This window comes from Pteropus vampyrus, unplaced genomic scaffold (genome assembly GCF_000151845.1).
Source record: "Pteropus vampyrus isolate Shadow unplaced genomic scaffold, Pvam_2.0 Scaffold68, whole genome shotgun sequence".
NCBI lineage: Eukaryota > Metazoa > Chordata > Mammalia > Chiroptera > Pteropodidae > Pteropus > Pteropus vampyrus.
Genome location: NW_011888849.1, coordinates 2,326,177 through 2,394,127, shown reverse-complemented (window position 1 = coordinate 2,394,127; position 67,951 = coordinate 2,326,177). Strand labels below are relative to the sequence as shown.

At 34.1% G+C, this 67,951-nt stretch overlaps 1 protein-coding gene and 1 pseudogene across 1 annotated transcript; both read left to right on the top strand.

Moving 5' to 3' along the window:
• The first annotated feature begins 12,424 nt into the window (after positions 1–12,424).
• Positions 12,425–59,437, top strand: HECTD2 (HECT domain E3 ubiquitin protein ligase 2). Its single transcript, XM_011361581.1, has 20 exons — positions 12,425–12,550; positions 26,724–26,862; positions 27,558–27,660; positions 28,070–28,159; positions 31,331–31,395; positions 34,537–34,582; positions 35,727–35,836; positions 37,248–37,396; positions 37,954–38,077; positions 40,552–40,648; positions 43,981–44,088; positions 44,911–45,043; positions 45,954–46,042; positions 49,135–49,293; positions 52,377–52,451; positions 53,175–53,262; positions 53,349–53,455; positions 54,770–54,885; positions 55,435–55,578; positions 56,890–59,437. Exons 2-20 carry the CDS (start codon positions 26,798–26,800, stop codon positions 57,008–57,010), a joined length of 1,989 nt encoding a protein of 662 aa, XP_011359883.1. The 5' UTR covers positions 12,425–12,550; positions 26,724–26,797; the 3' UTR covers positions 57,011–59,437.
• LOC111740852 lies at positions 13,337–13,455 on the top strand (annotated as a pseudogene).
• Positions 59,438–67,951: the final 8,514 nt, after the last annotated feature.

The window sequence follows — 67,951 nt, the reverse complement described above, 5'->3', positions numbered from 1 at the left end:
CCTCTGGGGACCCCACGGGCCGCCCGGGGAGATGCGCCCTGACTGTCCTTCCTGCGGCCGAAATGAAAGAATTGTGCCTCGTGGACAGCCGCGAACACTTCGCCAGCTGCACCTTCCACCCTCGGGAAATGGGGTGGCCGGGTCCGCCGGCTGTTTTCGGTTATTTTCTGGGTTTGGGGGGCCCCACTTTCTCTAAGGAAATGACCAGCATCTTGGAGTCGGCATTATCTGTTGGATAGGGATAAGGTGTCAGGCAGGCGGGACTGGGTTTTCCACTAAGCTGCCTGCCTACCTTTGGGGCGCCAAGATTATATACCCTTTTCTTCGCTTTTCTTTCCCTTCCCCCTTAAGACTGAACGGGCTGTGCGGCGAATTTCCACTTAATTGTGACCTTCCAGTTGCTGTCAGAGTAGTGGGAGGTAGATGCCTCAGTGATGGTGTTATTTTTTCATATGGTTCAGACATGTGACGTAAGGTGGGGAGGCTTTTTAAACCTTTTTATTTTAACTCAAGTTATCTAAGCTTGACAGGGATGATTTCCCAGCTGGATTTTTTTTTAAGGATTATTTGGAGAGCACTCTCAGGCTTCAAACTACATATTGCCAGATGATGTAATGGCACAGGCCCCCCTTCCCTATTTTTACTGGTGGATATGACTCTGGTTACTTTGGCACACACAAAAAAGTAACCTCTGATTTTCGTGATTTTTATTTGACATAATGTTTAAATACTTTTCAAGAGTTTTCTTTGGTACATTTAAAGACCATCTCTTGTCATGCAGCTGTGAGTGACAAAACAGTAAAAGTTTAGAGAGCGTGATACATTTTTTTAATTCTTACTTGCAATTCATTTCTTAAAACCTCCCTCTTAAGTGACTAAGAACTTACTAAAATAACTCTTCTTTAAAAAAAGTATTGGGAATAATGTTTTCATTCTGTAGGTTTTTCAAAACTAAGGACTGATAACTGGAAATTGTTAGAGCAAGTTCGTCGTGTTAAATCGGTGCAGCTACTTGTGGACAGTAATAAAATGACAAATTTAAAAATGTAGCTACGATTGACTGGTAAATTGGAATTACGTTTAGGAATTACTTTGGGAAATGCTTTGAAGGAATTTGTCACCCATCTGCTAGCAGAACCAGTTCCTTCTGTTGGTACCTTAGGCTTTCAGAGCTGATCTAGGAAGTTCTTAACTTGCAAATAAGCTAGTGTTTCAAGGGTTCATTTCTAAGTTGTTTAAAACGCTGAATGCATATGCTTACAGAAACAGTTCTATGAATGGATTTAGGTCCTCAAGTAAGCACCCTCCCAAAAACATTTATCTCAGTGTAACTGAAAAATGGAAGATTTGGAATAAAAACTTGGAGACACTGATACATTGTGGACACAGGTCTACAGACTGTTATCTGAAACTCTTGAGACATTGGAATTCAGAGTTTTTCAGATTTTAGAAAGGTAATTCAGTACATATATGTAATATCCACAGTGGGACCTTGGCCAGTTCCCCTGTAATCAAGTAAGTGAAGTGGATGTGTGTTCACGCTAAATGAAGTAAAGTCAGACTGTAAGTAGCTTAATATCAGTTCAGATCAGGTTGGATTGTCAAAGTCAGGTCCATGTTTTGTCATCAAGTGAGTTACAAAAACTTTTCAGCTTTAAGAGTATGTAGGATTTTGGAAGTGTGAATAAAGGGTTATGGACTTGTACTCCTAGTCAAACAGAAGAAGACAGTTCAAGAAGTTTTGTTTTTTTTTAATCTTGACTTAAGCCTTGAAAAGACATAAGTTAAATTAGAAGAGGATAGGATGAATAGAAAACTTGAGATACTGAAGGCAATTTCTGGTGCCTTCCAAGGTCTTTCAGGGTTGGTAGCGTATTTTTTTTAATGACTTTTTAAATGACAGTCAGAATTTATGGCTTTGTGAATTGACAGGTTTGCCATTAACACTCATATTTTGAGTCACGACAGAAGGAAAAAAGACTTTTTCTCAGCTTTTTCAGCAAGAGTTAGAAGAGCCACAGGGAAGATGAGGAACTTCTTGAGTGTGTGTGTGTGTGTGTGTGTGTGCGTGTGCACGCACGCTCGTGTATTTGTTAGACATTCTAGAGCTGGAATTCCGAGTTATAGCAGTGAAAAGCCTGAGTCAAGAAGGTATATGCTTGGTCTCCCAGGGGGAAAGAAAGTCAGGAGACCTGTAGTGATTACTGAGTTCACCAGTAGGTGGGGAAGGCCTTGGTGGGAGGTTTGCCCACAGTGAAGGACAGAGGACTTGTCAAGTAGGTAGAAGGTGAGAGGAAGAATTTGAGGGAAAACATAAGGTATGTGGAGAGAATCTGAAGTCAATAACAAGAATGAAGTTTGTATACATTATGTCAGGTGTGTACAAATGGGCTTGTGGAGCTGCTGTGCCAAAATGTAACTACCAATTATTGAACATCTATTATGTTTAGCTTTGGGCTAGATGTTACATAGAGACATGGTTTTTTGTTTGTTTGTTTTGTAAAGGTTTCTGCCTCAGTGTAGGCAGGGCTAACATATGAAGACATCACAAAGCAAAGCAGTGTGTAAAGGCCACAATGAGCCATAGAAACAATGTGCACTCTAGGAGATCAGAGAAAAGAAATCAATGTGTGCAGAACTGTGCAGAAAGGCCTTGAAGTAAAGGTAATTATTTAAGCTGGCTGGCCATTGAAGGATGATAGGACTTGGATGGGCAAAAGAAAGTGGGAAAAGCAATCCAGTGGGGAAAACAACATGAACAAGGCTTAAAAGGAAGAATTAGGGAGTAATAAAGCAAGCCCAATGGAAGCATGCTGGGGAATGTGTGGGAGGTGAGTAAGATTGCATGGGGGCTGGAGCCAGATTACTAGGCAAAGAAATTTGGACATTTTTTTCTGTGATTAGTGGGAAGCCATTGGAGTTTCTGAAATAGAGGAACAACATAATGAAACCATTGGTAGTGATTAGAGGTAGTTAGACCAGAGGAGGGAGGAGGAAGGGTGCGAAGGAAGGAGCTTTGAAGTTCATCCCTGAGATGGTCGGTGCATCCACCAGAGTGGTGGCCATGTGATAAGGTGAAAGGGATTGAAGAATCCACATGATGTGGAACCTAGCTAGATAACAGGAGTGAAAGAGAAAGATTGGTAAAGACAAGATTTTAGTTTCCAGATGAGTTCTTTCCGAGAAAAATATTTACATAAAAAGACAGTCCACCCAACATCATTGCAAATAAACGTATGCATGTGTGAACTTACATAAACCCTGACTATCTAGGTGTTTAGAACAATCTTATATATAGAAAATCTTGTGCCCTTCATTCGTTATGTTCTAAGCAAGAGGTGAGATGGCAAAGAATGAAAGCTACAGTGGCAAAGGCATTTTAAGCAATTTAGTAAACCACGGATATTACAAAAATACACCATACATATACATACATATATACATATATTTCCCTTCTTTTTCTCCTGGTTTTTTTTCCTAGTATAGTTTAGTCTATGGGTAAAGGATCCCCTCTTGCTGCAAAAATGTTAGACTCCTAAGCCTTCTATGAATAACTGGTTGTTCCTAAGTTGATATTTGTAACTTGGTGACATTTTGTACGTGGTCAAAAAACATTTTTGGGGGAATGATTGTAATAAATCAATGTGCCCCTTGAAAATAGAAATTACTGAAATTTTACTAATTCAGTTGAATTGAAAAGTCAATCTGAAGTTTAAGCCAACTCATAAAAGAAAGCTGTATTTCAAATTAACTTGGTTTTGATCCAGATGTCCTTACTAAAGAAGAAATTGGTTGAAGAATTGTAACTGCAGCAAAGTGCACATTTTAAAGGTAGTGTTTTACTGCATAATAACCTATTGATGCAATTTCTTCTTTTCCTGTGTTATAAATTAAGTGAATAAAATCTCTTATGCCACCTTGCCTTCCCAATAAGTCCTGAAATTTCTGAGCTCCAGGACCAACATTTCTTTTATATTAAGTCATGTTAATCTTCTGGTTTTTTGTAAGATTAATTATATTTTGACTTTTTTTGGTGTCACAATTTTATTTCAGAATCCACATCCTTTTTCCTAGTCTCCTTTGAAAGATGTGGTTTATACCACCTAAAGAAAGCAGTTCCATTTGGGCTGGTGTTTAGTCTGGGAGGGAAGTTCTCACCTTGAAAGTAGCTAACTTTTCACATCATAATAGAAGGATGTAGAACAAAGTTAACACTTCTGATTTTATAACCCGGCATCCTACCAGGGAACTGTGAAGAAACATGCAAGAAAGAAAAACAAAATATCTTTACCCAGTAACAGGGCCTAAAATAGTTTCCTTTGTAGACTCTCAATACGTTTGAGACCTCTTATTTGATGTGGCCATAACTGGTAGTTTAGATCAGTTTGTTTAAAAATATAACGCATACACATAATAATTTTTAAGAGTATAAAGCAGAATCTCTTAAATGCCTTTTATTTTAACTTAAAACATATAAAGGGGATTTTTTTTTTCACCAATATTTTGACACAATGACTTTTGCTCAGTATCTCAGGAAGCCACTCACACTCTTATAAAGTAGTTTTTCTATGCATCATAGGTAGTCCCTGGACTCATTGAGACTGAAGTACTTAATCTATTTCCAAAATATTCATCTTGGATTTGAAAAACAAATTTCAGATGTGGCCAAAAGTGTTCAAATTGCCATTGTCCCTACATACATATCAGAAATTATCAAAGCAAGAAACTCAGTTTTTATTAATTCAAGCATCTTTTATTCTTCATCTATAGAGTATTATTTATTGTACTTAAATTTGTTACCTTTCTACAAATCCCTTCTTCCAAAATGACTATCTCCCTGATCCATAGTCAGGGAGACTATGAATCAGAATTATAATTCTATTCTTTTTTTTTCCTAAGATTGTATGTCAGGTTGGATCTAGTTTAGGAAAATCTATCTAGATCAGCTCTGTCCAGTTCGAATATAATGTGAACAGCATATGTAATTTAAAATTTTCTAATAGCCACATTAAAAGGAATAAAAATAAAGACGTAAAATTAACTTTAATATTTTTATTTAATGCTACATATCCAGAAACTTATTACCATTTCAACATTTAATCAGTGTACATGCTTAATGAGATATTTTATCTTTGTCATACTAAGTCTTTGAAAATTGTGTATTTTACACCTACTAGATATCTCGATTTGAACTAGCACATTTAAAATGCTTGCTAGCCACATGTGGCAAATGGCCATCTTAGACTGCATATGTAAATGGTATCTTCTCATTCTCCCAAGATTTCTTAAATTCACTCTTAGTTCTAATTACCATTTATCCCTATTGTGGCCATTCTCAAAGTATGGTCCTTCACATCCTTTTGGAGGTCTATGATGTCAAAACTACTCTTACAGAGATACCAAGGTGTTATTTGTCTTGTCTTGTTCCCAATGTTCTTTTATGACTTTACAGTGTAGTTTTCTAAAGGCTTCATGAGACATGATATTACAAAAAACTGAATGCAGAAGCAGGTACAAGAATCCAGATATTAAAAAATGGATTTACAAAATGTAAAACAGTGCCATTCTTCTCACTTTCTTGTTTGGGAAAATAGTTATTTTTCCATAAATGGGTTTATTGTTATTTTAAAAGAATTGGTACATGCACACAACAATCTTTAATAGTGTCGAGAAGTCCTGAGACCAGAAAGTTTGAGAATCACTACCCCAGTGTATGTTGAATTTCCTTTGTACTATTACTATTAATGCTCTTTATTTGGCATTATCAATGACAGCTATTCTATGTAAGTGAATTTTCCAACTAACCAAGTGTTACTGGACATTTTAAAATGTCCGCTCATTTCTTGAAGATAGCACTTTCTAAAACACATTATATACATCTCTTCTTAAATATAAGATGCTATAATTGAATATATCCTGGTGACTGAATCACCTGCATTCACAGCCGACCTAACCAAAGTGCAGTCCACCAAACTATGCATTTGTCGTATGCTGTCTCTTCGGTAAATAAAACTTGTGCCAGTCTGACTTATCTAAATAGATATCTAGAATGTGACATTAATTTTCACTTGACATAGTTTAAAATGCAAGCATTTAACTTTCTTTGCAAAATTAGTTTAAAATGTTGCGAATAATGAAATTTGTAAACATAGAAATTCAATTTAAAATATTTTAACTCAGGGACTCAAACATATTAAGATATTATGGCTTTTAAAAGTGTTTCATGATAAAACAGCCAGCAATTATTCTTTTATCAAAGATTGTTTTAGAATGTGAACAAAAATGTTTTATCTTCTAAGGCAGTTTCTGGGGATAGAAGATGAGCAAAGTAAGTTTTACCAGAATTTTGAATTTAATGGAACTTGGTGTTCAATACAAAAACTATCATGGAAAACCATGAATATCTTTCTTATTGGCATCTGATAGAAAAATATGGTAAGGAAATCAGAAATTGAACTCCGATATAGTCTGTTCCTCAGTGAAGGTTGAAAACAGGTATTTAATTGTATTAAAATAAAATTTTAAATAAGGTTGACAGTATTTAATTATATATTAACAGGAGCAGAACAGGTACTCAATAAGTATTTGTCTATTTAAACTTTTTGAAATAATTTTATATTGTAATCTTACATATACTCTATGTGCTTATATAATCAAAAAGACCACTGAGGTTCATGTTAGGTACTTGTGAAATATCTTTGATTAGTTATGTAATTACTACGTAAAATTTTTCTGCTGTTTATTAAACTCGTGGTTAGCCTCTGCCTAGAGAGTCAAGTCTACTATTTATTATACCAGATTTAAATATTTTGAGTTTTTTCCCTCAATGAATTCTTAAAGTGTTTTTTTCTCCCTGTGTTCCCTGTTTGTACTTATCTTCAGTCTATAACAGCTGGTTGGGTATCTGCTACTATCTATCCTTCAGCACATCCAGCCCACTGTTTGTAGACTGGCCGCATTCCAGGACTTCATCTTTGGTGTTCTCCTTCTGTGGGACTCATAGATAGCACTGTCAAAACTCATGGGAAACCAGATGTAATAACTGTGGTAGATCCGATTCTTAGAAGACTTGTAATGTTCTCTAACCTTTAATTTACTCTGAAGTTTAATGTCATATTAATACCCAACAGCTTCTTGATTTGATTCTCTAATTTTTAATCAGTTTACCATTGTACAGCATGCTGCCCCATTTTTCCTCATGAAAGTATTAGGTTATGTGTAAGATTTCTCTTGTAGAAGCTAGTATGGGGTAACTGCTCTTTTGGCATTTTTTTATGAATCTAGTGCACTGTCAACCTATAAAATTGTCCACGAGTAATTTCATGCCATCTCGAGTATAAAGTATCAAGAGCACAGTCATCTTACAAACAAGAGACTGACTAGACCAAGAATCTTATTTCATGTTTTTTGAGCTATTTTGATTACAAGGAACAGAAAATCAGGCCATTTATGCCTCCTTTTAGAAAAGGAGAATTTACTGGAATGATGCATGTAGATTAGAACCAGAACCAGAAAGCAAACAAGAACAAAAACTGGCTGCTCGTTGTGCATCTGCTCTTCTCTCACTTTTGGTTAGTCACTCTTTTCCATATTCCTCCATCTAAAATCTGGAAAGACCTCCTGACTGACATACTAGGAAACATCAATGCCCTTGATATCAGGCCACCTAATAAGTAGCCACACAGCCTACAGATGGCCACCCATAAGTAGAGTGCCTGTGCCTATCTTTGCTCCAGTCATGGCCATTCCTGCACGAAGAATAGCAGTAATGCTGTGGGGACCGTGGAAGTGAGCACTGGATTTGGCAGCCATGATAACATGCTCAGTGTACCCTCCCTCAAACCTTTGTCCCTTTCCAGCCACTGGCCTTTCTCCCCTTCTGTAAAGCTTCTGGACACAGCAATCTCTGCTCATTGCTTTCATTTTCTAAGTTCCCATTCATCTGTCAGTCCATTTCATAATAGTTTCTGCCACGCCACCACTATTCTCCTAAATCTGTTGCCTCCACTGTCCCCATGATTTCATAGTTGCTGATTCTCAGCAGCACATTTTAGACCTATCTACTCTTTCATCATTTAATATTGTTGACCACTTTAAAAAAAAAAACCTTTATCTTTAGTTTTAACACATCACCTTGGATATTGGATATCTTATCTCTTCGTCCATTCATTCTTAATCTCTTTGTCAGCTCATATTATATATGCCAACATTTCCCATGGTTCTGTCCTTATATTAGTTTTGCATAATAATTGCTGCATAACAGCAGCATAATGATAAGCCTATCAATTAGAAAAGAAAATCATTATTTTAGTATGAGAAGCATGTTTTTGCCTGGTGAGCATTAGTTCCTCTTTTAATCACTCACAAATCACATATTTATATAAACCAGTCTAGGCTTCAAGTTTTCATATATTCTTAAATCATATGCTCTCTTCTTTATGAAGGGATGTTAGAGTATGTCTGTTCTCCTGAAATTTGAAATGAGGCATTTTAGTTTGTTCATTTCATTCATTTGTAACTTAAGGAAGGGGTTTCTGATTCTCATTATGTTTCACATTCAGACCTGAACTAGCTGTAACCATTTTGCCATTGCTTTGGCCCAGGCTGCCATTCTTTTTCATTCTCTATATCTACTGTTCCACTTCAGACCTCATGTCCTCCAGTAGCCCTGGGTTAGCTTCTTGTATTACTCTACTTCAGTCTATTCCTATACTGCTGCCAGAGTGATTTTTCTAAGGTACAGATAAGATCATGTCACTCCCTGCTTATAAGTCATCAGTGATTTTTCTCTCTCCCCTTCCAGGATATGTTTTTGGCCCCAGAGACCGGTTTCATGGAAGACAATTTTTCCACGGACTGGGCAGGGCAGAGAGGGATAGTTTCAGACAGATTCAAACACATTACATTTATTGTACACTTTATTTCTATTATTATTACATTGTAATATATAATGAAATAATTATACAACTCATCATAATGCAGAATCAGATGCCACGAGATACAGCTGTATAATTGAAGTAAATCAATTCAATTGCCACTATAAAGCCTGCCACCAGATTCAGCTTAATTGTTCCTGGCCACTCACTGGTGGGTTTTGATATGAGTCTGCAAGCAATTGATTTATTATGGTCTCTGTGCAGTCAGACCTCTCTGCTAATGTTAACTTGTATTTGCAGCTGCTCACCAGTGCTAGCATCACTGCCTCAGCTCCATCTCAGATCATTAGGCCTTAGATTCACATGTGCGGTTCACACTTGATTTCACACTCCTATAAGAGTCTAACGCCTGATGATCTGAGGTGGCGCTGAGCAGCGGCTACAAATACAGATGAAGCTTTGCTGGCTCGCTGCTCACCTCCTGCTGTGTGTCCCAGTTCCGGTTGGGGACCCTTGCTGTAGCATGAAGGCTTCATGGTATGGTCCCTGCCTGCCTTTCCAGTCTTATCTCATTGGACCATTTGTTGTTTCTGATTCTATATTCCAACTAAATTGTTCCCTAAATCCTGTTATTGCTCAGTCTTAGATAACATCGTGACAATTTCCAATGAAAAAAGGCCCGTGATGTATTAAGTTATTGTAGATATTTATAGCTAAGTTAAACAAAGCTCTATACTGAGGGGCCATTCACTGACCTCATTTTACAAATCAGTTACTTTTGTTGATTACCATGTGTAAATCAAATATATAGTGCATCAAATTTGGCATTTGTTCTCACTGTAATTTAAGATATTCTGATAGAATAAAACATACAAATAAGCAAACTTGGCTCCAGGCATTAATAAAATTCTTACTTAAGTATTCTGATATTTATGGCAAGGAATGACTTGCTTATTCAAATGTATAGTTTATTTTGATTTTATTTTCCTATTTGATTTTATTTATTCCTTGAACTTACCAAGATTACACAAATTATGTTATTTACTAAAACTGTTTCATAGAAAAGTGCTGCATCTTACTGACTTATTTATCTCTTTCTCCAATTTTCTATGTCTACATATGTCTACATTGGGAATCTACATTATAAATTTACTAGAAAAGAAAACCGATAGTTGTTAAATGGCTTTGTTGATTGAATCAGTTACTTCTTATTTTTCATTATTTGAAGATTCCACAAGTGAACTAAGCAATGCCCTTTGGGACCTCCTTTTATTAAGAAGGGGTAGAGGAAGGGGGGAGGAAAATAAAATATTGAGTCTTTCCTAGATTGCTAGGACATCAGAGGTTTCCCTGAAGTACACTGTTTTTCTGCTTATGTTAATTTCCTCTAGTTAGGCGAGTTGCTCCTGAAGCTATTAAATTTCATTCAGTATATATCTATAAAAGTAGAGGAGACAATATCAGCCACAAGGGGTTGCTGTGAAAACAGGTAGATATGTATAACATACCTACTATCACATAATAAACCCTTAATGCATGATAGTTACTATAGGAAGGGACTCTGAGATTTAGTTGTTCAAAAGAGTACAGATTTCAGGGTCATTCAGACTAGAATTGGAATTCTCAGTTACCAGCTTCGTGGACTTGGGCATAGTACTTCAATTTCTTCATTGTTAAAATGGGGTGTAATTAAATTTGTCACAGAATGTTGTATTAAGGCACCTACTAGAGTAGTAGGCATTTAGCAAGTATTCAATAAATGACTTGGAGTATGTTATTAGCACAGAAATAATCATTTATTGAGCACCATTTGTGCTGTAGTTTCTGTACGAGACCCTAGATATTGTCTATAATTCTGAAATGTCAGCTCGATAACTAAAATCTATTAGGAGACTACTTTATTTTAGTTAGGCAATATGTTTAACTTTTATAGTCTAGGTGTAGGCTAATTCTAACACAAATATTAACTCAGTTCACTGAGCCTAAATCTAGCCAAGAAACAAGCAAAAACAAGTTAACTTTACTAGTCTTTTTAAAAGAGAAATTTAATAAATTTACTCGAAAGTGCAGGATTTAGCATAAGATTCAATGGATGTCAAGCTCTGTGATGAATAAGGAATTTCTAGTCCAGTATGAAGGACCAATAGGAGGACAAGTATAATTTCAGTAGAATAATTTAAATTACAAGCATAAATAAGAGTGATTTTTTTATGGAAATGATGATTACCAGAAAAAAACTGCAGAGAAGTTATGATAGACTAGCTTATGCTGCATTTACAAAGTAGCCCCAAGTTTCAGTGTTTGAAAACTGTAAAGGTTTATTTATTGATAATGGTATAATTTAATATTGGTCAGAGTGGCTCAGGGACCCAAGCTGATGAATGCTCTAACAGCTCAACTTGTAACCCCCATGGTTGTCTCGGTGGAGGAAGAGAGGAGCTGGACATTTGCCCACCTTAACGCCTTAAACGCATTTGTACTTCCTGGTTCACAAAAGTTATTTCTACTTGTGGCCTGTTAGAATTACTTATTCACCAGATGGCTCCATCTATCTGTAAGAGAATGGGTAATATGGAAGGGTGAATATTTGGTGAGGAGAAATGTTTTTGCTATGTGGTATATAAACTCATTCTAAAAAGGTAGATTGAAATAAGGCTGATGAATGAGGAAAGAGGAGATGAAAAAGAAATTCTCATTTAAAGAAGTGAACATTAAGAAGTAAACTACTGTATTCTATTAAGCATTTGGAAGTTGTAGCATGGCGTAAGCTGGAAAGAGCTGAAAATAAGCCCCGAGGTAACTATACAGGTGAATACCATACTGGTAATATAATGCAATTTTATTTATAATTATAAAAACAGATTCATTACACCTCATGAATTTTATAGTTAATTTGTGGAAAGCGTGTTAATAAATAGATTCTATGCTATGGGAAGACTGCTCTGTTATCTGCACCTAAGGATCCCCAAGTGCTTGGCACTATTTTTTAAAAATCTTGGTCCATCCAAAGGAGAATCACAGTGCTTAGAAAGAAATGAACTCTAAAGGGTTCATCTTTTTACCTGAACTTTCACAGTTGCATCAAAAGAGAATAAAAACTTCAATGAATCAACCTGCGAAGTATCACATGCATGTTAACTATTGGAAATAATTGTGGAGGTCAGAAAAACAGTGTTATCTAAATACAGAGTTAAAATAACAGTTAACATGGATAGAGCATGTACTTTGTACAAGGAGCTGTGCTAATTATTTTATACACATTACCTCAATTAAAACTCACACTAACCCTGTGAGGAATCTACTCTTATTATCTCCGTTTCCAAACTTTATTAATTTATAAGCAGTTCAATGATATGACTTGTCATTTTATACCTAAAACAGTTTGGTCCTAGAAAAGGTAAGTCAAAGTTATATACATGTTTTACCTACCATATATGTATCACAAATTAAAATCTCTATTATAAATGTTTTTGATTTCTGCAATAAAATAATTTAAATATAGCTAGTGGGAATTATGCTGCAATGTTAACTTTTCTGTTTTTAGGGTTTGGACAGAGGATCCAAAGGCCAAATTTCCACTTTCAGCAGTTTTATTTCAACTGTTAGCCAGAAGAAAGAAGCCACTGAAAACAGAAGTTCACCTACACATCTTGTTTTCCCTAACATCAGGAATGGTAAAAAAAAAAAAAAAAAAAAAAATGCACATAGTCTATATATCTTGGCTGAAAGTATACTTTCAGACTATTAAAAAAGTAGACAATTATCCAGCATTGTTTTGGTAGGTCTATTAATTTAAACAATAAGAAAAAGAAATAGGCTGTGTAAGTATTTACGGGAAGAAGCAAAATCATTATTTTTTGGTGAATTTTACCTAGAGTAAGAAGATGAAATATGAAGCTTATGAATAATAAGAAAGTTTGTTTAGGGAGCCAGACATAATGAAAATATAAGAAGATTTAATAGGTTTCCTTTATTTGAACAGTAATTAGAAGATTTGACAGAAAATATATTAAATACTTAGAAATAAACCTAAAAGAAAATGAGCAAAACTTATATGAAGAAAACGATAAAACTTAATTGAAAGACTAAAAGATGGTTTGAATGGAAAACCTTAACATAAATATTAGATATGTCAGGTATATCCAGCTTACTCTCTACATTTAATAAAATTTTCAACAGTTTTTTTGGAGAAACTTAAGAAAATGATGCTGTATTTGGTCAATAGGAATAAATGCCTGAAAGGATGCAAGAAAAAAAAAAATGAGGGAGCTCATTTCTCATGGTACCGTATATTATAAAGCTGAATTAATGATAGCATTGCCACCAAGACAGCCAATAGATGGAGCTAGATTAGTAAAAAAATATTGTATACAAATGATATTAAATTATTCAAAAAATTGAATTAGGCCAACTGGCTTACCTGTTGAAAATAATAACTTTAGATTTTTTAAAAAGCTATAGTCTACAGCCATGCCACCCTGAACAAGCCCGAACCCTTCTGATCTCAGAAGCTAATCAGGGTCAGGCCTTGTTAGTACTTGGATGGGAGACCACCTAGGAAGACCAGGTGTTGTAGACATGAAAAATAAAAAAATAAGGGATCATAAGCTGACAAGGTTCTTGCAATCTATAAGGTCAACCAAGGGTTGCCTCGCCTAAATAAGTAAATAATAAAAACTATAAAAGTACTAGAAGAAAACTCAGGAGATAATTTTTATAATAAAATTCTTGGAATGACAGCAGTGCCCAAAACCAAAAATCCAAAAATTGGTAAGTTTGAATACATGAGAAAATTGACAACTTCCTTAGGAATTTTAAAAAGTCATAAAGGACATCTCAGTGAAAAACATATCTTTGACTCATAAAGATCATTAATAAATCCATAAAATGAACATTCCAATAGAATAAAAAAGCAAAGGGTATGAACAGACCAATCAGAAAAGGAAACATGAATAGTTAATATACATGTGAAAAGAAGCTCGATCTCACTAGCATTTAAAGAAATACAAATTAAAACGAGTTAACATTGCCCAACTCAGCTGCAGAGAATGAAAGAATTTATATCTGTAGTGTTGTCTAAAGAGTGTGAAAATTGGTACTTTTATGGGTCTTGGAAATTGATACAACCTTTCTGGAAGGCACATTATTGACATGTAATCAGATTTTTAAGTGTCCGTGTACTCACTGACCCAGTAATTCCATTTCTAGGAACTTATTCTAAGGAAATAACATAGATACAAAGACATATGGAAAGAATGTACATCGTTTAAAATAGAGGTATTTAAGGCAATGTAATGAATTGGTTAACTAAATTATGGTAATCCATATTGTATATACTATGCCTCTATTAAGAAAAATGTGATATGTATATAAAGTGTCTAGGAGAAATGCCCAAAATACATTGTGAAATGAAAAACACAAGTTACACAATAATAGGTAGAATATGACTCCAATTTTTTAAGTGTAGGCAAATCTTTTTTATTTCTTTGAGCACATAGGAGATATGGAAGGATGCCCACCAATCTATTAATGATATCCTCCGGAAAGTAGGATTGGGTGTATATTATTAATATGTTCTATTTCTGTATACAACTCTACATAGTTTTATCACAGGAAATGTATACTACTCACATAATTTTAAGTACCCCTTGCTCTGTAATATGACAAAACAAACCTGCAAAGGTTTAAATGTCCCTCACACCAGAACAGAACTTAGAAATGTTTAAGGATGTAGTTTCTGGTTAATTGCCTGTGTCCGTAAACTGCATATGGCATAAATTATTTCTGCACAGATTTTCTGTTGACACTCCAAGATAGTGCTAGACCTATTCTCCACTCTGGTAGGTTAGTATTTACATTATCTCATTTATCAACTTTGTTTCTGATAACTTCTTTCTTCCATCACTTACACACACATACACACACACTTATTCCATCACTTCAGTCTTACCCAGTCTTCATATGTCACAGTCCCCCAACCCTCAACAAAACAAACGAACCTATAATTGTGTGATAGCATTATAGAAATAAAGAAAATGAACCTGAGGTAGAAATTATTTTCCCATTTTAAGGGTTAGGAAACTTAAGCCACAAAGAGTTTTAAGTGACTGGTCCTGAATTAATTTACAGAGCTAGTGAATGGCAGAGACAGAAAAGGGAAGAGAACCAAAAGTAGTTTTGAATAATGCCTTCTTTAAATGGAGTATTGGTGAAAAAAAAAGAAGTGAGCCCTGAAGGAGTTAGAATCAGGTTGTTCTATGACTTGGAAATCAAAGGAAAATAAAAATTTTTAAAGAAGATCTGGTTAACAGTGTCAGTGCAAGAGAGGACAAGATGAGTAAGCACTGAGATAAATGTGGTTAATGTGTTCATTGGTGACTTAAGAACAGTTTAGGATGGTTTAGTAGGAGAATTGATATTATAAGAAGTTAAGGGCAGATTAGTTTTGAGGATGTAGGGGCAATGTAGACTTGCCTTTAGAGTATCTTGAACTGAAAGAAAAAAGAGAACAGTGGAATCTCAGTATTATGGTTAAGAGAAAAATCTAATAGAGGGAAAGACTAAACTTGCAGTAGGAACATAGAATAATAAAATGAACAGATAGAATCAATAAGCGGTGTGAGGATGGGATTAAGGAAGAATACATGCATAGGGGCTGAGATGTTGGCTCCAGCAAGGAGAGAAGGGCACTTCTTGCTCAGACTATGGAACAGAGGGAAGAGGGGCAGCGGGAGGAGGAAATGGAAGCAGGAAACACTTCTTGCCTTGAATTCAATAGTCTCCTCAGAGGGCTGCTGTAACAAAGTATCACAGACTTCGTTGCTCAAACAACAGAAATTTATTCTCTCATGGTTTTGGAAGCCAGAAGTCTAAAATCCAAGTGTTGGCAGGACTGGTTTCTTTTGAAGGTTCTGAGGGAGAATCTATTCCACACCTCTCTCCTATATTCGGGTGGTTGCCAGCAGTCCTTGCTGTTCCCTGGCTTTTAGATGCTTCACTCCAGTCTCTGCCTGGACATGGCATTCTCCCCTGTAGGTCTTTTGGTGTCCAAATTTCTCTCTCCTTATAAGGACACCAGTCACTGCATTAGGACCCACCCTAATCCAGTTTGACTTTATCTTAAATTGATTATGTCTGCAAATACCCTATTTCCAAATAAGGCCACATTCGCAGGTCCTGGTGTTTTGAAGTCAGCAGAACTTTTTGGTGGACATAGTTCAGCCCACAACAGAGAGTTAGGAACCTTAAGACCATTGATTCCACACCAAGTCCTATAATCTATTCTGTCTATGCTAATCTCATGATCTCTGAAGCCAGCTTCCCAGCTTGTATGCCCACAACCTGCCTGCCTCCTTGGGTTGATGTATTAACTCTGACTTCGGTCTACTTATTGAGCTCCCACCACTTGTCTGTTTCTCTCTCCTCTGTGCCAGTGTATGGAGTCTGGACTCATCCCCAACCTGAAGTTGGAGTATTTGTACACAGCACTTTAGAGGACTAGACCTCTTAGACTTCCTTTATCTTATCGAAACTCCTTGTACTGACTTCTAGCTGTTCTGTCTGGATGCAGCCTGAATTCAGGTGTGACATGGAGTTTCTATGTCAGGGCTGCTGCAGGAAGAATTCTTTTATTGAATGGCAAGTTAGATTAAGTCTTCGAAATGTAAGCATGTTTATAATTCCTTGATCTTTTGGGAAACCTCTGTTACTTGCCAGTAAGATTGTTTCCTCAATGATGCATCATTCCTGGCAGTTAGTACATTTACTCCCTCTTCTCTGGTAGCAGGACCTATGCTGGGTATTCTCTAACAGCTTGTCTCTCCATCTGATCTTCAAGTGGTATTAGAGAAGCTGCAAAAGCCCAGCGTGGGCTTACCTAACAGCTGAGGGATGCCTTTCCTCCCTGTGGACCATGTGACTCGGTATGCCTGCAGAGTTGGCTGTCCTTTTCAAGATCGGAGAAGTGTAGGAGTTTTACCTACTATAACAGCTGCTAGAGATGATACATTTTCAAAGAAACAATATACATAATAAGTAATGGCAGAGGGGGCTAGCACTACATTCTCTCTTACTCTTTTGTAGCCTCCTTTCTAAAGTGATTATACTCCTTTCAGACTTATTAAACATCTTTAAACAGCACAGAACATCTTTAAAAGAAATGAAGCAATTTCGCCCCAAACCTTTTAAAATATGTTTGCAGACCTGGTAATTCAGAGAAGGGTAGACATGAACTATGATATTTTACCTCAGGGGCCCTGTTCCTCTCCCAGGTCAGCCCATTTCGTGAGTTCACTCTAGAAGAGCCCCGCTGTGACATAATGAATGGTGTCGTTTTACACACCCTGGAAAGATGCATCCCATGATCTTTGCAGTCTGAAATAACCAAGGGGAGAACACAATGGTCTTTACCTCCAGCAGTGATTGGATCTGTGTGTGGGGTCCTGTGATGGACTCACAGGTGAGGTGCCACAGAGTTTTCACAGTCTCTCCAAGAGCAACTTGAGAGACAGACAGGGAAACAAGCATCAGAAGAAACCCAGCACAGGACTTGCTATCTGGGAAGAGAAAAAGACTTCCAGTAGCCACTTTAGGATTTCTACCTTCAAACTATCTCCAAGGCCTCAGATGATCTCATTTCTAGGTTTCCTTGCAGAATGAACTGATTTTTGGACTAAATCTCCAAGATCCTTCCCTAGGTCTGAGTGAGTGCTTTGCACTTGGCTTTTCGTAACTATGTGGGAGAGATGTATCTATCACGAACTTTGAGTATCTTGCTGCATGTATTTGTTTACTTACCTGTCTCTTCACTGATGTGTAAGCTCCTTAAGCTTTTGTTTTGGAGAGGGAAAGGGCCATCTTTTTTATTTTTTTACATTTAAGTTAAGTTTTGAATAGGTAAAGCATTACTGTGTTTCAAAAATCAAAATGATAAAAATAAGTATGTTTCATATGTCTCACTTTCACCTCTTACCAATTGTCTTTTGTATTCTCTCCTGTGTTTCTTTATGCAAATGAAAACAAATATAAATACTCTAATTTTCCATCTATTTTTTGGAGAAAAGGTAAATATATATTGTCGAGCACCTTGTTTTTTTAGTTACTGTGTCCTGACTATCTTATCAGTACATAAGGAACTTCCTTATTCTTTTTTACAACCATATTCTATTGTATTGGTATGCTATAACTAACTTATTTAATAAGATACTATTAAAAGAAATGAGTTGTGTTTATTCCTTTGCTGTTGTAAACAATGCCACAATGAATAACTCCGTACATATGTCGTTTTGTTCATATGCAGGTGTATCTATAGCATATTCCTAAAAGTGGGATTGTTGGGTCTGAGAGTAAATGCATTTATAATCTTGAGTTTTGAGTTCATCTGTGTATCTCCAGGATCCATTGCCCATGGTACATGGAGTCTTTTTGCAGTAAATGATTTACTGACTTAGGAAATGTATGGGAGGGATTTTTTCTGGGTTTTTGGCCAGTTTGCCCTGTTGAAATGTCAAACCCATCTCAAAGCTATAATAAGTTATCTAAGATATGCCCAATGTAAGATATCTATTCCATAAGAAATAACCTTCTATGAAAAGGACTTTTGAATGTTTTTCTAACCTGACCCATACAAGAACATTTCATTTATGCTTTTGTTTCAGTTTTACAAACACACACACCATTTAGCTTAGTAAAAAATCCATCTCCAAAAACCAATGAATATAACTGCTTTATTTGGTTCTGAAGGCTAATGTCCTATGAGTCAGAGTTTACCCCCTCCCTTCTTCCTTTCTCTCTCCCACCTTGATTATTTATTTCCAAATATTCAGAAAAGTCATCCTATAGACAATGATGTAAACACCACCTGTTATGACTCATTCACTTTGCACTCTGTTTCAGCTGCTTGCCACTACTGAAGTACTAAACTGACAGAGGGATCCTTCAAAATGTAGCTCTTTTATTACCTGCCTGGTACACACACAGTAAATAAGAACTGAGTCTTTGCATTAGCTACTACCAGTAACTGTCACTGTGACCTTAGAGAATAAACTAGCATTCATGAGCCCTTCAGTTACTCATTTATATAATGAGAAAATGGGGCATTGTGAATTGTAAAATATCTTTTACATGAAGTTTTAGGATTTAAAGGGTTAATTTTTCAACATATTGATTTTGTTTGATCTTTGTTAAGTTTTAACATTTCATAATTTACTAGCTCCTACTTCCATGTAAATTTAGGATTCCATTTTGTTTTTCTACGTGGTAGAAGGTTTCACATTATTCAGTAGTGGAAATAACATGGGCTTTGTAACTTACGAGGGCAGGTTTGAATCTGGCTTTGTAACTTACCAGCTGTATGATTCTGGAAGAGTTAGTTATTTAACTCTCTGTGCTTGTTTTCCCATCTGTAAAAAAAGATAAGAAGTTACCTTATAATATTGTAAGGATAAATGAAAAATAGCATTTAAAAGTACTCAGTTCCTTATGAAATTCAGTAAATGTGAGTGGGAATATATACTGCTGAGCCGCTATGTGGAGAAACTTCCTTATTATTGTGGAGGAAGAGGCTGAAATGGGGCAGGATTTTCCATTATTCTTAACCCATGAGTAACTGGCTATACAAATTTTTAAAAATTCGAAACATATCACACATATAGAAGAATGAAAACAACACTTGTATATGATTTTAACAATAATAATAAAATGAAAACTCAGGAATTTAGCACTCAAGAAAAAAAGCATTACCAGCTCCAGTGAGCCCACCCCAATCTCACTGCCCTGCCTTTCTGTCCAGAGGTAACAACTATTCCCTCGATTTTTAAAAATAGTTTTTTTTACCAGAGGGAGAGTGGGTGGGGGAAGAATGAAGAGGGTAAAAGGGGTCAAATATATGGTGACGGAAGGAAACTTTGGGTAGTGAGCATACAATGCAATATACAGATTATGTATTACAGAATTGTATACTTGAAACTTATGTTACTAACCAATGTCACCCCAATAAATTTAACTTACTAAAAAAATAGTTTTGTTACTTTGTACATTTCCGTAAACAAATACTGCTCAGTTTTGAAAAAATGAATAGCATGCACAAACCTGGATGTATGAGGTACGATATTGTCACTATTAGGTGAAGATTCCCAGGAGATGATAATCTGAACAGAGTCCCTGAATCAAATCAGTCTCCAGTTTCCCCAAGACTGTAGTCCAGGGAAGTCAGTGGGCAAGGTCATGAGTGAGTCTTGGGAATCGAAGGACAACTATTGGGACATCTAACATCTAACAGAGCTGTCATTTGAACTATGTATCAGAAGTCTGGCAAAAATATGGCCTCTCCTAGGTTAAAGCAGTAAAGTGAACTGAGTATCCTCAGCTGATTCAGACAGCAGAGCGAAAAATGGAAAGTGGGGACTTCATCACCCACTGTCTAGACAAGCCAAAGTACAGATAACAATTTGGGCTCACCTATTCATTCTATCTTCAGTTTAAAAAGGCGAGTACAATGGTAGTATCTTTGTGATAACAGACATCAGAATTACTCTTAGGCTACTCTGTTCTAGTCTGTGCAGAGTACATTTCTCATCTTAGGCCATTATGATCCTGGTCCTTTATATAATTATCTCTCTCTCTATTTTGCCTTTCTCTCTCTCTAGAAGCTTGCAGTACGAGCTCTTTGTCTTGGGGTTCTGAAATTGCACGCACAGTGCTGTGCCTTGGTATGGGTCATCCCTGTGCTATGTATTTGATAGGAATTTTCTAGAAATTTTGTATTCATGATTTCTTCCCATCTGCTTTTCCACCTCTTCTTTCTGGATCTCCTATTATTCAAAAGCCAGACTTTCTGAACTTTTAGTTTTCTTATTTTTTTCACTTCTACTTTCCATTTCTTTATCCTTTTGCTCCATATTTTAGAGAATTTCTTCAAAACCCTTCTAGTATTTTATTTCTGCTATTATGCTTTTAATTAAAAGAATTTTTTCCCCTCTGAATATTTTTTTTTAGAGCACCCTCTTATTTCCTGGTTGTCCTATCTTTTATCTTTCTGAGTAAATTAGTGATAGTTTTTTTTTTTTCCTTGCATGATTTCTCATTCTTTCATGTTACATTTGTCTATTTTGGTTTGTCTTCCATGTGGAAATCACTTGAAGGCTTAGCCACTCACATGCTGGTTATAGGCTTGGACGTTAGCTGGGCTTTAGCTGGAACACCTACACCTGGCCTTTTCATTGGCTACTTGGCTTCCTCACATCATGGTGATTGGATTCCAAGAGCAAGCATCGGAAAAGAAACAGCCAAGCAGAAATTTTATTGCCCTTTGTAACCTAGTCAGGTAGCATCATTTCTGCTACTTTTTTTTTTATTAGCAGGGAGCTACTGTGTCTGGCCCAAATTCAAAAGGAGAAGAATTAGACTCCATCTTTTGATGAGATGAATATCAAAGAATTTATGGGCATATTTTAAAACCATCACGTCATATGAAAATAAAATGCACATTCAGGAAGAGAACCAAGTCTTTGACTCTTACTTCAGAACTTTTTCTTATACCTTGTTGTAGGGCAGGAAGTTGTAACTAAAGTCAGGTGTAGAGATTATATATGCATATTAGGTTTCCATGCTTCTGCAGTCTATTGTAGGTCATTATATAGTTCACTCTAATAGAGAACATTTTTTAACTTTTTTGATTGGTTTTTAAGTCCTGTCCATTTTTTTCTTATGTAGTGGTAGAGATGAAAGTTAGAAATTATTAAACCAGTGGTTTTCAAACCTAATTTTGTTATTTGTTGTCTTTATAGTAAAACGCTTTTTGAAAAACAAATTTTTTCTTAGAGCATCACCACATTAAGCAGAGAAAAGCTGCGTTGCTCTGAGTAAACACATCCACACAGCACCATTCCCTGAAGGGGCCCTTTAAATTCTCTGGAACCTTGGGAACAACTGACTGACTGAGCCATCTCTCTCATTTTATAATGTCAAAACTGAGGCCTAGGGAGTTCCAATGACTTGTCTAAGGTTACGAAAGTTAGTAGCAGCAGCAGGATCTAGTCCCTTACTTCCATGGCTGGTGCTTTTCCATTATTTATTACTTATTTAATTACAAATTATTTGAGATGAAATTTAAGGTATAGCATTTTGCACTAGTGTGTCACCAGAAACAAATTTTTTATGTCAACATTTCCTCTCCGGCAGGAGTGGGATAAGAAAGAGAGGCCTAGGTTCCTCATACTAAACACCCAACCTACAGAGAGACTCTTGTTTACCGCTGATGCTGCATTATCATCCCTGCTGGCTGGCCAGGAACACTCGTCAGTCTCCTAATCATGTGGCCAATTTAAAATGTCAGTCTTTATTTTTGTGGCTACAGTTATGGAAAGCTACATATTACTCGTTTTCAACCAGTCAGCCTGTGATAGCTTCTTGAAAACAATGAGCTAGCAAAATTTGCCTAATAATCTCACCCTTATACATAGTTGTATTATGATCTTTACATTTTTTAAAATATACTGCCAGCCACTACCATAACTCTTACTCTTCTTGCAGTGGCTTCAAGTGTTTTCCCTAATGTTTCTAAGCAACCAACTAAAATTGGCAACACTTTATTAAAAGAAAGGGGAAATGATTACTGCTTATTTTAGCACAGAGCGTTCCCAAGTATTGGCTGAATGAAACCTAAATGACAGGTTTTCACTGATAAATATTTTTTGGCTTTTTCAGTGTATTACAATATTCTATACTGCAGAAAAAGCTGCATATGATAGAACAAAAATTGGCCTATTCTATTTATAATATCAGTTTGAGATTTAATTAATCTCTCATCACCACAGTTATTGATTTTCTCTTTTGAATTAGATTTTAATAACCATCTGTGAGAACAGGCTGAAAGCCTGTCTCTGGAAACAATGCCTTGATATTCAGGAACATGACAGCAGCTGTGAGCTGTTATTCTTCCTTTCTTAATAGCAGAATGTCACATCCTGTAGTTTGGCTTTCATTCACTAATGTGAGCAAAGGATTCTGCCTTTCTTTCTGAGTCAAGTTCCATTAACATAGTACGTTAACATTTTGCGTTACTCTTCATTCCAAGTTACCTTCTGAACTAAAAATAAATCCCATCTGGGTCTCTGGTTCTAACCTCATCCTATAATCCTCTTGGCCTTGGCATTACTATTTTTCTTATATAAGAATATCGCCAGTCTCAGGCTTTGCCGAAATCTAGTTCTCTTCCTAATTACATTTCACTCTTATCCTACCTCAGCATGGTATTAATAAAAATGAGTGGGTATAAAAATGTGTGTATATACTCTGTGAGTGAATAAGTTAATTTATATTTGAATGAGTCTGTATCTAATAGTGGGTGTTTATAGCCAGGTTGGAAAGGGTGTGTGGGAAGAGATAGGAAAGGGTAAGCCTGGTGAAGAGGAAGAGAAACTGTAGAGGAACCTCAAAAGATAATAGTAACAAGACTGATGTTGGAAAGAGGAGGCTATCATCTATTTCTTTCCCATTAATAAAGATCTCCAAATATAATTCACAAGTCATCTGTTGAGATATCTAATTTTACTTGCTGATAAATGGAACCTCTGTCCAATTTGTGCTTACAGTACAAATTACTAGAAGTTGGGTATTTCCATATTTAATAAAAGGTAATAAAAATCAATTTTAGAACTGAATTAAAGAAATTCAGTAATGTTTTCTGCTGTCAGCATCATTGCTCTCTCCTAAAACTGATGAACAGTATTTCTCAGTGTAATCCCCGGATTAGCAGCATCGGCATCATCTGGGAACATGTTAGAAATGCAAATTTAGGGGCCCCACCCCAGATCTACCGAATCACAAATTTTGGAGAGGGCCTAATAACTTGCATTTTAACAAGCTCTCCAGGAGATTCTGATATAAAATTTTGAAAACCATTGATGTCGAGTATAAGAAATTGGCATCTCTGTATTATCTTCTAATATGAAAATTTACTTTAAAATATACCCTAACACTAATGAAATATATTTTAGTGTTCTGAAGCCAGTGATAGGCCCAAGGATAGCTGCTTGATTGGGAGAATGGATAAGAAATGAAGGAAGACCTTATAGCTATGTTGCTGCTGTGCTGTTTGACATAGCTGTGTTTGCTTTGTTGAGAATATCTCCTGATTATTTGAGAGGAGAATGAAATTCTATATATGTACATTTCATTATTGTACAATTCAGAATCTATAAAATATTAATCTATTCTATTGGTTTGGAAGTGTTAATACTTGAGAAAATATAACCAAAGTAAAATGCTTAGTGGATGGGCTCAACAGCAGAATGGATAGGACGGGAATTAATGAGCTGGAATTTAAAACAATAGAAATTACCCAATCTGAACAATAGAAAAAAATGAACTGTTCAGAGACCTGTGGGACTATAATAAAAGATGTTACATTCTTTTCATTAGAGTCTTAGAAGGAGAAGAAAAAGAAGTTAGGCTGAAAAAATACTCAAAAGAAATGACTGAAAGCTTTCTACATTTGTCCAAGAGACATAAACCTATAGGTTCAAGACATGAGCAAACTCCATACAGGATAAACCCAAAGAAATCCACATCAGGACATACCATAATTAAATCTCTGAAAACTAAAGACAAAAAAAAAAAATATTCAACAGCAGCCAGAGAAACATGATACCTTACCTATGTAAGGGAAAAGCCATTCAAATAATAGCAGATTTATCATCAGTAACCATGAAGGCCAGAAGGAACTGGCTGAAAGAACTGCCAACCCAGAATCCTATCCCTCACAAAAATATTTTTCATACATGGAGAGGAAATCAAGACATTCTCAGATGAAAAAAAATAATCTCTAGAGAATTCGTTACCAGTAGACCTACTGGAAAAGAATGCATTAGGAGGTTCTCTAAACAGAAAGGAAATAAAAGGAAACTTGAAACATCAAGAAGAAAGAACATGATTATCAAAAAATAGGTAAATACAATAAACTTTCCTATTCCTTTTGTGTTTTCTAAATTATAGTTTACAGTGGAAACAACATAACACTGGTACGGTTCTAAGAAAATACTTAAGATAACTATAAACAGAAGGGTAAAGAGATATAAAAGGGGACATAATTTCAACTGGTAAGACTATGATAAGTTTTGTGTGTAATGTAATATTTAGAACAACTTTTCAGAAACACTGCAGATAAATCAAAATAGAATTCTAAAAAATGTTCAAGGAACCCACAGGAAGGCAGGAAAAATGAGAAAACAAATAGAAAACAAAAAATAAAACGACGGACTTAAACCCAAATATAAATGGTCTAAAACAATAAGAAGAAAAAATCCCCCAAACAATAAGTTCTCCATGGTGTTAGCTTCTGGGCAGGTGTAAGCAGAAGGAAGCATCCAGGCTGTTGATGGAGCTGAGAACAGGAGAGCTTCAAAATAAGCAAAAGGTACTCATTGGGGAGCTCAGGAGGCCAGTCTGAGAACAAAGGCTGAAACTGGGAGGTGTCTTTCTAAGAGTAGATGAATGCAGAAGGCCCATGGTCAAATCTGAACTGAGTAGAGAGCCCCTGTGAATTCTCAAAACTGACTGACTATGGCTCCCTTCCAGGCCAGGGCCCCATATTAAGATTAAATATGACTAATTTGAGGAGCACTGGGACAGTAAGAGATTAAGGAAAGAGGATACCTGAATAAAAGTGGAAGAGGGAAACAGGGCCCGGAAATCTCAGAAAACAAGCTATCATATATTTGAGTCTCACATAAAAACAACAAAAAAGGGAGGTACACCTCCTTCTAAAGTTTGGGAAAACTCATTTCAAATAATATTGACAATAGAAAAGGAACCAAATTCTGTAATTTTTAGGTAAAAAATTTCATTGTAATAAAAAATAACAGCTACTCAAATAATGAAAACACATCAGAAACATGTACCCACAAAAACAGATAAAATCCTATCTCAAGATAGGAATTTCTTAATGAATTTCTTAATGAATTTCTTAAAATTCATTAAGAAAATGATATGACACTTGGAAGAACATAAATCCAGATTGTAAAAACAAATGAGATGACAATAAAGGAATTAGAAATATGTAAAAAAAATTTAATAGAAACACAAAAGTAACAAACATAACAGTGTGCCTTAAGAAATTAGAAGATGGAAAGGAGGAAATGTTTAAAATTTAAAAAGAAATGAAATATAAAAAGAATTTGAGGAAATTAACTAAAATTGAAATAGGTAGAGTCTATCCAATATATGCGTAGTCAAAGCAAGCAGGGACTGGTGACACTCTAGTTAGTGATTTCAAAGATGTTTGCCTTATAATTCATTAAGCCATACATTTGTTTTATGAGATTTTTGTGTATTCATTTTATTTTACAATGAAAAGGTTATGAAGTACAAAAAGATAATGAACTGGCAAATATGACAAAGAAAAATACAGAAAAATGTCATTCAAAATGTTAAGAAAATACTAAAACTCCAATAAAGAATTTCTGAGAATGCAAATAAATGATTTGCATATATTCGAAGCTCTAATAAACATTAATAATATTGAATCTTAACTATTTCCTGAAAGACAACTTTTGGGAAAAAAGCAGGGGAAAGATATTCTATATTACATATATAGGTAACTTTTAATGTAAGATACAGCCTAATATCTGTTGTGGGTGAAGCTGGGCGTGAGAGGAATAGTCCCATAAGCACTATGGGACTTAGTGCTTATGGGACTATTCCCATAAGGTTTTTCTGTTATAAGATCCCAAGGTGAATGCAATACAAAACAATTCATTTATTTTTTGTTCATTTTGAATGAGCCTAGAATTTTATAACTTGGAAAAATGTTATGATTAATTACATTCAATGCTTTTTTATACTTCACAGTGAGAGACCTACCACCAATTTGCCTTGATGTTAGACAAAAACAGCGTATCTCTACAGATTCATTATCATCCGAAATGAAAGCCCCAGTTCTTCCAGAACCTGTTCTTCCTATTCAGCCCAAAACTATGAAAGACTTTCAGTAAGTTTCAGCTCACAGTTCTGTGTAGACATATAGTCATCTGCATTTCAGTACTTTGCATAATTTAAATATTTTTGTGTGAGAAATTGTAGATCGTAAGATATTAGCCAAGAGTGAAGACACAAAAGACTAGATGTCTCAAGTTGAAGGTGAAAACAAATGTATAAATAACAGGTAATGTTGCAGCAAAAAAACCCCAAAACAACAACAACAACAAAAAAAAACATTAAATAAGAGAATATGAATACAAACAGGCAAAGCAGGCTATAGAGGTGGTGATAGTAGAATATTTACTTTTTGAAATCTACTATGTGACATATGAACTATAAAAGCTATGTCACTACTAAACAAGAATCCAAATAGATATTTGAAGGACTAAGGGATAATGAGAAAGTAGAGGCAGAGAATGTAAACAGAATCTCAAGTTTGGCTATAAAGTGAAAGAGAGTGTTAATTATAAGGAGCATATCAAGAATGAAGTTTTAAAACAAGTAAATGGGAAAGTTAAAGCTGGATTAATATTTTAATCTAAGAATTATAAATCTATAAACTTTACATTAATTGAAACATTTCTGTATTCAGCTTTAGTATTTCAAATTGCATGTTTGGTGACATATTTGTAAAGAAGTAATGCTATTTTATCTGAATTTTATTGTATTTCTTTCTATTATACTTAATGTATGTTTTCATTTTAGGGAAGATGTAGAAAAAGTTAAGTCATCAGGAGACTGGAAAGCAGTATATGATTTTTATCTAACAACATTTGATTCTTTCCCAGAACTAAATGCTGCATTTAAGGTAATAATACATAAAACACATTTTTCACTTTTAGTTTTAAATTTTCAGAAAATGATACAAATTTATCTCTTTTTCTTTTACCCAACATTGACTTAAGCAACTGTTTAAAAATATATATGTATTTACTTCTGAAATTATATGTGTCAGAAATAAATATTGAACTGATATCTTGATTGTTTTTATTTGTACTAAATGTTAATATCTGACTCTAGTCTTTCAGTTTTCAAAAGAATGTTATTAAGATAATTCTTATGCATTCATTGTTTTTAGCAATTTTGCTCTAAAAGTTCTTTTTTTATCATCATACTGAAAAATATTAGAAATTATGAAGGAACAGATATGGTTCAAATATTACTAAAAACAGTCCTTAAAACGCTATATACACTTAATTCTTTAACTGAATTTGCAGAAAGATGCCACCACCTCATTTAATACCATTGAAGACTCTGGGATTAATGCTAAATTTGTGAATGCTGTATATGATGCCTTACTTAATACTGTAAGTACTGTTTATGAACAAATGCAGATAGTACAATTCTTTGTCTCTTCTGTATTTCAAAAGCAGCTACACAAATGTAAAAACCACACAAATACTATAAAAATCATTTTGTAACAATTATATTAGAAACTCTGATATAATTTATAGTAAATTTACTTGGAATTCTCAGAAAGTTAGATTGTTTTTATTTTTTTAACTAAATGAGAATTAAGCAGAAAATACATTTATGTCCAGTTCTTGTTTAGGAAGGCTTGCTAAAGTAAAATTACGCTTCACTTACTCAGCAAAAGGATGTTAAATTATTTGATTGTATTGGCATTACACTGAATCTACTGAGTGGTTCTCGAACTTTAGCATGTATCAGAATCACAGGAAGGGCTTCTTAAAATACAGAGGTTCAGATTTACTAGGCCTGGGGTAGTGCACAAGAATCGGTGTTTCCAGCAAGTTCCCAGGATATGTAGATGCTCCTGATCCAGGGACCACATTTTAAGAACTCCACTGCTATAGATCAGCTTGTGAAGAATTGACGCTCTTTCAATCCATGAGCATGGAATATCCCTCCACTTAGATCTTTAATTCTCTTGGTTGTGCTTTGTAGTTTTCTGGGTAAAAATCTGACGCATGTCTTGTTACACTTATTTCTAGGTACTTGATTTTTTTTTTTATGTTATCATAATTTAATTTTCTAATTGTTATTAATATATAGAAGTACTTTCATATATTTTATCTTTATTTACCTTGCTAAATTCATTCATTAATTCTAATAGTACATCAGATTTATTTGGATTTTCTATATAGACAATCATGTCATTTATGAATGAGAGTTTTATATCTTTCTAATCCTTATATGTATGTATGTATGTATGTATGTATGTATGTATGTATGTATGTATAGTTATATTTGCCTTATTTCACTGGCTAAAATCTCTTGTACAATTTTGAATAAAGTAAGTAATAGCAGACATCTTTGCTTATTCCTAATCTCAGTACTTCACCATTAAATGTATGAAAGGGTACTTAATAATATTTGTCATCAGAGAAATGGAGATAGCATTACACATCCATTCAAAATTAGTAAAAATAAATTTAAGTACCTTACCAAGAATTGCAATACTATGGAGCCGTCAGACCTTTCACAACCTGATTAGGGAAGTATAAGCCAGTACAACTACTCCGGAAAACTACCTGGCATTATTACTAACACTAAGCATATGCATATACTATGCCTCAAAAGTTCCACTCCTAGGACACATCTCTGACTTCTGACTTGGAATGATGTTAATGTTTTATAGGCACTAAAAAATTAAAAATCTACAACATGCTGGAAGAACTCTCTCTTATAATAGAAACAGAAGAAAACAACCTAGGTATATTTTGAATGAATACCATAACCATACTTAAAAAAAAAAAACTAAGTCAATTATACTTGAAACTAATAAATTTTGAAAAAAGAAAAAAAGAAAAACTAAGCCAAGTAACTTATACACATAGTACAATAAACATTCTCAGTCTAAAGATTTTTTTTAATCTGTAAACAAATCTTCAATTTTTCTTAGTTTTTGGTATTAAGGCATCATAATGAACTCAGAGATTTTAATAGATATGGATACGTGTGTGTGTGTGTGTGTGTGTGTGTGTGTGTGTGTGTGTGTGTGTGTGTGTGTGTGTTTCCTAACCCTGTTCACTGAAAGGGCCTCTAAGCAATAACATTCAGTAGTAATGAACACTTTAGCACACATAGTTTCTAAATACCATACCTCACTAAAAGGAATCGGAACTCCCTAAAGAAATGGCTAATGCCAGGACTGCGATAGGGAAAAGTAGAAGATGAACCTAGAATATCTAGCTTTTCACCATTAAAATGATGTTGGCTGTGGGTTTTTTTGTGAATGTTCTTTATCAAGTTGAAGAAATTCCCCTCTTCCTAGGTTGAGGTGTTTTGTTAGTTTGTTTGTTTGTTTGTTTTATCATGAATGGGCGTTAGATTTTGTCAAATGCTTTTGTATGTGTTGATATGATCATACGATTTTTCTTCTTTAGTCTGTTGATATGAAGAATTACATTAATTGATTTTCAAATGTTGAGCCAGCTTTGCATACCTAGAATAAATCCCACTTGGTCATGGTATATAATTCTTTTTATAAATTGTTGGATTCGATTTGCTCTTACTTTATTAAAGATTTTTACATCTTCCGTTCAGGAGAGATATCCATCTGTAATATTCTTGGTTTGGTAGTAGGATAATGCTGACCTCAGAATGAGTTAGGAAATTCCTTCTGCTTCTATTTTTTGGAAGAAATTGTAAAGAATTAGTATCCATCCTTTCTTAAATTTTCAGTAGAATTCGCCAGTAAAATCATCTAGGCCTGGTGCATGTGGTTTGGTAGGTTATTAATTATAGATTCAGTTTCTTTAATAGATATAAGTCTATTCAAATTATCTATTTGTATGAGTTTTGGGAGAGGGTATCTCCCAAAAAATTAGTCCATTTTATCTAGGTTTTCAAATTGTGGGCATAGAGCTGTTCATAATAGTTCTTTGTTATCCTTTTAATAACCATGAGATCAGTACTGATGATCCCCCTTTCATTTCTGATATTAATAATTAGTATATTTTCTCTTCCTTTGTTGGTTAGCCTGGCTAGAGGTTTATCAACTTAATTGATCTTTTCTAAAAACCAGTATTTGGTTTCATTGATTTTCTCTATTACTTCTCCTATTTTCAATTTTGTTGGTTTCTGCTCTTTTATTGTGTATTTTCTTCTACTTACTCTGGATTTTATTTGCTGTTTTGTTTTAATTTCCTAAGTTGAAAGCTTAAATTATTGATTTGTGATCTTTCTTTTTTTCTAATATAGTCATTCACTGCTATACATCTTCCTTTTAAGTACTGCTTTTGCTATATCTCATAAAATTTTGATAAGTTGTATTTTCATTTTCTTACAAAGTTAAACATAGGCTTGCAGTATGAGCCAGCAATCCTACCCAAATGATTTGAAAACTTATGTCCACACAAAAGCCTGTACACAAATTTTATAGCAGCCTTACTCAAAACTGCCACAAATTGGAAGTGACCCAGATGTCTTCAGTAGGTGAAGGGATAAACAATATTTTAAAAGTCATCTAAGTAGCTCATCCTAATTAACTTATGATTTTCTTTTGCCTACAGCCTCAAGACATTCAGAAGACAGTATTAAAGGGAATCATTAACAGCCTGTTACGAGAATGGAAAGGGTAATTGTAACTAATATTTAGCTAGTCGATACAGATGGTTAATTTACACATCCCATATATCTTTAATATATATGTATTTTACTCTCAGAATAGACTTTAGTTGTTATAATAAAAACAGATGAGAAAGAAGTTATTAACCATTTCTAACAAAGCTTTTTAACTTGAGATTTGTGACATCAGGAAGGTCCATTGGTGGGCTTCAGAGGCTCTCTGGATGCTTTAAAATTGTATATAAAATTTGTTGTGTACAAATATATGTGCTATACAAATATAGGATGGGTAGTTACGTCAGTACCTAAGATGAAATAATATGGGCATTAAATTTAGCCTTGGACTTACTGGTAGCCAGAGCAAGTGTTTTTTGTTTGTTTGTTTGTTTCTAATTAAAAAAAAGTATAAGTTTAGCTACTGAAATATTTTTTTCTTGGAACTAAATTTTGAATCATAAAAGGAATGATAGGCAATGTAACTGATAATGTTTTGAACCGTGAATATGTAGGACGCAAAAATGTACTTTTAAAAGTACATATTATTTAAATTGACATTTAAACAGCATTATAATTTAAATAACAGCTTCTAGTAAGGCCAAATGAATATCATTAAATTATAATTCAAATATTTATATTAAGCCCAATTTTAAAATATTATTGAACTAGAATTCTTAAATATAATGTTGAACATACCTTATATATTTTAATAACATTGTTCTGATTTTCAAAGAAATTCAGATTATAGAAAATTTTTAAAAGCCATAATAGTATTAAAAAAGTTAACATTTTGCAGTTTTTGTCTAGTCATATTTTTTAAATAAATTTTTACTTAATTATAGTTGACATACAGTCTCAACGTGGCTTCTTCTCTATATCCTTAGTTATATGACTTCTGTTCAGCTAGACTTCAGGCAGTTCTCAATGATGGTAGTTCTGTAATTGTAATTTTGATGTATCTAGTCATCTTTTTAAAACAATTGAAATCATAATGTCATAATGTATATTTTCATATGATTTTTAACTTAAAAAGTATTTTTCCTAATTTATCATTCCAGTAATAAATTTGCATTTTCTTTGTATTTTATATTTCTGGTTGAAAACATAATGCTTCATTAAAAATAAAGAGAAAAATTTAGCGTAAAGAGACTTCTTAGGAGAATGAGAAAGTTGAGTGGTCTGTAACTACTGGGATCTCAGTTCCCTCTAACAGATAAACCCACAAAGCTTTCTAACCTCTGCTCTTCAAAAGTGCGCCCAAGGCAGATTAAAATAATTTGATGTAATTTATGTATCAAAGGAGCACGTGGTCTTTACCGAATAATTTTGTTTTATTTTGGATTTATCATAACAAGGTCTAGTCTATTGACTATTATGGGCTAGGCACCTTTTTATCAATTTTACATGTATTTCTCATTAAATCTGTAACTATAATCCTATGAAATAGGTAATATGATTATATGCATTTTACATTTGAGAATACTAATTTACAGAGAAGTTAAGTACATTGCCTGTAGATATTCCAGTAAATGTCTGAGTCAGGACTAGAACCCAGGCAGTGTGGCAAAAGAACCTGTGATCTTAAGCACAATTTCTATACCGAGAACTGTATACTCTACTGAAATACTAGTGCATAGGATAGAAAATTGGAAATTGTAATGGCACAGCTAAAAAATGGAAAAAAGCAGGACTCTCCTATCACCAGGAATTTTAATATTTATGAATTGCCTTGAATGTTTTAAAATATTTTCAAGTATAATTTATAAAACAAAACAGTAGTCTCGTTGAAAAAATAGTCTGACAATTATATAGAGTATAGACAAAAATAGTTTAGATTTTATTTGAACCTCAATGAATCATTGTTAAATTGCAATTATTCTTCCACAAAGAAATAGTACTAATTAAAATTTTTATATATACATGTGTATACATGTTTATTTCAAATCTAAAAATATATTTGTTATATATTTATATTTCAGATTATGTGGCTTTACATTTTGTAAAGGTCATCTAGTATAATCTAGGCAATGATTATGTTTTCATATTTATTTTGTTAACTATTCCAAAAAAGTAAATAATTATTTGGTCATTTTATTTTCTCAAAGGAAATTAAAAAAAATACTTGGACGTAAACCATTTTTTCCCCAACATTTAGCAGAAAAGTTAAAAAATGAAAATTCGTTCACTCTTCACCAGTGGTTAACTTTTTGCCACATTTGCTTTTGCTTTCTCATCCTCTGAGTGTATGTGTAATTTTTTTAAGTAAATGGAAGACATTTCACCGCTAATTACTTCAGATGTATTTCTTACTAACATTTTTCTGCATAACCATAATGCCTTATCACACCAAACAAATTTAATATTCATTTAATAATACTCTCTAAAATGCAGTGTACATTTAAATTTTCTCAGTTGTCTCCAGAGTGTTATTTAATGTATGGGTTTTGTTTTTCAATCCAGGATCCAATCAAGGATCATGAATTGCATCTGATTATATAGGTGAACCATTTTTAATTGAAGAAATTACTTCTAGGTTTTTGTGAGTGTTCAACAGATCTTGAGAGGGAGAGAAAGAAACACTTATCAACTTTGGGAATAACAAAACTTTCGTCAGATTTGATAGGGTGAAAATCCAGATTAACATGGAAAAAACAAAAATTAGTTACTTTTCAGAAGTATTCAAAATACGATTCTTTTAATTAGAAATATACCATATATTTAAAGTGTGGTTTGATTTGCAAACACTTCTACATCACTTCAGAAACAGAACCATAAACACAAGTATATTTTTTTCAATGCATAAATATTTTTGAGCTATCAGTCATCCTTTATTAAAACAAAAACATAAGTATTCTAAAATCGTTAATTATTTTTCAGACTCTGAACTGTTTGCAGAGTTGGTCATATTTACTTCATAAAATGTTACAGCCTAATTCAGTTTTCAGGTATCTTCAGAACCAGCATAGAGAAAGCACAGAGGAACCTATAGTCTCAACATATTGTGGATATGTTACTGTCTCAATAACAATACATGCTAACTTAAATCAAGTTTCTGGCTTTTATCAACTGAATTCTCACAGAAACATATACTGATCATTTTTTATTAGATACTGTTGAGACTAAATATCTCTAATCGATTATGCTTCTTTTTCAGCCCACGAACAAAAGATGATCTTAGAGCGTATTTTATACTTTTACAGGTAAGAAAGCAAAAATTTAGCTGAAGTTGTCTAATTTAGATCTCAATCAATGCATGTGTAAATGAAATTATATCAAATATTAAGAATTATTTTGAGCAACATTATTGATACTTTTTAGATTAATCATAACCTGAGAATTAAAGCTATAACAAATAAATAATGGGAAGCTAAATTATCTCCAGGATTAAAATTTTAACTACTTCTTGTCTTCCTGCTGTAGTATTCAGGAACAAACAAAACGGAAGTACTTCCTCCTCCAGTCATCCTTCTTTCATGTAATTGGTATTAACAGGCTCTAAAACTTTATTTTATTTCCCAGGTAGTAGGTTTACAACTTCTCCATATATTCTCAATAAATGCTTAAGTTAGAATTCTAATGGAAAAATCAAAGTGGTTGTTTATAGTTGCTAAAGCAAAGATGAGCTTTTTCTTCTTGAGAGATACAGATTCATATATATATAAAAATAAGTTAAGGTCCTGACAAATAAAAAGCAGTTTTTAATTTTTATTATTATTTGAGAAAGAATTATTTGATGACCATAGCTAGCATACTACATTTATGTCGTTTATAATTTACAAAAGGTGTTTGTGTATATTATCTCATTTAAAGGTAAGAAAAAATTATACTAAATATAATTTAGTAGTTAGTTCATACTGTGGTTCAACAAAAAGAATTATGCAGGATATGGATAGAGGAAAGGAAAGAGAATAAAAAGAAAAGTGGGAAGAAAAGGGAAAAATAGACAAGAAGTAGTTGAGAGATATAAAGGGGTGAAATATGGAGGAGAAAGGCAAAACTAGAAAAAAAAGAAAAAATATATGTAGAGATAGTAAAAGCTAGAAATGACAACATGAAGCTCAGCTTTTTAGGTGAGTGCTGTACATTAGTCAGCAGTAAGTTCTGCGTACGCAGACGCAGGTCTGTCTTAATTCCAAAGCCCATGACATACTGTTTCCATTATACAACAGTGGAATCTAAGTCTCTGTTAATTCAGTAATTAGATTATTGTTTTAAAAGATTTCACTTAGTATTTCATAACCTCAAATTTAGTTTCCTGAATTGATCACGTAGCTCATTAAGCTTAGTGTCTTTCCTTTTACATGTTAACAAAATTTTAACGGTTATCTTTAATATCTTTTTCAGAATCCTCAATTTAATAACACATCTACGTATGTCATCTATGCTCACTTGCTTCGACAGATAGCTACCTTAGTGGAAGCTGACCATCATTTCCTAGTTCACTGGTTTAAAAAGTAAATAATTCTATGATATTAAGAACTTTATAAATTTAGAATTTTAAGTTTAGAAATGATACTTATACTTCACAGTGCTTCAAAAGGTAATTATAAGTATATACTTTAGTACTACATAGAGGATAATTAAAAGTCTTTTTAATGTAAGTAAGCATTTTGCTTATGCAAGTTATTGTTGAGATTCCTATCCACTGCTTTTGCTTGTTATACAGCACCTTCCTATCATTGGTTTTTCATGTATCTCAAAGATGGTGGCTGGATTTGCTCAGTCATTGCTGTTTTAATTTGTATATTTTTATTTCCTATCTGTATATCAATAAATTTCACCATTATTTACTTTCTTTCCCTAAAAATTTCTTTCCCTAAAAATGTCATTGTAAAACAGGTTAGTCATCAATTTCAATTCATAAAAAGTACCATACTTTTTTCATAGGACTATAGTTGCATTACTTTTCTCCATGATTGGTAAAAGTTATAGGCAAAATATCTTCAAAATTAATTTTAAATACAGTTGATTCTTATTATTCATAATAGTTATATTCTGTAAAATTCCTGCAAACACTGAATTAGTGAATACTAAGCTATTGCTCCTACAGAAAATACAGGTTAGGCTACTGTGAGCTTTAGGTCACATTTTCATCAACCAATCCATACATAACCTTGTTTTATCTGTATTTCTATTTAAAGACATTTATTTAATATAAATTGTTGTTTTATAAACATTGAACCTATAGCCAAGAGCACCATAACTCATATCTGAACAAATTTTATCTAACAAAAGTATATCTTCCCTAAGGCATATGACATCCTTCTTGTACTTAGGAAGACTATACAGAACTTTAAGGTATTTGGGGGCCATTTTAAAATGGCAAAATCACTAACAAAAAGCACAAAAATATGAAAAACATGATACTATATATAGACTGCATAAAGGCCACTTGCTTACAGTATGACAGCTACAACAAGGAGGCTGAGAGTGTTGCCTTTTTAGACCTCAACTGGGAATGTGCATATCAGGCAACTCAAATTTTTTGCCATTCTTTCCGCGTCCAGAAATGACCATGAAAGCACTGCAATTGTTGATTAGGGGGTTACAATTAAATTAAAGAGCAAGTAGGTGAATTTGCAAATACTGTGTCTTTGAATAATAAGATGGACTGAATGTTGAAAGCCTTAAAAATGAAATGTTTAATAATAATCTTTATAGTAATTTTATTATTTCTTATTTGATTAAGAAACAATATTCCAATAAGATTTTCCATCTTTTCAAATGTTTGGCAGTTTAAGAAATAGAATTTTGGAAAATGTTCTAAAACTTTATGCATATAGAATGCATTTTGATATCTAACAAACATATTGCCAAAATAGAAAATTTGAATTTTGATTGGAATTATTTCAAAATCTTTACCAGATTATCCCAGAAGAGGTTCAAACAATTGGTAGAGAGATTGCTGCAATTTATTTCTTTACGCCTGTTTCCTGCAAAGCCTGAAGAATTTCCACCTATAACAAAGTGTTCCTGGTGGATCCCATCAGCATCTAAAGTGTTGGCTTTACTTAGTAGGTTTTATTCTATCATCTTTACTTTTCTTTTGTTAAATATTTCCATAAGTACTATAGAGGCATTCTTACATTTAAAATATTCCTTCGAAGTGAAGAGTTGTAATTTATTTTTATCTTCTGTTTTGATAATGGAGTTCACAGTTAAATTAATAACCATGAAAAAGCTTTAAGTGTTTTATTGGGCAGTATTCTGTGTTATGGCTCAATTGCATATGACCTGCTAAGTAGCGATTCCTAAGAAAATAAGAACTTCCATGAATTCCTGGAGGACCCCAAGGAGAAAACACACTGATGGGGGAATAGTATGAGTAGACGCCATCTGCATACTCCCTTTACTGTACTGTTGTAATCACCATCACGAGTTTTTTTGAAAAAACAAATTGGTGCTGCATTGGACCACAATCGTAAAACTACCTTTTCCATTTGGAGCTACAGTTGCTTAAAATAGGAATTTCTAGATAAAGGCTACTTGGTGGACATTAAAATGTTCTTACTGTTAGAGTGAATCTTGCACATGTTGGAAGAGATCATTATGTTAGAATTTATCTTTACAGATACTGCAAACAGTTTGGCTCACCCTCCCCTTATTCCTTATACTGATTTCTATAACTCTACATTGGATCACATTGATCTCATGGAAGAATACCACACCTGGCAGAGCTTTGGAAACTCTCACAGGTACTATCAGAAGCTCATTTGATTACTCACCTAAATGAAATACTATTCAAAATAATGAGTGGACTTTAAGTTTGTTTATAAATTTAAATACACACATACTTTTACATATAAACTTTCATAGTTTAGATAGTTAGACTTGAAATATTATATTTCTTAAAGCATTTTCTTTTTCTGTTACATTTTGAATTTGTATACATGTTAATTTGGTTTGGGTTTGATTAATAGCATCTTTTTAAGAAGAGAAAGGTTCTATCTTAATATGCAGTTTCTTAATAACTTCTTATTCTATATGCTATTGTCCAGCATAGGGGTCAACAAAATTTTTCTCTATAAAGTACTAGATAGTAAATATTTTTGGCTCCTTGGGCTATACAACCTCTGCTCTATTGTAGCACAAAAACAACCTTAGGCAATATGTAAATGAATGGGTGGTCCTATGTCCCAAAAAACTTTATTTACAAACACAGGTGGCAGGCCATATTTGTCCCATGGGCCATAGTTTGCCAGTGCCTGATTTAACATAGTGATCACACATATGTACACATACACACATACATTCTCTCCTTTTCTCTCTTATTCTGTAGAAAAAGTAGTTGACCTTCAACATACAATATTAAAAAGAATGGATGTTAAAGAGAAAGAACTTCACCACAAATGATTTATTATAATAGTAGTATAACAGACTTTCAAAACACCTGACCAAATTCTTTAATACACTATACCATATCTCCATACCTACAGTTTAGATTAAACCAGCAAGACTATCCCAAACATAATTTATTCCCAAACCATGAGATATCCTGGAGAGTACCTTCATTCTAAAGGAGACTGAGTAAGAGATATGATGTAGATATAAGTGGCCTCAAAACCCCAGATTAGTTTATAAATTGGTTCAAGCTTCTGGGACCCTTTCTACCAGAATTGGCCTAAAATAAAGAATTGCCTTCTGAACATATCAGTCCATATCTGAACCCTCAAAACTGAAGAATTCCATTTCTGAGGACTTTGTTCAGTCTATGTATATTTTCTTGAGAAAGTTTATTATACGAAGACACTTTTTTCTCCCACTTTAATATAATTATAATATTTAGACAAAACCACAAAACAGCTCCAAGAATTACTGTGCATAGTTCAGTGACATCTCTTAATACAGAGCTCCTGCAACCACGGTGCCACAGCACTGGTGTACCAAGAATGAGTTACAGAGTTCTGATCCTATGATCCCTTCTGCCCTTGGGAAGCCAGTCTGGACCTAGAAGGGGACCTGGAGCCCTAGGGAAAGTCACCTTTGGCCATGAGCAGCCTCATATGTTGAGTGTGTCATTCAAATAATATCACTTTTTTATATCCCATGACTAAAGAAAGGTTGAGATACACTGTTTTAAAGTACATAACAACCAATCTTTATCCTACTAAGTTCATTGCACTTATCCTAAGTTCATTATACTTCTTTTCATTTCTAAATTTTTACTTAGCACTTAGTGATTCAAAATTATTACACATTAGTACTGAACAACTCTTACTCTGTGTGTGTGTGCGTGTGCGTGTGTGTGTGCGTACGTGTGTGCATGCGTGCGTGTGTGTGTGTGTGTGTGTGTTTTAACAATTTTGATCCAAGGGGAAAGCTATTTCATTTTCAGTTCACACTAGCACTACCTCCTTTTTCCTCATACTGCCTTCATGGCACTCAGTGGTCACAGATGCTTTACTTGACTATACTCAAATGGATTCCAGCTATAACTGTTGGATTCATCACAGCCACTTCTCATAGGAGTCTAACTCCTGAAGTGTCATTGCTGCCAATGTACTTCTCTCTGTGTAGTTTGTGGCTTTCTTATGTAACACCGAATGAGCTCTGACCCAGGAAAAAAGATATTTTTATAACCTTTGATCATAATGTTGTATCTTTACAAATACATATCATTTCATATTATTACACCATTAAGGACAGTGGTAACAGCCATACTTTTTTATGATTTTTATTTTATTGGTCTTAAATTTATTACTTTGCTTTTTTACTGTGATAGTTATTGCTAGATTTCCTAATTTCTGAAGCTTAATCATCAGAAATATCCATATAAATGGATTCTTATGTTAATTTCTATACTTGAGCTTTCTGTCTTAATCCTCCCTCATCAACACTTCTGTCTCCTGGTTCTGGTATTGGCCATATTTTTCACAAGTAGTGATGTACAGGTGACTATACATAAACTGAAATTATTTGTATAAACAATATAAGTGATTTATTTGCACACATTTCAGAACATCTAAAGGCACTGCACATCTAGTATTGATTCGTACTTCACAGGGCTGTGGGGATTAAAAGAAATGATGCATATAAGAGCTTTTGTAAATGATAAGAAACAATACAGAAGTAATGTTTTATAGTGTTAGAAGGGGTAACTTAGATTCCTTTAGTATAATTTTGCTTCAGATACCCCATTTTGCTTTTTCTGTTTTTATTCGTTGAGCAGGTTTTCCTTCTGTCAGTACCCATTCGTTATTTCTATAGCTGCAAAAAAAATCATCATTCAAAGAGACTCAGAACAACAGATGATAAGCATTGCAAGGGTAAGCCAGCTACTTAAACATATTTATGTTGACTATAATCAATATAGTAAATAATTTAATGTCTTGTGAATTGTTGTAGCATAATAGGAAATGTTAAAAGTAAAATTCATATTACATTCCCTCCGAAAGTGTTTAAATCTGTTTATGATACAGGAAAAAGATAACTCTCATCAACTTTTTATTATGTTATAAATATAGCAGGAAGATTCAATGCCTCCCATGGATCCAAAGTTCTGGGAACTTGTTGGACATCATTTAGTAAATGCCAAATCACAGCTCTAGGATAACTAGCACAGCACTGCTTACCCTTGCTACACTGCAGTAAGACGAAGGAGTGTCCTTATAAGCAAACCACTCAAACCACTGAAATGTTTTCCAGGTTTTATGAAAATCAAATAGAAACAACCACAAAATTAGAAGATGTAACAAAAAGTATAATCTTGAAAAACGGGGAAATATGTCCAAAGGTGAAAAATGTTTTATTGATTCTCAGGCAACCAAAATGCATGGAGGCTCATAGAACCTGGTAGCAGTCAGGCTGGCTTTAGGCAAATTATGGAGCAGGATGAAGTTTATCTCTGGGCCTGTCCTTACCATTCCCTACCACTTGTGTTTCAGCACAGCGCAATGAAATTATGTATTTTATCTAATAGATATCAGATTAAGTGAGCTTTTTTTAAATTAGAGCTCTAGACTATACATTTAAATGCCCATATAGTCTGAGTATCTGATTTTGTTATGTGATTACTCACAACTTTAAAAATTAGAGGGAAGGGTGGCTGTAGTCTTCTTAAAATAAAGAGACTCATAGAGTAAAAAGAAATGATTTCCATGTCTCGTCCAAGAATATAAAAAGAATCCTAATGCATAAATTATAACACTTCAAAATAGCATAAAAATAAGAATTGTTTGTTCTTCAGTAATTTACTTCCCAGAAGGTCTTTTTTCTATCACAGAGTGAGACAAATGATTTGTCTTCCCAGAGTCAGCTTACACTGAATATGGGAATATGAGAAGAAATTTTATTGCCTATGTGTACCAAGAGAGTTCCATAGCCACACTAACCCCCTTAAAAGTACATTAAAACAGGTATATTTAAATGCCAGAATTATTGCTTAATCTTGGGTAGATATTGGCTCAAAGATTAGTCTATATAGCAGTCTTTTTGACTTTTTTTTATTAATTACAATTATGCAATTTCATGTGCCTTATTACTTTTTTTTTCTTACCTCGGGCTATGATTTTTAATATTTGTAAGGAAAAATCTAAAGAGCTAGAAGTTTATCTAAGCTCCTCTGAGAAGTTTTCTGTGTCACTCATAGTTTAAGATATCAAATATCTTCTTTTATGGAACTTTTCTTCCAATTAAAAGAAGGGGAGTAGCAACTGTAGATTGTGTCGCAGGCTAAGTCTTCCACAGAGCATAGACAAAAATGAGTGGAGATTGAAGAGTCAATTAGCATTATCAGTTCTTACAAGTGTTTCCTAACATTTTAACTTGTAAACTATGATATAACTTGGAATTAGTGACCGATAACTATTTTGACACAAGGACAGACTTACAGGTAGTTAATGTAAGCAAGAGCTTATACAGTATAATATAAAGTTGCAAAAGAGATTCGTTAAGCTAAAAATAACTTTATTAGACTATGTCTAAAATTCTACCGTTGTTGGGTTATTTCTTTCATTTGAAGTACTTTCTATTAAATATGAATTCCTAATAGGCGGAGTAGCCACTAAGCCTTGTCTTCCATTATCATCCTAGTATAAATTTGTGTGTTGAATATTTCCAATGTGACAGCTTCCCAGGAGTTAGATTAGGAACAGAAGATGGGAAAGGCTAGAAAAACAGTTCCATGACACAGAATGCTATCCCAGAAAGGTAGATCTTTTTGAGCACGAAAGGGAAGACCCTGAGAAGAAAAAACTATTGGAAGCATTTGGAATTGGATATTAGAGAGATGAAAAGGGCTCTGCATTAGTCTTTTATTATAGTAATCTGCAAAATCATGAAAGTAGCCTTATTATATAGATTTGAGATATTAACATTTTATATTTTTATATAAAGCTACTAAAGCAAATTGCTGCATGTATATAAAGTGTTTGAAATGTTAGTCTTTAATCTGCACAATTTGTTTTCTTTGCTACCAAAGAAGATGAGGTAGTCTGAACAAATTTAGATAAATATGCAAGCAGGTAGACTTTACATGATAAATGATATTATATATTCATTATATTTTTTAACGTGTTAGTTTTTACATACTCATTGCTTATATTTTGGGGGGGAAAACATGAAAAACATGTTTTTAAATCACCCATATTTTCATCACCCAAACATAACTATTGTTAGCATTTTGGTAAATGTTCTTTTGATATTTTTTATCTATATTATCTTTAAAAGGCAACAGAGTCAAGTTTTGTTCCCTGCTTTTTTCAGTTGTTCCTCTTAAACATTTTCCATGTTATGTACATAGTTTTTATGACCCTCATTTTTGATAGTTGTATTATATTGCATTAGATAGAAACATGTTTAGGATATTTCTAGTTTCATTTTTTTCCCCTTCTTTAATTCCCACCCCCGCCCCCGACCTGTGGATGTTGCCTTTTCCCCTTAAGAATTGGATCTGTGAAGGCGGGGTGTCCCCTCCCACACGCTCGCTCGCGGTGTGCACCAGGGTCTGGTGCACTTGCAGGCCTGGCGCACCCAGGCTATGGTTCGTGCTCCACCTGGGGCACGAACCCAGGATCATCTGCGTGTAAAGCAGACGTGCTAACCACTACACTATGGAGCCACCCCACTAGTTTCATTTTTATAGGTAATGCTGTGATGAACATCTCACTGTATAAAATTCCTAGTAGTGGAATTATTGGGACAAAGGATATGAACATTGTTATTTCTGATATTGACAAACTACTTCATAAAAAGTAGACTAACTGTGCTTTTAGAGTAAATTCAGTATCTAAAAAAGCATAAGCAAGTTTATCATCATCAGAATATACCTTGTTTCAATAATTCCCACTATATGTAGTTATTAAATAGAAAACCTTGCTATTTAAGAGACGACACACATGGAAACTATAATGCAATGCTCTTTACTATAGAAGGTAAATTATTTTTGGTCCTCCATTTTCGACCTCCTTTGGTTACCGTTGTTCCAAAATGAAATAATAATAGGCACTATCATAAATCAAAATTTGTATAATTGAGTTTATGAAATTATTTATATGAGAGATGGCATAGAAAAGAATATCAGTGATTTTTTTACTAGTGTTTAAATGTTTTAAATGAAATTATAGTTTATGTGAAAATATGTGCTTTCTATTTTAATTAGCAAAGTCTGGTGGATAAAGTATCTCGAAGACAGAGACCTGATATGAATATGTTATTTCTAAATATGAAAGTAAGGAGGACACATCTGGTTAGCGATTCTCTTGATGAGGTATAACTCATTTATTCCAAATGGTATTAATTGATTAGAGCTTTAAATAATTTCTACAATTCTAAAATCTTTATAAGCTGTCTTTTATTTCTGTATGTCAGTAAGTGTGCTTCTTTATATTTTGATATAATTAAAATCAGTTGTATTCACAGCTAAGGCTTATGTTCATTTTTATGTTTTTTAATGGTTTGTTAATTCCCTAGCAAAAGGATTTTATATAGAACTTACATGAGTAAATGTTTATGAATATATAACCTAGATTCTAGACCCATCTTTGTTACTGATTGTGTTTGTGATGAGTCATCTTCACTTTGCCAAGCCTCAGATTACTCATCTATAAAATTAGAGGTCTGATCTACAGGGTATATTGGGTCTACTTAGGGTCAGACATACTTTGATTGTATGTACATATATTATCGAGCTTCATGCATTTACAATTCTTCAGCTATATTTAGATAATGGCTGATTTCGTTGTGTGATTTTTTTAAAGTTCAGTGTTGAAGGCAAGTTAAAGAAAAGAAAATGAGCTATTTTATATTGTAATCTGCTAAATTAAAATCTTGGAGGCAGTGACACAGAGAGGCAGTAACCTTGGGCAAGGTGTCTGACCTCTCTAATTCTGTTTATCTATACAACATAATAATTCCTAGTTCACACAGTGTTTGGTAGATTTATTGGATGGGTGCATGAATGGTGCATTGATGGAGTTTTGTGACATTGTAAATAAGATACAGACTGCCTAACACATTTCCCAGAATTTAAAAAGTTAATTTCCTTTTTAATGCCCTTTGTTCATCTCTACTTTATAATTTCTTCAAATAGTTAACCCGGAAAAGAGCAGACTTGAAAAAGAAATTGAAAGTTACATTTGTAGGTGAAGCTGGTTTGGATATGGGTGGTCTGACTAAGGAATGGTTCCTTCTTCTTATTCGCCAAATTTTTCATCCAGATTATGGTGAGTATTTAATTTTTATAAGCAGTATTTTTTCATAATTGTTAGATTCAAGTAGTTGCTCTTATTTTTAAGCTACCCTATGGTTTTACAAATTTTTTTGTCAATCATAAATCTTGAATAATTTTTTAAGGACTGCTATTTACATTTTAAAACCTATTTGACCAAAAAGATGATCAAAATGTTCGTTATCTTATTGGGAATCTTACACAATATGTATGAAGACTGTACATTTGCAAGGGAGCATCTACATCTTTTCTGGATAATCCAAATGCATGAAAATTTGTCATTGAAAAAAAGAACATTTGAAATTAAAAAACAAAACTATAGTTTGCTCTACACTAATATTTGAAGCCTCTTTCATTAAATGAGCCATTTTAATGAATAAGAACTCATTAATTTTTTAGATAAAAATAAACCTTTGAAATTTAAATTTGGTTTTATTTAAAGAAAACTCCTATATAATCTTTAGTATCTGTTAAGTGTTTTTCTTCAGAGGAGAGTTTTAAGTGTTTTTCTTATTTTTCTTTATTTTGTATATGTGTATATATATATATCATCTGTCTGGTACTGGTAAATAGAGATGACATGGATAAATTGAAATCTCCAGATAATCCTCAAGATTAATTTTGATCATAACTTATAAATTATAAAACTATAGTTTTTATGAAAGAAAACAGCTAATTAATTTAGTTTCTGTCTTTTTACCCCATGTTTCCACCCTTTGTTCAGGATACCAATGAACATTAAAATCCATGCTCTCTTTACATACATTTGATATATTTTAACATGAAAGATGGTCTGTAACAGAACTATTACTGTTTTGCTTCTAACAGATGAGCTATCATGTATATTTTTACCACTATGATTTTTAAATCAGTCATATTAATGAAATTGTTTCTCTTTTTTTCAGGCATGTTTACATATCACAAGGATTCACACTGCCATTGGTTTAGCAGCTTTAAATGTGATAACTATTCTGAATTCCGATTGGTTGGAATTGTATCCTTTAAACTTTCCACTAGGAGGTGCTAGTAGACTAGAGATTTTTTTAAACTATCTGAATTTTGGAAAACTGTTCTCATTAAGCATTTTTCCAAAGATTCTTGTTAAATTTACTAATAGATTTTCAATAATCTTTATTATTTGTGTTATTACAGCTGTGTAATATCAGCAGATTTAATTAATTGAAAGGAATGACTGAATTTTTTATATTTTTCTCTGAGAACCTTATCTCAAAATAAAAATGCTTATTTTCTATTTCAAATATTATCTAATTTATCAGAAAATCAAGACTTTTTTAAAAAGTATCTTTTCCATTCATAATGAAGTATTTTTCTGTTCTTTGTATATATTTCACTCAGTTTACTAAACTAAAATTGTGGAAATTAAATCTAGGTCTTAAAAATGCCCCCTGAATCCCAAGATATTCATAAAAATTTAAAAATTAATGGAACTGAAATATTTAAAGCATATGGCATTATTTTTATAGTATTTTTTAAATTAATCTCTATGCCATCTTCTGATCCCTAGTAGTTGTACTGGAGAGGGCATTTCTACATTAGCTTTTTTAATTCTAAGAAGTATGATTGTCTGAAGAAGAAGGGAGGAAAAAAGTAAATAAATGAGCAAGCACTGGAGATACATAGGTTAAAAGAGGGAAAAAATATCCACTTTTAAAAAGTTTACCATTTAGATGAGCAGATGACTACCAATACAACGTAGTCTGTTCTCAGAGTCAAATGACCATTTTACATTGAGGAAAGGAGTTCTAAGATGGAAAAGATTCAGTGTAGTCTTCCCATAGGAGGTAGAGACATTTGAAGATTGAACCATTCTATCTGATTAACACAGGGCTGTAGAAAGAGTGGGAGAATGACTAGAAAGAAAGACTGCTTTGAGCTGGACCTATTATAGTGCAATGTGTAGGTCCACCTGGTTGAAGCAGAAGGCACACTAGGAATTATGATACCATCAAAGGAAAGTTAAGAGCCCATCTTATGGAGGGCTTTGAATATGTATCTTTGTTGCATTTGTTGGATTAAATCTTGAGGAATGTATATGAAAAATGGGAGACAATGAAATTAAAGGTTATAGGGAGAAAACTACACATTGAGATAATAAACTTAAAATTTCATGTATATTTTCATGTCCAAGGGACCATAATGCCAAATTACACAATATAGAATGCTTAACAATTCTTAGACTTCTGTTTTTATTGTATTATTTACGGTAATCATTTGTTGAATGTTTTAACTTCATTGAAAGTCTGAGTCATTGATACATCTTACTATGCTATGAGCTGTTTGGATTTCATAATATATGTTTGTCATACTTCACATTCTTATCATGGCTTAGATTTGAGTGATATTTTGACTTTAATATTGGTATTGAAGTATTAGATCTTACTTAGCTATCACATTTTTAGGATTATGTTATACATAAAATAATGAATTTGCTAATTGCTTTCTGATGCAATAGACATTAATTTCTATTTAGTCATTACCCAAAAGAGCATATTAAGCATATTTACATATGTTGCATATTTCAAGTTAAATGATTACAGTAAGTTCTCAGACTTTAAGTGAAATGACATATAACGAAACAAGTTTTACCACAGCCTAACTGATATATAAACAAGAGTTAAGTTCTTTTGGCATCTCATCAACATTATAACAAAACGACACTGAAGAAAACGTTACTCAAGGGCCTGCTGTAAATCTAAAACATCTCATTGTTAATATGTATTTACTGCATAAAAAAAAACTGTAGAAAATAAGATTAATGCCCCAAAAGCATGATAATGTATAGGAAAAATATGAGGTAATAGTAGATGGTGATCATGTAGCGCAGAGTTTTCAAATTCTGCTCTGTGCACCACATGATGCCTCAATGACTCCAGAAGAATTCCCTCATCCCCATTCCTGCTTTGACCAGAGCAGTTTAATTTAGTGTGAAATGAAACATTATACTCTGTCTATGAAAGTTTCCTGTAGCAAATCCTATGAGCCTACTTCCTCCTCATCTGCCTTCAGTTATAATTTAAAAAAAAAATAATAATGAAAAGTGCTTAGAACTTGTCACTATTATAGATGATCATAAGTGGTAATTATGGTAGTATTATAGTTACTGTCATCAGTGCTATTATCACAGTTATAGAAGTATATTAGAACTTCTTGTCAATATCTATCCCTTGAATACACTGTTCAGTCTCTGTTGATATGGTTACCTATAAAATAGCATATCCCCTAAATTATTAATTTTCATTCTGCCTTAGCAAATTGAAATACTGGCTGTTTTCCAATTCTTAAAAATTGTTTGCAGTAATTTGTCCAGCCCGAATGTTTGGATTTTCTTTTGAGCCTATAAAATTAATGACTTCCTTAATAACTTAATATAATAATCTTTATTTGACAGTAGAAATATTATGAAATTTGATCTAAAACCTCTCTTGATAAAATACAACTGTGCAAAGTTTGTATGTATAATATCTGTAACTTTTTGACTTTAACACTTTGAGTAAACTCCAATAAAGGCCTTTCAGGTATTACTGTAAGAGAGCAATTGTCCTATTAGCTTATCAATAGTGCCTATGTCTGTGTGTGTGTGTGTGTGTGTGTGTGTGTGTGTGTGTATCCATGTTTATCCAGTTCAGCTCTCTTTTCTTTACATAGTCTGTATTTAATTTTAAAATAATTAAAATGAGTACCAAAATCAGTCATGTGTTCTACAGTGAATCCTATGGAATAAATTGCTGCTATTTATAAAATCACCAACATCTTTGTTTAAATTTAGAAAGTATTTTTATATGTCAAATTATAGAAATTTTTGAAACTTGTTGATCTTAAACTTTTTTAAGGAACTCATTAAATACTATCAACTGAACCCCTCCTTTTTACATGACTTTTGGTAATCAAGGAATTATATTATGTAAAATAAAAGGGAAATAAATGAAAGGAAAGGAAGTCTGTGAGATTAATTAGAAAGTCAGTGTTAGATCTGAAAGAAGTATGCAAAAAATAGAATGATGCATAATTCAAAACTCATTTGTTGTCACGGATTTTATGTTAATGCTTAACATTTAGTATGCATAGCTTATGGGACTAGCTGTTTATAACAGCATTACCTTGGATATTCGTTTCCCCCCCTGCTGTTACAAGAAATTGTTGAGCCCTCCCATCATTCCTAGTGATCAAAATACACCAGTAGGCATCTGCAGCATTACCACTGATGACTTATGTCAAATTATGCCTGTAAGTATAAAGTTACTAGCATCTTATTCCTTAATGCTAATATCTTCTACCTGTACAGTCTTTCTTCTCCTGATGCTAATATTTTAAAATATGGTTTCTCTCTACTTTTGTAACACATCTCCTTTTTTATCTAACTTTCTCCTTCTTTATATAGACATATCACCCACTCTGCAGCACTGCTCAGCTCTAATAGCATAGTAGAACAGGCTCTGAAGTCAGAAAAGCAGAGATTTTAATCTGGGCTCAGCCACTGATTAGCTCTGTAAACTTGAATAAGTTTAACCTTTCTGAGCTCCAGTTTCTTTATGTGATCAATAGGATAATAAAACATATTGGGGGGATTATATGGCATAAGAAAGCACTTAGTACGTGATTACTTCTATGGATCCTTATTAAGATGACACTGCAAAATCATTAACAATGTCTGTAACAACAGCTCCAAGATCAATACAACACGAATATCACAGGACTGTCTCTTAGGACATTCCTCAGTTCAAAAATTAGATTTCTGATCATCAAATTTAAGTCAAGGTTAAAACTTAGTAGATATATGGATAGTACATGCATCTTCCTGAAAATGTTATATTTCTCAGCTGAGTTTTGATAACTATTGGTCAGCAGAGAATTCCTGGTAATATTTTAGCAAATACCTAGATGTGGACATTTTCCGTTGCTCATTAAGTATCTAAATATCCCTGTTTTAATTGTCAGATGAGTTTGATGTACAGTTGGTGCCTTCCTATGAACGCTGAGAAACCTTTCCACTCTTCATATTCCCCACGGTGTTGACATCAGATACATTTTTGAAGTCTGTTTGGGTTCTTTCAGATTAAGAGCACAAATTTTATAAGACTCGATAGGAAAATAGTATGACAGTTTGCAAAAGTTAATAGAGCAGGCTCTGACTGAGAAACTGAAAGATAGGCCTTTTCTAGTTTTGTATCTGCAACATACTAGCTATGGCCCTGAATGATTCACTTAATTTTCTTACCTGTAAAATGAAGGGAGTAGACTCATCTCTGAGTTATCTTCTCGTTTTATATTTCTGTGATTTTTTCGTTCCTCTTAGTTTTTGCCAAAATTTTTACCAATAAATTTCCTAATTTTATTATGTTTTTTGTCAATAAATTATTTATTTTTATGATTAAAGATATTTGAATTTGACTCATTTAAATGCAGCTTTTTCAAAGTTAATAATGGATATTTTATGAATGACTATGCCAATATGGTGCTTCATATTGTGGAGCTGAAGATTTCATTGAGCTGATTTCATATTATATTAACTCTTTAATAATGAATCCAGATTGTACATATGAGATCAACTATTGAAAAAACTAAGTTTCTATGCATGCATCAATAAAGACTGAAAGGAAGCAGGAAAACTGCTGCTATGTTAGAATAGTAGAATGTGGGTAATTTTTGGAAAACACTTTGTAAATAGGTCATTAATTTATTAGTAGTATCAAAATTGGCACTAATTTCCATTTAGTATATGGTAAAAATATATCCTAAAAAAGTTTTTTAACTGCTTTTTAATTCAATTCTTTACTATTTGTATTTTTACACTATTTTCAAGGAGAGTAAACAGGAAAGCAAAGAGAAAGTAGATATATTTCTTAATTTAAAGACAGTATCTGTGAGTATAGGACAAAAAGTACAGAGAGTAAGCAAAATTTTCAACAATAGAGCATTCAATATGGTGTTAATAAATACAATAGTTTTCTGTAACCATGTTAATGAATACTCTATTGCTTCTCTGAGAGGTGATCCATAACAAAGCATCAGAATTGTCCAGCAACAATAAGAAGAAATTTTCCCAACAGTCATGAAAATTACACTTGAGGGTTTAGTTGAAAGTAGAGAGGCAAGTATAACCTTGAATCAGCAACTGGAATATCTCTTTTCCTTCTGTTTAAGTCACTCTCAAATATGCTTTATGAATAAGACCAGGGTTTCAAACTGTAAAAACACTACCCTGTTTCTTCACATACTCTTTAATTATAGGTTAACACAATCAAAAAAAAGTTTAACTATGGGTAATTAATATTTTAGAGATAGCATGTTACAGTTAAGAGTCTAAGATTGACAGTATGAAGATATTCTCAACAAAAATTGAAGTTTGAAATAGAAAAACTGGGAATAAAAGGCCTACAGTCCTGAATAAAGCAGATTGGAGTATATAACATTATGACCTATTTACCTTGTATTTTGTCATTAAAAATTTAACCTTGGAAAGAAGATGGTAAATTCTTTCCTTTGGAGTCACCTAGTAGTCCCTTGAGTTCTTAATAAAAAATCACAAATCTTCCAATGATAATTTTCAGCATCCATAATTTTTATTAATTGAAACAAATGATAACAATCATCAAATCTGTGCCCGTCTAGATTTGTATAAAAATTTCTGATTTTAATGGAATGGAAAATCTATTCTGTATGAAAGTATGTAAGATTAATTTAACCATACTATTTATCTTTTTAATAATTTAAAACTAATTTTTCATAAAAACTGAAAAGTTTTTTAAGTATTTGGTTGTTTTCTATTTGTAAATCTTTGCTCATGGATAACATGAATTATAAACTAATATAGGAAAATGTTTTTTCCAGAGTTCTCAGCTTCTTAGGAGAGGAAAGCACTGTAACTGAAATATAAAGCCCACTTAACATGCATGAACTCTATGTTTTTATGTTTAAAAGATGTATCCTGAAATGGTAGATTTTTTTAAGAATATAAATTGAGAGTGAGAAATATTACAAATTTATAAATAGTAATGTTGCAGGTAGCAGTGTATTATGATGGAAACTATGCTCTTAGCTTGTTGCACAAGAATAGACCCTAGAGTTATGCCTCTGGTTAGAACTGCATATTTTCCTCCTATATGACCTTTTCCAATGAAAGGGTAGATTGTAGAAATCATTAACAAACATTTCGTGTCCTGGAAAATACATCTCAAATATTATCGTTATTTAACGATCTGAAAGAGTATCTGCTCTATCTCACAGGCAAGTGAGCTATAGTAGATCTGCTAAACTTTTAGGTAATACTGTTTGGTTTAAAAACACAGATAATAGATTTCTTTTTACAGGAGTTGGCCCATGGACTAAGTGAACTCCTGGCATATGAAGGCAATGTTGAAGAAGATTTCTATTCAACATTCCAGGTACTGTTAACACAAATAGCTTCCTGTTAACCACATATTTCATATATGAAAAATGCCATTAAACACCCATTATTAGAATGTTAAAAATGTTATTAAACACCCATTATTAGAAAAGATGAACAGGATTAATCAACGCATACCATCTCCTATCTTAACTTGATAAAATAGAGTCAGTGAAGCAGACACATGTAAATGAGCAGTCACAAAAATGCTTAAAGAAATTCATCAATGGTAAGAGTACTTCCTACTTTGCTAGGCAACCGGCATGTTCCCTTGACTATTACGTCCTCAGAGCTTTAAACTTCTAAAAATAAGCCTCTTCTGTAGCTTCAATATAAGAAGTTAGGGGCAGAAACTAATGTATCGAACCAAAATTCTCATTTCCACTCCTCTAACAATAATTGGGAGGTGACTATTATAGTAATCTACATAGCTCCAATAGGTCTGAGTATTACCTAAATGGCCACACAAGTTTTGTGAACATTGGTAAAGTATTGAACTGTATTCAAAACAGAAGATTAAGTTAAAGCCTTATTTACTTCATAATGCTTTCATGACACATTGTTATTAATATAAATATCACAAGAGCTTAGTCTTTCTGTAGTTCGCGTATTTAAAAGGGAGGAAAAAAACATTCTTTTTAAATTTCACAAACCTCTTCATTGAAGCCTGTTATGATATCAGCCATATTAATTAATACCTTGTGTTGGAATCTTCCATCAGGTTTTTCAAGAAGAATTTGGAATAATTAAGTCCTATAATTTAAAGCCAGGTGGTGATAAAATTCCAGTTACCAATCAAAATAGGAAAGGTATGTTAGACACCATTTCTTAATTAAAATGCATTAGTGTTTACCATTTACTTTTACAATGTAATAGATGTAAAATTGTTTTTCAGAATATGTACAGCTTTATATTGACTTTCTTCTCAACAAATCCATCTATAAGCAGTTTGCTGCATTTTATTATGGATTTCATAGTGTGTGTGCTTCAAATGCCCTTATGGTGAGTTTAAAACTTTAAATTATGCTTTGAGTTAGGTTTTGTAATATGACAAATAATTCCTTCAATATTTTAGTAGATAGGCTTTTAAGATAGAAAATGTTTTCTATTTTTTAAAGGTAGAGTTAGAAATAAAAATAGTTCTCCTATTTCAGCCTTAACTCTCTAAAAGGAAAAAAGACTAGTCAACTCCATTTTTCTCCCCTTGTGCTGTGTCTTATACTATGTCTTTTAGGGCTTTAAAAAGTTTCCTCATGCAGAGCAGATGCAGAGATCCCATGAGTTCAAGGTCTTAATACTGAGAGACAAAGCACAGAAACAGAGTTAACACATAAGCTCCAGGGCAAAAGCCACAACTTCCTATTGACTAAAGAACATACTCATAACTGCTTCAAGGATCCCTCAGCAACTCTGAGTTGCCTTTACCCACAGGAAGTAGTCTCTCTCCTGAGTCATGATGAACTCTGGTTCGATTTATCTTAGCCATGTGAATACGGGTCAACTACTTTTTAGAATACCATGTTGGAAATATCATAAGATAAAAGCAGTTTTTTCAAGAACCTGTGCTCTTTGCCTCAGCTACCCAGGGCATGCTCTGTCACACCACGTATATCTCCACCTCAGTTTTATGAGGGTTTAGGGTAAGGTCTTTCATTTGAATTATTTTTCATAGGAGAGAGCTTGCTTTAGAGTAACCTTTGTCACATATTTGTTGTTGAAAGTACCTTGGAAAACGGAGCGCTTCATTGCGCTCTAATTGAGTTTTGTTTGTGACGCACTGGTAGTTGTGGAGATGGAGGGAGGAAAAATAAGAATTAAATGGCATAGCATGGTTTCTATTTTTTCAGTTTTAATCTCTTTAGGTGGGAGACAATCTATGTAGGTGAATAAACCAGTAAACAGCCCAAGACAGACTAACCCAAACTCTACAGTGCACACATCCTGTGCGTTATTGGAACAGATACTGGAAGGAGGCAGGCAGATCAGCAGATGCTGGAGTAACCAAGAGTTTCGAGCTGGGTTTTGGGGAAGAGTTGTATTTTGGATTCATGCTTAGTCAATTGCTTGTTTTTCTGACAAACTGCTACTGTTTGCAAAAGGGGGAACCTGATAGTTTGACAAGAGTTATAAACTTTGGGGAGCGAAAATATCTTACCCCGGTATGAAAATATAAGTGGCGATTTTTCTTAAACAAAATGGTTTGATTTACTATGAGAAGTAATGGTTTTGGTAGTTCGAATCAGTGGAAATAGTTCCAGTTTCACTTTTTTTTTCAATCATCACTTTTTATCATTTTTGATAAATAATTACTGGCAGCTGCTTCGTCCAGAAGAGGTTGAAATTCTGGTCTGTGGAAGTCCTGAACTGGACATGCATGCACTGCAGAGAAGTACTCAGTATGATGGCTATGCAAAAACTGACTTGACTATAAGGTGAGCTCTTTATACTTCTAGTAGTGAGGTTGGAGAATAGAGAATGAAAGAGAATGCAGTTCACTTATTTGTGTAACTTAACAATCTTTGAATCAAGTTAAGTCAGCTTAAATATTGTAGAGTTGCACACTGCCTTATTTTATTTCTAGAAAGTAACGTGAGAATATGAAATATGAAATCACTTAGCAACACCCTTGGGAGTGATATAAATAAGTTTCTACAAAAGTAGAGATTTTACTTTTTTAAAAGACTTTGGTTCTTTTGGTTTAATAGCACTGTATTGAAAAACTAAGAAAAATTATATAGGATAAAAATGATTTTTGTCTTATCCACAGTTAGGCTACTTTTAAAATTTTATAAAAATATTTTTATAATAATGTTAGTCAAAAATCTAATTAATAAATAGAAACTTTTCTTCCTTAATTTCAAAGTAAGGGTATTATATATGTTTAGGGAAGATTTTTCCTTAGAACTTGCGTTATAACTTTATTTTGAGCTGCAGGATTTTTGTCAGGACATTTTATGTAAATTTCCTTTGGTGTTCTCTAGATACTTTTGGGATGTTGTGCTTGGATTTCCTCTTGATCTTCAAAAGAAGTTGCTACATTTTACTACAGGAAGTGACAGAGTACCTGTAGGAGGAATGGCTGATTTGAACTTTAAAATCTCAAAGAATGAAACTTCTACTAATTGGTAAATTTCCAGATTGGGATTTTTTTAAATTTATAAGTTTGTTACTAATAATATGTTTAGAATTAGAGGCTTCTTTCGATCCTAAGTCATCTCCATAGAAAAATCTTGGAAGTAAATGTGGCCTTGAAATGAGAGCGACTATGGCTTAAGGTCCTCTATTAACTTTTATACCAGTACTAACTGACAATCCTTTCCATGAATTTTTGCTTTGCTAAGTCAACTGTTTTGTAGTCTCTTTTTAGAATCTGGCTTGTTTTTAGTAGTATATTGTCTTACCTGCATTTTTATTTAAAGGTGTTTTTTATTAAAAATGCCAAGGCAGGTTTTTTTGGCTACTAGTACTAGAAGTCTTCCAGTACTAGAAAAGTAACTGTGGTACTAATCCTCTTTTTTTATCTAGTGCTGTTTGCATATAAAAATGATGATGATGATGGGTTTAAATTATTTTCTAATAATGTTGATGGATTAATGCTGATCTACTTCTTTTCCCAATCACCTTGTAATTTCTAAAGCTTATTTGAGTAGACACTACTTAATTATAATCATTTTTTCCCCTGCCCCATGTGTTCCAATATACCCCATATGCTTATAAAGTAGACATACTTCATATACTTATGTGTTTGTTCATTTTTGTACTGGAATTTATCCTTTCCTTTCCCACTGCTACCACTGACAGCTATTCTGATGGCGTGGGGTTCATAAAGACTGAGGAAAGGGTCTAAGAAATCTGTAGAAATCTTAAAGATAACAGTGTCATCATGTAGAGGGTTGGGGGAGCTTATCAAAAAGATTCAGAGGATGACTGTTGCAAGTGTCTCAGAAATGTTCTCTTTATTATTTTTTGACAATCAAGACTGAAGTAATAATAACACTCCTATTATCTGCTATTCTGCTACGTGTTTTATGTAGATAGCTCTTTTTAATCTTTTCAACAACCCAGTTGGCTAGTTTACCCTTATCATGGTAATTTGGAAACAGATTTGGAGACATCAAGCAACTTGAACAAGGTCCCACAGCTCGTAAGTGAGGGAGACAACATTCAAATTCAGATTTGTCTGACTCCAAAAATAATGCCTCCATAATGAAAATTTCATGAGAGCAGAGACATTGGCTGTCTTGTCTGTAAACCCAGCCCCGTGTCTAGAAGGGTGCCTGACACATACATAGTACATACTTCATAAGTATTTGTTCAAAGAATGAGGGGGTGACAGTAAACTAGATTTAATGTGTATGTCCTGATACTTTGAAAGTTGATTAGCAGACATTCTGTGTGTTTTAAGGCTTAGTATCTTAAAAAAGTGTTTCCCCTAGGTTGCCTGTGGCCCATACCTGCTTCAATCAACTTTGCCTTCCCCCCTACAAGAGCAAAAAGGACCTGAAACAGAAATTGATCATTGGAATTTCAAATTCAGAAGGTTTTGGACTTGAGTGACCTAGAAGACTTGAAATATATTTTATATGTAGCATTCACTTCCCTCTTATTGTGCCTTTAACCTTTTCATGTTTTCGTCTCAAAACATCTTGACAAAGCTCGCCAACTTTAAAATACTGATTTTTTAAAAATCAAATATGAAGTATGTTTAGTGGAGCCATACGATTTTCTAAAAACACAGACATAGCTTGAGTGGGGAAAAGACCAGATGGCAGAGACAGGTGTGGGTTCAGTCCCTCTTTTTAATAGCACTTTATCATTCTCCATAAGTAGTTTCTCACAGGTATTCCACTGGGAAAGCAATGTGTAGTAAAGAATGCAGTGATGACATAGTAGAACCCAGTGACAGATTGTGTGCTGCTAGCACAAGGTAGCAACACAGATAGCTACATTATCATTAATGTAAGGCATGTAGCCATATTTTCATATAAAGGTAAACAGCAATTGTAAATGCAGTTTACAGGTTGGTTTTTGTTTTTTGTTTTTCGTTTTTTTGTTATACTGGCTTTGGTCCTATAAGATTTTCAACTGTTGCTGAAAAGCATGTAAATATCTACATAATAGCTTGAGAATAATGGGATTTTGATAGTGCCATTTATTGCTAAAGATTTATTTTTACAAAGTAAATTCAGGGTTTTAGATGTGTATACAGTTTTACAAATCAATAAAGATGATTGTACAAGAGTGTAACTATTTTCAGACTAATTGGATTCAAGGTTCTATTCTTTTAAGTATTGTTAGTCTGCATGCACATTGGCAGTAAACTAGTTATTTTGAGTACTCTAATATTTGTAAAATGATCATTTCTTCTTAAGGGTCGAGATATTAGAAAGGAAATCAGATAACTAATCATTGATAAACTAAGTCAATTACAAGCACAAAAGAACTGTTTTTATATATACTTTGATTGATGTACAAGGCTTATTTCTAATATTTTTTGATCACCAGTTGTACTGAAACACTAATTTTTAGAAAAGGTTAGGATAAGATATTTGACAAAAGTGAATACAATAACTTTTGTGTCAAAATGACATAGCTTGGTGTAAAAATCAAGTTCAACATTTTGATCAAAATGTTTGCTTTTCACTGGATTCTGAATATAGTAAATTCAAAAGTACTCTTTTTGGAGTTTCTAATAAAGTAGCATGTAAAAAGAAACTGCATTTTAAGTCAGACAGTAAATGGTTTTCTGTTTAATTTACAGCAAATGAAGCAGTTTTATTAGCATGTTAGAAATATTTCCAGATCAAGACTTCTCTATTATACTTTGATAGTTTTCCTTCAGAAAACTCTGAAGATATATTTGCAATAATAATGAAGCCAGCATTTAGTACCAGCATATGGTTCACATGCAAATAATACTTTCCCGCAATTTTTTCTGAGCTACACTATTTTCTCATTGCTATATGCTTCCTGCACCCAACCAGCAGAATTCTTTTGGGGTGAAGGAACTAATCAGCTTGTTTTCCTGCAGTTCTGAAGCCAGCCTGTGAATCTTTAAGGAAAAAGAATTCCTACTTGATTTACTATCTTCTTTGAGACAGAAGTGACTCTGCTTTTCTATTTGGATATACTATTTAAAGGATTTTCTTCTTAAAAATCTTGGAACGCCTAAGAGAGTTAAAGTCATGTTGGTTTCATTTTGTTTGCTCTGTTTTTAATCCGTATGCAAATAAAACTGCTTCTCTCTTACACTGCTTGAACTAGAAAGTAAGATGTTTAATGTAGGTTACTACTAACTAATAAGCACAAAAGAATCATGTATAAGAAACCAGATTTAAGTGTTTTAAATAAAATGTAAAGTTTTTATTTGGTAGAGATGGAAAAAATTGTATTGGCTTGGTCTGCATGTTTAATGATGTGCTTGTATATCGATAGTTATGTCGCTTTTAAAAGTACCAAGCAAGCCAGATTTCTAAATGACAAAGTCCATAAATAACTGGAAAATTTTTGTTGTCTGTTATTAAGTTGAAATTTATAATCATCTATCACTTAAGCACATTGCCTTTATTTATTTATGCTCTGTTTTTGGTTTACAGTGTAATAATACCTCATTTTTTAAAAAATAAAAACTACTGTTATATTTCATTGATTTAAACAGCTAGAAAATTCATGTAGTTGCTTTTTTAATATAACCTGTTAATGAATTCTTGATTTTTGTATCACCACAGTAAATTAAAGCATTACACAGTATTTATCAGTATTTACAAAATGTCCTGTCCTTTTTTAATCTTTGCTTAATCATATTTTTGTCTGTATGATCAGGAGTTTTTAACAGTCCCTGTTTTTTGTACAAATCTGTATTGTATTAAATTGTTAATTTCTGGATAAAATTTTTCAAATATTAAAGTTATACAATCAGTCGGGTTTCAGTTTATTTTCTGAACATAAAGCAGTTAATTAAAACCATAAATTTAAAATACCTTAAATATGCAAGCTGTTCTCTTCATTACACTCTCTTAAACTAGTGCTTAGGAAAATTGCTAATACTTATAGCTTCAAAAGATGTGTGTTGTTATTGACACCAAATATAACCAACCTCTTCAGCATTATTTTCAATATGAAACATGTATATCCAATGTCTGGAGACCATCCAGAAATGAACTAAGTATATTGCATTGGCCACAGATACACAACTTCAGATCTTAAGTATTTCTCCCTAAAACTATCAGTTTGGCCTTTTTTCCTTGCCCACATTTCTTGTGCTTAACAAAGATTATAAGAATGTAATGGGCAATAGGACTAATGGAAGAAGATAAGTAGCTGGATGGAAGAAAGTCTAGATGGGTGTTCACAGGGCAGCACACAAGATCCATTCACCCAGATGGCCACACAGCCTTTAGTCCAGTGTGGTGGTCACGAATGGGGCTTTGAAGCCAGACTGCCTGGGTTTGGGTTTATTATTCACTAGCTTTGTTTCCTTGGGCAAATTACTTAATCTCCCTGTGCCTCAATTATCAAGTGAAAATAATGTGTAAAGTGGAAACAATCTACCTCTCTCATGTAGAGGAGTTATAAGGAGCATGAAATGAGTATGTGTAAACCACTCACACAGTTTCTGGTGTAGAGTAAGCAATATGGGATGCAAGAGGAATCGTGGTGCTAATGTGACACCATCTTACAACCACTGTTTCTGAAGCCTTCTGGAGGTTATTGACTATCAAACATTGGGTGCAACCACATATTGAAGAACACAAAGTACTTCTGAGGCATTAAAATTGTGTTAGAATATTTCTTGTTCTAGAACATGCTTTAGGATTTATCCTTATAGATGTCTCATTAGGCAAGAGTTTTTAATACTATATTACAGATGTGTAACAAGAGGCAATTTTAAAATTCAAAAATAAAATTTATTTTTAATGAAATATTTCAAATCTAGGGGAATTTTTCAGAGATTAACAATAAAACCACGTTCCCACTCTCAGATACAACAAATATTAACATTCTGCCACATTTTCTTTTTGAACAAAAAATTACAGATGGAGTTGAAGCCCCTTTTTGTGCACTTCTCCAATCCCAATATACTTTCTCTTTTCCCTCATTAAACTGCAGTTGGTTTGTCTCTCTGTAAACACTATACATAGTATTGTTATAACTGTATACCTAATATCATACTCTACCTATCTTTACACAACATTTCACAATAGTCTTTTCAAGATTTATCCTTGATTACACATTAAGATATAATTCACTCATTTTAATGGCAGAATAGAATTCTATTAAATAAATATACCACATTTGTTGATCCATCCTCCCAGACTAACGTTTAGTGTGAACCAGGCTATGATGAGCCCCCTTGCCCGTGCTGAACGTGCATGCACAAGACTGCCTAGGTTACAGCCCAGATGTGGAATGGCTGAATCACAATGCACATCTTCAGCCTTACTAGATGTTGCCCTTTTGCTCTTCAAAGTGGTAGTTCCAGCATTATTTTCTATCACATTGTAAGAGTTGTCTTTCCTCCACATTCTCCTCAACATTGGGTTTTAGCTGACCTTTTTTGTTAATCTGACCAGTATGTTTTAATTTATATTTCCATAATTGTTAATGTTGTACATTTACAGGCCATTCACATTTCTTCTGTGAGTGGCCAGTTTAATATTCTTTGCCAAATTTTTCTGATATTTTTTTCCTCATTGGTTTTTAGGAGTTATTTCGTTATTCTGGATATTGATCTTCTGTTAACAGAAGCAACATTGCTTCAGTATGAATCCCAGATCTGCCAATGACTATGTGATTTTGAATAAACGACTAACATCTCACCTCAGTTTACCCATCTGTAAAATAAAATAATAATACACAGCTCATAGAGTTGTTAAATAAGCCTAGGTATACATATATGTAAGTGTATATATGTATACTTATGTATATATCAAATAAATATATGTAATGTTTTAGTTAAATAAGTATAAATTTTATGTGTACATGATATATACATACTTATACATAAAACATATAAATATTTAACTTACATATATGTATATAAATAAGTACTTATATTTATGCCAGACTCATAATAAACATTGTATTTGATATTAGTACAATTACTATTATTATAATAGCTACATGAATTATTATTATAGCTCAAGATCTAGTATATGGCATTTTTTCTTTTATAATATGTATTTTCGAATTTTAATGTGGTCCATAAAACATTGTTTTATGTAGTTAATGTCTGTTTAGATTTAACCACCTATTCAGTTTCTTTGCGTACCATTTCCCCTTCTGTTGTTCTCCACACCTACCTCTGGGATCAGTTTTCTCCCTCCTAGATTATATCTATTAGACGCGCTTTTAATGAGGGTTTGTCAGTAGTAAATTCTTTTTTCATTTGTCTAAAGATGATTTAACCTTTATTCACGAAAGTTTCATTAAACATGCATTACTGTGTTAATGGCTACCCTTAGGACTGTTAATATATTTACCCCACTATCTTTGGGTTTCATTGTTGATATGAAGTTAGCTGTCAGTGTAATTGTCATTCCTCAGCAGATAATCTCTTTTTCTCTGGCTACTTTTAAGATATTTTTTTTTTTCTCATAAAGCTGCAGAACATCAAAGACAATGTGTATATTGCACATTTTTTATTTTACTTAAGATTCATTATGGTTCTTGAATTTGTATCTTTCAATTCTAGAAAATTCTTCAGCCATTTTTCTCTTTGAATATTGCTCTTCCCTGTTTCCTCTAATCTCTCCTGTTAAATACATGTTGGACCATCTCATTCGACCATTCCATCTCTCCGTATGCCTGATTTGATGTTCAACCAACCCAATGAGTTGTTTTATTTTTTTTTAAGTTCAGTGGTTGTACTTTTTATTTCTAGAAATTCTACTGGTTCCTTTTCAAGTCCAAGGTTCTTTCTTCATACTGTTCTTTCATATGGTTTTATTTCTTTAATAATTTTCAGCATATTGTTTGACAACTCTTTTAGATTGTTCGACTCTTCAGTTCCTGAAGTAGTATGTTCATCTACTGACTCTTGTAGTGCTTTTTCTTATGTATTTGCAACTTTGTATTTTTCTTTTATTTATATAATTATGTATCCTGAATACTGCAAGTGCCCTACCAGAATAGTTTCATGTTGTTCTCAACCAAGGTCCTATAGGTTTCCCACACCAATTTTTATGTTAATTTCTTGGAGTAGGGTTCTTTTTCTACTTGTGTAAATTTGGACCCCCTCACCTACAGTGGCACAGGTCGAGGCTTATGAGCAGCGTTTTTCTATCCTTTTTTCATAGACATAGCAATCCTTTTAAATGCTAGGCTTTATGAAATGAGATCAGTTTGGGCTCCTCACCTTGAATAGGCCTAAGGTGTGTCTGTTGAACTCATGGGCATTAAAATCCATTTAGAGGGTTCATCACTCTCATGAGTCCCTAATCCTGCTTACTACTTTTAGCTTTCCATTTCTTCCCTATTTCTTAACTGATGAGTTCTCTTCATTTCAATCTTGGACATTTATGTTTTAAGATTTTTATAGATATATGTTGTTCAAAATTTTTAAAAGTTTATAGTAGTAAATGGCCTCTTCCATTCCAGCACAGCCTGTACAAGCATGCCCCTTGGTTCTTTGTACCCCATCCAATGTGCAAAACTTTTAAGTGCATTGTTCTCTGTAGATTATCTGCATCAATGTTTATTATTTTGTTAATTTAACACTTTTTTGTTGAGTGCCTATTTAAACTGGAGGCTGATCTTCGGCTCCATATAGCACTTGCTTATTCTTTATAAACGTAAGAAGCAGATATGATTCTGAATACTTATTTTATGAAGCATTAAAATGTGTACCATGTCAAGAAAATATTTTCAGGATTTTCATGGCAATTACACGATTCGATGTTTTCGTGCCATCTAGCTATTACGATTCTGAACACATGGGTATACATATAATAGGAACATTTTGTCACCACTGGGTTAAGTCGCCGGGTTTTTCTGCAGCCTGACTCGATTTTTTCTATGTGTACACAAACACACAAACTACAATAGGAAAAATACGGAATTATTTTGGTAGGGTTTCTCAAGGTGCACAATCCTGTACTGTGTTACCATGTGTATATAGACCACCTCTCCTCACTGGCAGCCTTACGCCCCTGATTTGCCTGGCGTGTAAACACTGGTCGTACTCTGACTTTTCGTTCTCTTCAACTCATATCAGCAAGCTTCATATTTATGTTGCTTCTCAGATTTGACCCTTCCTACTCCATTCCTAGTTTCTTCTTTGGTTTATATGCTCAATCCTTCATAGCTAACCAGCCTCCTTGACTGTAGACTTACTCTTCCCCCATTTATACTAAGGTCCCAACAGATAATCTATAAAATTCTGTTCTTATCATGTGCCTGGCTATCTATCAAGTTGTTTAAGATATATCTGGTGCTTTTTTGACCACTTTTCCAAGCCCAAAGCCTAGCATGTTTCCCACTCTTATTTTGCACATTCCCCAATACCAGCTTCCAAAAGGTCTCCCAAACACCCTCCGCTCAGTCCCAGCCCCGCTCAGCATAGTGCCCGTAAAAGTGTACCCGTTGCTTCTTGTCAATGACCCGACTCCTTCCTCAGCTCTATCGCAATCCAGCTCAGGTTCCCTACCCTCCACAACCTCCCTAGACCAAAATTTTCTCTCTCCAGCCTAACCTTGCCCTGAATTATCACCGCCCACCCCCATACCAAAAAAAAAAAAAAAAAAAAAAAAAAAAAACTAGCTGGAAGGCAAAGCTCCCTCTTTTTCACACCCATTCGCCTGTCTTCTTTTCTCAGGTGGCATTTAGTATTTCCAGTCTTGTGTGTGGTTCAGTGTGTACGTATCAACAGCTTGTGAACAGAGGCATTTCCTGTCTCCCCACCTAGCACCTAGCACAGTTCTGGGTCAGTGAATTCAGATAAATTCCTACCTGACTTGTTGACTTGACTGGACAGGTGAAACACCCAACAAATCAGTGGAGTAGACAAGAGACTACATGGGTAAATAGTTTCATGTTTAGTTAGCAGCCCATTGCCCTAACTCACACAAACCTGCTTGCACTCTGCCTGTCGAGACTTCAGTATGTCACCTACCTGCCTACCTATTCACCTATCATCTATCTACCCACCTAGCTACGTATCTATGAACTGCTGAAACAACTGAATGACTCCATTTGTTGGAGGAATCGTGCTCCTCTTCCTATATACCAACCTTGACCCACGATAAAAGGCCCTTGATTTGCCTCTCCACTCAAGGAGTGTTAGAATGAGAACCTGCTCTCCCTCCCCTCTCTTACTGCTGCCCTCAAGGGAGGGCAGCTGCTTTTTGACTGGCGAAAGCCCTGTAGCATCAAGCCATGTTTCACTGAAGTATACATCTACGCCCAGAGAAGCTCCCCCAGGCCTTGCTCTTCTCTCTAGTTCTCTAGGAATCTCTGCTTGAGCCTAGGCATAGTGAGCACATGAGCACTGGTTCCCCCTGGTCAATGGCCATTCCCACAAAGACCCATTATTCTCTAGCTCCTCCATTTGTCTCCAGAGAAGTAAGTGCAGAGGGAGATAAGTCAGCAAAGACTAAACTGAAGTAAGAATAGATGCCCAAACTCAGCGGCTTTGTATAACAGAAGTTCATTTCTAACTCACTTAACAGTTCTGGGAGGATGTTCAGGTCAGCAGGGCAGCTCTCTCCATCATGATACCTGGGCTCCTTCCATCTTATGGGTCTTCCATCCCCTAGGACATCGCTGACATCTGTATCCAGCAGGCTGAAGGAGAAAGAATGATGAATTACCCAGAAGGTTTTCACTGGCCAGGCTTGAAAACAGTACACCCTGCTTCTGCTCACACTACATTGGAGAGAACTCAGTCACAGAGTCGCAGATTGGATTCTCAGGGAGTAGATGCTGACATAAAGTTTGAGAGTACATGAAAATTTATTAGGAATCGTTATCTGTGAAAGGAAAGAGGGAGGAAACAATCTGGTAGAGGGAGAAATCAAGCTGTAACACAGTTCTGACAAAGCAACGGCCAACCCAGTGGAGCAAATATTGCCTGTCAGTCTTCCTCTATTGGGCCAAAACAGCCAGCCTTCTCTGCCCTGCCTCAGGCAGTCAGATGGAAAGCAGTCATACCTGGAAGGGTGTGACACTGGGTGGGGCAGCTTTCTGCAACTGAGGACAATCCTGAAGGAGCTGACAGCCAGAAATTGTCTACTGACTGCACTTCCTGCCTGTGGGCAGCAAAACCTTCCTTGAAGGGGGAGTCTGAAGGCACACCTACAGGTCCACCATACCTGACCACACCTAACTGCAAAGGAATCTGAAAAATGTAGTTGAGCTCTGTGCCTAAGAAGAGGGTTGAAGCAGAATGTGGTGACAGCTAGCAGTATTCTCCAGACTGATTTTACAAAGGAGCCTGTACTTGTGAGTTATAGGACATAGCAGATGGTCTGATCTCCATTTAGCCACATGTGTTTACTCCTATCTTCTAGAACCCTGAGGGGAGCAGCTTGATGGGCACAGACACCTAACCCTAGCAATAATGTCTATAAAGTGCCTGGACAGGAGATGCCTAGACAATGTGGCTTGTGCCTCCAGCTTTTATTGCTGAATCAGGCTACTTTGAGAGCATGAACAATCCCCAACTGGACCCCAGCTCATCAGTGCCCAGAGTAAAAGGGAGAGTTACATAACTGTCCTTGTTTACACATGGGCCCATTAGCCTTGACCTCTGAGGTACTGAGGAACTATGATCATTTTCCAGGTCCAAGACAGAAATTTCCAGAGACATAGAAAAGAATCCCTCACTTTTTACCAAGTGACCTACTTTTCTCTTTCGACTGTCACTTCTGAAGTTCCAGTGGTCAAAAGAAAAGTTGAGAAACTCTCTGTGCACGTCACAGCTAAAGACACAGGCACCAATCCCTCCTCTGGAAAGCATTGGGAAATTCAAACCAAACACAAGTCCTGACTAGCGAGGGAGGCTGCTTGGCTTAGCTCCTGAAACCACAGGGAACCAGGATTGGGTACCTTCCCACCTCCCTGAGCAGGGAACCTGGCAGACTGCCCACTGAGGTGGGTGAGGGGCAGGAGGGTTACAAATCTAGCTGGATGGGAAAAATCTGGGCCCACCTCTCCTCCTCCTGCCACCCCTTGGTGGTGCCCAAAGCCTGGTGTTCCCTCTAAGGAACAGAGGAGCCATCACAGAACCAAGGGTAAGAGACTTATCTTAGCCCTGCTCAGGCCCTAGCCCATTCTGTGACCTTGGGCAAATGACCTCACAGAGACTCTGTGATGCAACCATTAAATGAGGTGAAATTATCAAGTCCATCTACCTCTCTGGTAGCCTTTTAAATCTTGGGTCTGTGGACCTTCAGGGCCTATGCATATCCTCCTGGAGGCCCATAGACTCTCCTCTATCACTTTTCTTTTTGATTTTGATAACCTAAAATGATTTCCACAAGCTGACTCTGGCTTACCCAAGGGCCATGTTATACTGAATACTGGGTTAGTGTCTGTACATCTGGAGCCACAGATGTGTCATAATTTTAGACACTGTGTTTGGATCCAAGGAGACTATGTAGCATCTCAACATGTAAGACACATGAATGACAGTGTACTAGTTACTGCTGCTATAACAAATTACCACAAACTTAGAGGCTTAAAAGAATACTAATTTGTTATCTTATAGTTCTGGAGGTCACAAGTGTGAAATGGATCTTACTAAGCTAAAATCAAGGTGTCAGATCGGCTGCATTCCTTATGGCGCCTCTAGGGGAGAATCTGCTTCCTTGCCTTTTCCAGCTTCTAGATGCTGCCCATATTCCTTGGCTCATGATCCACTTCCTTCATCTTCAAAGTCAGCACCGCAGCATCTAATCTCTCATTCTGCCTTCCTTCCTCTCGCACTTACAAGAGCCCGTGTGATTACACTGGTCTCACCTAGATAATCCAGGATAATCTGGCCATTTCAAGATTCTTAATTTAATCACATCTGCAAAATCCCTCTTGCCATGTAAGGTAATATATTCACAGGTTCCCAGGATTAAGACATGGACATCTTTGGGGGCCACTATTCTGCCTACCACAGTTTTCCATTTGTTCAGACAGTCCAATTGAAGACAAGATGGGTATAATAAAAAGGAATGGTCAAAATGGCAGTGAGTCTTTTCCATTTATTCACTGATTTCCTACAACAACCCAGCTATCATTCCTGTGATTTTTTTTTTTAATTTATATCTGAGGAACATGAAAACTAATTTTAGATTTTTTTCTTCCTAAGTACAGCAGAAATGATATTGAAAATCAAAGAAAACAAACTTGTAGACTTCATGCTTTCCTCCCTTTTAAGTTTTCCCAATGCATTAAGACTTTTTGTTGAAAGGAATGAAACAGATGTACTGACATGGACAGAAGTCCAAAATGCATGGTTAAGTAAGAAAAGCAACCTTCAGAGCAGCATGTTTAGCGTGATTCCATTTC

What these genes read in the sequence shown, in the direction of transcription:
- HECTD2 (XM_011361581.1), top strand. Translation starts at nt 26,798, where the DNA reads ATGAAAGCCCCAGTTCTTCCAGAACCTGTTCTTCCTATTCAGCCCAAA. An exon ending in AATTTTTCATCCAGATTATG is followed by an intron (nt 45,044 to 45,953) that starts GTGAGTATTTAA and finishes TCTTTTTTTCAG; the next exon opens with GCATGTTTACATATCACAAG. An exon ending in GTGCTTCAAATGCCCTTATG is followed by an intron (nt 53,456 to 54,769) that starts GTGAGTTTAAAA and finishes AATTACTGGCAG; the next exon opens with CTGCTTCGTCCAGAAGAGGT.